At 34.0% G+C, this 53,127-nt stretch overlaps 3 protein-coding genes across 3 annotated transcripts; all 3 read left to right on the top strand.

Annotated features, from left to right (window-relative positions):
* The first annotated feature begins 3,431 nt into the window (after positions 1-3,431).
* On the top strand, positions 3,432-6,332 carry LOC131151384 (disease resistance protein SUMM2-like). The gene is made up of 3 exons (XM_058102628.1): positions 3,432-3,541; positions 4,316-4,397; positions 5,142-6,332. The coding sequence occupies exons 1-3, from the start codon at positions 3,432-3,434 to the stop codon at positions 6,330-6,332; spliced, it is 1,383 nt and encodes a 460-aa protein (XP_057958611.1).
* A 222-nt stretch (positions 6,333-6,554) lies between these two features.
* LOC131151382 (probable disease resistance protein At4g27220) lies at positions 6,555-16,246 on the top strand. Its single transcript, XM_058102627.1, has 2 exons — positions 6,555-8,187; positions 16,095-16,246. The coding sequence occupies exons 1-2, from the start codon at positions 6,555-6,557 to the stop codon at positions 16,244-16,246; spliced, it is 1,785 nt and encodes a 594-aa protein (XP_057958610.1).
* Positions 16,247-26,008: 9,762 nt separating this feature from the next.
* Positions 26,009-48,926, top strand: LOC131151381 (probable disease resistance protein At4g27220). Its single transcript, XM_058102626.1, has 5 exons — positions 26,009-26,095; positions 39,188-42,256; positions 46,761-46,905; positions 47,053-47,339; positions 48,795-48,926. The coding sequence occupies exons 1-5, from the start codon at positions 26,009-26,011 to the stop codon at positions 48,924-48,926; spliced, it is 3,720 nt and encodes a 1,239-aa protein (XP_057958609.1).
* Positions 48,927-53,127: the final 4,201 nt, after the last annotated feature.

Genomic DNA, 53,127 nt, shown 5'->3' with positions numbered 1-53,127 from the left:
AGTGAACCCTTTAGATTCTAAGGCACCCAATGAAATCATATTCTTCTTTAGGTTTGGAACATATCTAACATCAGTCAAGGTCTTAATAGTTCCATCTTGACATTTCAACTGTATTGATCCTATTCCAGTTGTTTTACAAGTATTATCATTTCCTATAAAAACAACCCCACCATCTAATTCTTCAAAATTAGAAAACCATTCCCTATTGGGACACATGTAATAGGAACAACCAGAATCCAAAATCCACTCACCAATATAATGTGACGAAGATGTTCCAATAAGAGAAAAATTTGACTCACTTCCATCTTCATTGGCTATATTGGCATTAGAATGTGCTTTGCCCTTATTCTTGTGCTATAATTTAGGGCAATCTTTCTTCCAATGCCCTCTCTCACGACAAAAGGCGCATTCATCTTTAGCAGGTCTCCCACGAGATTTACTCCTCCCATGAGATTTACTCTTCCTTCCAGGCATATGACTCTGAGAACGTCCCTTTATTGTTAGTGCTTCTGCTGTTTCCCCTCTGATCCTTCTTTCTGTATTCAGTACTAATCAATGCAGTACAAACAACATCATAAGTAACTTTATCTTTCCCATACAATAAAGTGGTGGTCAAATGTTCATACTCATCAGAGAGAGAATTCAATAACAATATGGCTTTATCCTCATCCTTCACCTTTTCATCCAAATTTAACAAATCGGCCAAAATTTTATTGAAAGCATTTATGTGGTCATTAATCGAAATACCTGGTTGATATTGGAAGCGAAACAATTTCTTTTTCAAATAGAGCCGATTTTCCAGACTCTTGGTCATAAATGTATCTTCCAATGTCTTCCACAATTTCTTTGCAGATGTCTCCCTCATAACACAGTATTTCTGATTTTTGGCGAGCCACAGACGAATTGTACCACATGCCTGACCATTGATCTTTTTCCAATCTCTGTCACCCATATCTACTGGTTTATCATCCAAAGCAATATCTAGTTCTTGTTGATACACGATGTCCATCACCTCACATTGCCACATACCAAAATTATTGGTACCATCAAATTTCTCCACCTCAAACCGAGCATTAGCTATCGTCTTCGATGATGATGTTGAAGCCGAAGGGGTTGGAGTTCGTGTGGACAGAGTTTCTTCTACTGCTGCACTAGTTTCTGCCATCTTCTATATATTCAATAGCAACCAACAAAGCAAAAGGCCTAGGATGAATAGTACGTACCAACTATGTCTACTCTGTTTTATCCTATGAAATTCCACTTTGACCAGGCCGACCTCCAGGTTGAAAGGCATATCTATGTAGAACCATTGATAAATCTTAGTATTTCTCCCTAAAGATTCTCTTATCTCTCTCCTTCCACATTTCCCAACAAAATGCTGTCGAGATGGCCAATTTGAGATTTCTGATAAACCCTCCAGTGTTTAGAGAAGTTCGAGGCACAGAATACTGAAGCTAGATCCATTGGCATCACCTATTGTAGATGCAATTTTTGCCATACTAAGGTTTGCCACATCTTCCTGCTAAAAAGATAGTGTATAAAAATATGGTCTACTCCATTGTCTTTCTTAGACAAAGCGCACCTTGAGACTATAGTCCATTCTCTTTTTTGCAAATTGTGAGTTGTCAGAATTTTTTTGTTGAATGCAGCCAGCAGAATATACTAAAGGTATTCCACATTTTTTTAAGGAGCCCTTCAGCTAGGACATGAATCCTTGTGAGTAAGGGATTTATATATGCTAAAACTTGAGCATTAGTAAGACCTATGAGTAGGAGTCAGATTCCTCTCTACTTATGTGTGTGTCATATACTACGTTAAGTAGTTCAATCATTTGATTTACCTCCTTTCCTTTGACCAATATAACAAAATATAGATCCCAAACCATGCTATTATTGGAAATGCTCATAATTTCAGTCACTCTAGCTTCCTTTCTTCTAGCCAGAAGAAAAAGATTGGGGTAGAGTTCTTGGAGTGAAGTGTTAGCAAGCCATTTATCTTTTCAGAATTTTTTTGATCTACTTCCATCTCCGATCTTCACTGTGGTGTAATCCCTCATGGTTGCCTCTAGATTGAAAAAATTCTTCCATAAGCCCCATCCTGCTTCCTGCCAAGGTTATTGGGAAACAGTCAAGGGTATTGTATATGTATTTTATGCAAATCACCAATTTCCAAAGGGTCGTATCCTCCCTACAAAATCGCCGTATCCTTTTTCCTATTAAAGCATTATTCATAAGCTCCAACTTCTTGATGCCCAATCCACCTTGAGATTTAGGGTGCACCACTAAATTCCATTTCACAAGAGGGTATTTTTATTTCTCCTCAAATCCTTTCCAAATGAAATTCCTCTGCAGATTTTCTAATGCATAAATAACCATCTTTGGCATGGGTAGAATAGACATGAAATAGATAGGTTGATTAGCAAGAATAGAATTAATGAGTGTCAATCTACATTCCAAGGATAAACAATTTGTTTTCCACATTGCCAACTTCCGCACCATTTTTTCCCTCTATTGGATCCAAAATATGTCGAAATATTGAATTAGCCCCCAAGGGGAAGCCTAGGTATGACGTGGGAAAGGAACCCAGTTTGCAGTTGAAGATATCAACAATCATCTCCATGCCCTTCATAACTCCAATCGGGAAAATTAATAAGGCTCTTAGAGAGAATAACTTTTAGCCTCGCAACCACTTCAAAGCACAAGAGGATGACTCGTAAATTCCTAAATTTATATGGAGAGTTACTGCAAAAAACCAACATGTCATCCGCAAACAAGAGGTGTGATAAAATAATGGAATCTTTCGAGTTGTGGATACTAACTTTCGTCAACAAGTTTTTAGTCGTGGTTTTGAAAATCATTTTTGAGAAAGCTTCCATTATGATGATAAAAAAGAATGACGAAAGTGGATCACCCAGCCTCAAATCCTTGGAGTTTTTGAAATATCCAGAAGCCTCTCCATTAATCAAAACTGAAAAGGAATCCGTGGAGATACACTATTGGATCCAGCTCCTCCATTTTTCACCGAACCCTATAATTCTCATAATATCAATAAGACAATCCGAATTCGCATGGTCCATGGCCTTCTCTAGATTGAGTTTGCAAGGGAAGCTTGCTATTGACTTTCTTTCTCTTTAAAAAATCTATACTTTCGTTTGTTATAATGCAACATTCAATATCTATCTTCCAGCTACAAAAGCTACCTATTGTTTGGAAACGATCAATGGTAGAACCTCCTTAAGCCTGATTGATAAGAGACCTTCACAAGAATTTTGTAAAAGATGCCGACAAGGCTAATGGGCCCATAGTTTCTTTGTTAATATTCTCGGCCCCTCCTTTTACAATGATGGTGGCATTCAGACTTCTTTCAAACCTCTCGTATACATAAAATTCCTGGAAGCCGGACCGGGCGCTTTGTCTCCATTCAATGCTGCAATGGCACTCCAAATTTCCTCCTCTGAGAAAGTGCTTTCGAGGTGCTTCCTGCAGTATTCTGGCAGTGTATTGAAGCCTTCCCCCTTCAATTTGGGGCCTCCACATATAAGGTTCTTGCAGCAAATTTCTGAAAAAAATTTGAAGCTTTAGACTTAATATCTTCAATCTTCGTTCAAATCTTATTCTTAATGCGCAACCGTGAAATGAATGTTTTTTTCTTGTGCAAAGCTGCCACCCCTGTTAAAATAACTAGTGTTCTTATCTCCATTCTTCAACCATAGTTCCCAGGATCAGAGTCTCCATGAAGCTTCTTCCTGATCCAACCATTGCAAAAACTTTCTAGTCGCCTTCTCTTTCAACACTTTATATTGCTCGCATAAAGGCCTCTTCTCTACCTTACTGTTCCAAGTATCTAGTTCCTTTCGCACTGTGTCTTTCTCCAATAATTCTTTGGATGAATGCTCCCTTCTCTATGTTTTTTTAAACGTCCCCTCAAAGCCTTCAGTTCCTGTCTCCCTTTAAAATCAAGGGACTTCCACCACTCTTCTATTTTCTTCTCAAAATCTTCCAACATGAGTCAGCTGTTGTCAAATCTGAATGGAACTCTGCTCCGCTTATTTCCTCCACAATCTAATAAAACCGGGTTGTGATCTGAAATGCACCGGGTTAGTGTTCGGACTACTAGCTGGGGCTGCTGTTTCCTGGCTTGGGCCTCCATTGCATGCTCTTTAATGTGGGCTTAATCTTTTAGTCTGGCCAGTACTGGACTGCTTTTGATTTCGGCCTCCAACTCCTTTTATTTGAGTTGTTCTTGTTTGCTGCTGGCCCGTGCGAATCCGCTAGGGGCACGGATCCGTGTGGTGTTTTTGTATTTGAAATTGCAGGAGACAGCTTGCCAGTGTGGCTTTCCTTTCCCTATACCCGCCGTTGTCATTTGCTTCTCCTGCCGTTACGTCCTTAAAGCTCGTAAGCTCTGCATTTTATTCGTTTAGATTATACTATTCATACTTATAAAAAGGTATATTTGCTCTTATTTTTAATAATTTCTGTGTCTATGCCTTTAAAATATGCTTTTTATTCCACTAAAAATCATTAATTATAATTTACTAGGAAAATTATTGTTAAGTAATAATAAATTGATTTAAAATTTTATAATCCATGCAACTGATATTATGATTTTCTTGTCCAGATGAACATAGTATAACACTTTTGAAAAATCTTAGTTTGTTGCCTATTTACTTAATGTATTTATTTATTATTTCTATTGTATTGGTTGATAGACCAATTAGAAAGGATTTGTGGAATTTAAAAAAAAAAAAAAGAATTTCTGAGAATTTTAAGCACCGATGCACCATTCAGTTAACTAGATAGGAAAAGCAAGGCAAAATTCGTTAAATGCAATTTCATTCATTCTAGGTGGAATGATAAAGAGAATATTAGTTTTTTTTTAAGGAATTTGCTTTCTGAAAAGCTAGAAGGCCCAAAACTGAAAATTAATGAACACTTTATGAATTATGTATGCCTCACGGGACATTTATCTATAATGGTTTGATTTTCTTTTTGGAAAAATCAATTTCTTCATGGTTTTTATACACATGACTTGTTATTAGTTCACAACCTTCTTTTGAAGTGCTCTCATCTTAATTATAGTATTCGAAATATCATCACATAACTCACTCACCCTTTGATAATTATACATGTAATGTGCAGATGGATATTTGGGGGAACATATTGAAGAGCATTGAGCTAGTGACGAGTATATACAATTCCATTGGAGAGTGTTGGAGCTATAAGCAAATTCTTCAAGAAAATATGAACAAGTTAAAGGAGAACATGGATAAGTTGATTAGCCGAGAAAAGGACATTAAAAAAGAACTCGAGAATGTTGAGTACCAGTTTCAAAAGGAACCCAAGGCAGAGGTTGAAAATTGGTTGAAAAGTGTAGAAAGCAAAAGAGGAGAAGTTGACAAAATAGAACATGTAGCTAAGAAAAGAAGATATTTCTCACAATCCAAGTTCTTAAGAACAATTGAGAATATTACTAAAGAAGTAAATGAAGTTTTTGATAGGGGCATATTTCCTAATGGGGTTGTTAACGACACATATTTAGATAAAGGACTTGCATTACCTAGCGCAGAACTAGTAGGTGAAGCTACAGCCAAGAAAAACCTTGAAAAGATTTGGGAAATGTTGATGAAAGAGGACATTAGAAGTGTGGGAGTTTATGGAATGGGAGGAGTGGGCAAAACAACCATAATAACACACATCCACAACCGACTCTTGGAAAATTCGCGTGTCTTTGGTTCTATATTTTGGGTCACTGTATCTCAAGAATCAAGTGTTCATATCTTGCAAAATAAGATTGCATTAAAATTGAATGTGGATTTTAAAGGGGATGAACCCGAAATCACAAGGGCAGCTACGTTGTTGGAAGCAGTGAATGCTAGAAAGAAATTTGTCCTTATTTTAGATGATATATGGGAAAGTTTTTCGATAGAGAGTGTGGGAATTCCTATTAATGAAGGTAGCAAGGGGAAGTTGATCATAACTTCTCAGTCATCAGAAGTGTGTCAACAAATGTGCCAAAAAATTATCAAAGTTGAGCCACTCTCAACTGAAGAAGCTTGGAGTCTATTCAAGGAAAAATTAGGGCATCACACTGTTCTTATTAATCCTGAAGTGGAAAGAATTGCCAAATCTGTTGCCAAAGAATGTGCTGGTTTGCCCCTTGCAATTATCACAGTAGCTAGAAGCTTGATAGGAGTGTGTGACATTTATGAGTGGAATAATGCTTTAGATGAATTGAAACAACATGCTCCAGATATTGCTCAGAATGTAAAGAATGTATATAAGCGCTTAAAATTTAGTTATGATCGATTAAAGAATGAAAAGATGCAGTAGTGTCTCTTGTATTGTGCCTTGTTTCTTGAAGATCATGACATTCCAATAGTGGAATTGATACGGTATTGGATTTGTGAGGGACTAATAGATGAAATGGATACTAGGCAGCATTAATATAATCAAGGCCACTCTAGATTGAATGAACTCATAAATGTATGTTTACTACAAAGTTCTGTAAGTCACCCTCATAATTGTGTAAAGATGCATGATGTGATAAGAGACATGGCCCTTGATATTGCAAGATCGGATAAACATATGTTTATGGTGAAAGCTGGTGCCCAACTAGAAGAGCTCCCAAATAATAGAAATTGGCAAGGGAGTCTAGAGAGGATTTCATTAATGAGAAATTTCTTAGGTAGAGGGGCGGAAGATTTTACTTCGCCGATGTGCCCTTTGTTGTCTACTTTGCTGCTAAATGATAATGAAAGATTAACAAAGATGTCCAATATCTTTTTTGCAAGTATGCCAAGTTTGACAGTTTTAGACTTGTCTAGTACAAGCATTGAGCATGTTCCTGACTCCCTCTCAAGCTTGACGAACCTAAGAGCACTATTGCTTAAAAGATGCCCAAAATTAAAATATGTTCCTTCTCTGGCACAACTCAAAAAATTAAGGAAACTTGATCTTCAGAATAGTGAAAAATGTGGAGCTCTTATGGGCATCGAAGAATTATGTGACCTCAAATTCCTAGAATTGTGCGGTATGTCCATCAAATGGATGTTTCCTCAAACTGAAAGAGGGGGCAAGGAGGTCCTCCCCAAGCTAAGGCAGTTGCAGTGCATTGGAGTTGGAGGAAAAGATATGGAGGTGGATCAACTCTCTGTCTTGACAAAGTTAGAAAGTATCAAACTCTGGGGCCTTGACCCTCTCAAGTTTAAAAATTATGTAAAATCTGAGGCTTGGAAAAATTTGAAGCGCTACTTCCTTTGCCTATCGACGGATGTTCTTCAGCTACCAAAAATACTATTTGGCAGACAATTATGTATAGATTATCGTGGGGTTCGTAATAGTTCAGAAATGGGGGAATTATCCCTCATGCTCCCTTCAAATGTCCAAGAGTTGATTTTAAGGGGATGCAATGATTTCTGCAGCTTGTTAGATTTTTCGTCTTCTTTGAAGAATGCTGAGGATTTAGAGAGATGTAAAATTGAGTCCTGCCAAGGGATGCACCACTTGTGGGCAAATAATTGTTGCATTGCCACCACCGATTCTAATATTATGCCTTTATTTTTACCACAACTAGAGACCTTGGTGGTGCGTGATTTGCAAAACCTCAAAGCCCTCTTAAAGCTTCAGGAGGGTGCAGTTGGAAGGGGAGGACTAGAACAATCACTGTCGCCAGTATCGAGTGGAAGCTTTTCCAATCTTAAGCTATTGTCCATTTCGGAATGTCATAATGTAAAGTATATATTTCCTTTTGGGTTTGCACAGAAACACCTCCAAAACCTTGAGATTATGATTGTGCACGACTGTAAAAATATTGAGAATATCATTTCAGCGGTAGACGGAGATGAAGAAGAAGAGGGGGTGCATCAGGAAAGGAGCAAGAATTCCATGTTCATGTTCCCAAAATTACAAGAATTGTGGTTAGGATATCTACCCAAGTTGCAGGGGTTAATATGTGGTAATAAGGGGAGCATGGTCAGTGACTATTTGCAAGAAATACACATATATGGATGCCCAAATCTGAAGAGCCTCCCTATTTCCATTTCTATGCATGATAATGATATTGGCATGGTGTCATCTGTTCTTCCTCCTCCTACAACTATAAAAAGAATTATTAAAGCAAAAAGAAACCAGTTTGATGCTATGGAGTGGGCCGACAAATCCCTTTTCAAACTGATACCAGTAACAGGTCCTTCTATAAAATTACAATTGGTATGTGTATTATTATTATTATTATTATTATTATTATTAAAGGTGATTAGAAAAGGAAATTCTAGTACATAGCACTGCATTAAAGATTCATTTTCTTATAAACTAATATAGGGCATAATTTCTAAAGATAACATAAGTAACATATGTCTCGCTTTTTTCAAACAATCTTTTGTTAGTACTTTTGGTAAAAGAAGTTTATAGGCTACAAGCCCCATCAAAATTTTAGTTTCTAGTTGTTCACACTTATTTAAAAAATAGTGAATTTTTAAATAAATTTATTCATTAATTCTTTAATAAATTGTGATAGTCACATATATACATATAAATAATTATCTGAACTAAAATTAAAAGAGAATGTGGTCAAGTCAAAATTATTTTAATTTATTGCTTTAGTCGTCGCAATACATTATCAATTTGATTAAAAATATATTAAAAACACATATATTATGTTCATGTTGTTTTACTACACAATTTATTAATATATATATATATAATTTATATTCATAAATTAAAATACTACTAGACTATTTTATAGTTATTAAAAATAATTTAAAATTTTAAACATATAAATTACATATTATATTTATTAAACTAAATTTCTATATATATATATATATATAATATTTTAAATTAATATATATTAAATTTTATAGATATAATTTTTATTAAACTAATTTTTATATTTGTTGGAACTAAGATGGGGAAGAGTACAAGAATCACCCTCCAAGATCAAATAGAACGCATGAAAACTCCTCCCAATCTGGTTTGCACGGGGAGCTATTAGACCAAGTCAAATAAAACAAATTTGATAGACATCTATAATACACTATTGACAGTGGAATATTTCTCCCTAAAAATTGTCTCATTCCTCTCCTTCCAAATCTTCCGACATATCTGCTTCCAGATATTGGGAATAATTTTGGAGAAACAAAACTAAGATCCATCCACCAATCATCTATCATGCCAAAGGAAAGGTTCATGTTGATATACATGTATGTTTTAAAATTCTAGAGTTATTGATATGAATTATTTTTTAATAGCAAGGATAAATGCATAGAACTATATATATTGACTATAAATGCATACACTAGACATTTGTTAATAGCATACAAGAAAAAAAAAATCCATTTTCTCGATCTTTATAGAGAAAATGTTTTCCTTATTATATTTGAGTCTCTTCTCAATCAAGTTTATAGCTATTCATGTTAATATCTTACATTATTGTTTGTTAAGATTTATTTTTTTAAAAAAAATTGAGGTCAACATCATTTATTGTAATCAACTTATATGTTGTGTTTTAAATGATGGAATACTAAGTGGTTTCTTAGCATAATAAAAGCCACCCTGGCTTTAATGTTATGAAATAGTTGCTTAGCATTAAACATCATCAACGAAATAAAGTGACCAGCAAAATGCATGCACTAGTGTAAATAGCATTCCATATTAATGATCAATGTGATTTTAATATGACCTCAAACATTTCCATCTTTCATGCAGAGACTTGGATTAGGATTGTGGCATTACAACTTGAAACATTATAAAGAAGCGTAAGATATTGTTTCAAAACTTAACTCATTACAATGATTAATATACTAGTAGACAATGTAGTACACTTTGCCATGGCATATATTGAAATATATGTTTTTTTACTTAGCATAAAAAACATAATCGAAGTTTATTTACCAATTTTGTACATATATCACTATTTCATATATTTTGCTTCACCTTATTTTCTACTTGTGACCAATATTTTCCTAAGGAAATAATGCACTCTACTTATGAATGCCACACATCCATGATATCATAAATTTGAATGTCTTTCAAAAAATATTCGACTATTTGTTTCCTTAGGCCTTATTTAACGGTAAAAAAATTCATTTTCTATTTTTGTCTTTCCAAAGAATTAGAAAAAATTTAGCTTGTATTTAGTTATCCAAGATTCATATTAAAAATGATAAAAAATAAAGTATTTGCTTAGTTGTGCAAAATAACTATTTTTCCTTTTTATTTTTAGGTTTCAAAATAATTACAAAGAAGACAACTTGTTTTTTGTTTTTTTTTCAAAAATTATATAAGGTGGTGGTATTTGGGTCATGATTTTGGAGCTATAGTTTGGATTTATGTGGATTTAGTAGAAGTTAAATCCACATAAATCAAAGTTCAACATATTTACAATACTTTTTTATAATTATATAGAAGCGCTACTTTCTATGGCAATTTCTACAAGATAAGTAAGACTTTACCTTAGTATGAAGAAGTTTCAATAAAATAGATAGAAGGGGTGAGTATAAAAAACTATCAATTCTTGTTGATACATTTCTTCTCTACATCTTGAGTAAAACTCGCAATAGTACTGAACATTATCTCCTTGGAAATTGACATGGTCCTTGTAGAGAAGAGCCCCTGAATTTGGTGTTAAAGTAGAATTGCATATAAGTAATGAAGAAGAATGACCTCTTAAAAAAAAGTAATGAAGAAGAATGAGTGCACAAAGAGAGAATAACTAAATAATCCCTAGAAGTTCAAGCGTTGAGTGGCCGATGAAGGTGTGCCAAACAGTGCAAGGGATGACCTTGTGCTTTTGATTAGGATTTAAACTCTTTTAGATGAAGAGTTTATAAATAACATTTGAATGTTTCTAGTGTAAAGGTCAGAAGTTCAAATAATGGGCACCTTTGTCTTACAAGTTTTACTACAAGGTAAAATGATGAGCCTAGGGTTTTAAGTTTGTTTTGAAGGCTTATTTTTTTTAGATTAAACAATTCTTTATAAGTTTTTATAGTAGTTTTTGGGCTTAATAATGTGTTTATTATGTGGTTGTCTTATATCTTACTTCATTTTCCTATGATTGTTAAAGCTCATATTCTCTATGTACAAGAAAATAATTCTAGTATTGCTTTTCATGCAGGTTATTTTGAATGGCAAGCAAGGGAATGCTTAGGAAGAGAATTTGTTAACCCATGCATTAAGCATATGGAAAATCATCCCCAAGAAAAATATTTATATGTACGCTACATTTGAAAGTATGGATATGGGATCTTGAATTTGGATTTGGATGAATTTGAACAAATTTCATTACAATTTTATATTACATCATATCCAAATCTAGTGCAAGCACAAATTCAAGACCTCTCCAAACATTGTGTGAATGAAAATCTCATAGATTGTTTATTTGTAAATAAAAGAATCTCCTCTCAATTAGTTCTATCTGTCACTTTGCTTTATGTATATATAAATTGTTTATTAAGCGTACATAAAATGTTTATTAAGATTAGTGTAACATCCATGTGTATAATAAATACATAAACATTATAGAATATTTTCTAGAATGCTTTCAATATTATACAATTTAATATGCTAACTGGGCCAATATTCTTTTTTTCAATCAGTTAATGGTAAATAGTATTGATCAAAATGGATATGTACAATATACACTAGGCATACCCAAGCAAAGGGAAGCGAAGCTCCCAATCAGAAGATCAAATCAAAACTAGTCAATGGCTAGATACAGATCAACCTGGGAAGGAGTTTACTAATGTTGTTAAAGAATTCTTATTGTTAGTTTTACTGTATTCCCAAGAGGGAGGGTGAATTTGTATTTTCAAATTTTATCCCCTAGTTCAATCCACTAATAGCAGTATTACACAAGTCTAAGGTCAATCTAGTACATATAAAATAAATCAATATAAATATACAGTAAAAATTAAACTGCACAAGTAATTAAACTAAGCATGCATGATAAAACAGTAAATGGAGACGACACCAAAAATGTTATCGAGGTTCGGCAAACTGCCTACAACCCTGCCTTGGATAACAAGTACAAGGATTACATTATAAGCTCACTTAACGGGTGGAGTGGCACCAAATACAATAAGGTTATTTAACACAGGGCTGACCTCAACCTTTACAAACAATCCTTCCCGGGCTGGATTACCGCCCCCTCTGGCCACGCATGGAATACAATAGATTTCTTAATAAAAACTAGGTACAATGATTATGCTTCTCAATCAAGCAGATATGTAGCAAATGTAATCAATCAACCACACATCAATAGTATAGGAAATTGTGAGCTCGGTGATGTGATTTTGTGCAAGCAAACACTCAGCAATGTATAATTACAAATATGCTCAAAAGTGTTCTAACAAGCTATTTATAACAGTCCAAAACTTAATCAAAGAAGTACAATCCAAATTTATCATAAATGACTCTATAAGTATGACTTTGAATCACCTTAAACAGCCCCTCTAGTTCAATTGATTTGCCTTCAAATTTTCTTTTGTTCCTTAAATGCTAGAGGAAGTATACTATAATAGCCAAGCAAATCTTCTTTTAATTCCTGTGCCCTTTACCTCCTTATGCAACCACTTCAGAGCAGCTTTCAGGAATGACATAACTCTAGTTGACCCCATCCAGTGTCGGACAAGATCCCACACAATTTTAGAAAATTTAGATATAAAAAAGATATGGTCAATAGTCTCAGTATCAGTTTTACAAAATACACAGTTCTGGTCAACTCCTTCAACAAGTAGTTTATCACTTGTCAAAAGTTTCCCTTTTATTCCTAGCCACAATGTGAATGCATGTTTAGGCAAGTTACCACATTTCCAAACTTCTTTATGTCACGTGACTTTGTTTCCCTTGTTCCTCCAGTAGTTGTAAATTTTTGAAGAACAAATTTTGGCCATCTTTGACCCACTAATTAAACAAACCGTCTACAGCCACATGAACCCCACATCTCTACAAGATCTTATTTTTAATATCAATCATCCTCTTGAATAAAGGGGAGTCTTCATGTTTTGAAGAAGCATCCCAAAAATTAGCACCCTTCAAGTAAATCTGGTGAACCCATTTTGACTATAAAGAGTCATTTTTTTCTTTTTACTTTTTCTTGGGATGTTCCACAAGGCTCTAGTGAGAAAGGCTTTGTTCCAAGCTTTAATGCAGTGACCCGAAGAATAATAGTATTTAATTAATAATGAGGGAGATAAATGGAAACAGAAACAGAAACAGAAGGAGGCAGTAGGCGAATCGTTCGTTAACGACATTGCATTTTGAAGATAATAATTTCAAGGAATTTCTAGGCTTCATCGACGAATACGTGGATTCATTGATGAAGGTCTTAAGAACCTTGTCAACGAGGTCCCGTCTCGTTGACGAGAAAATACCAAGAGAAGGATTTGGGTTACTCTAAATTTCGTCGACGAAGGTAAGGTTCGTCGACGAATTTACTAAAGGACTCGTCGATAAGGTGACGTGTCTCGTCGATGAATTTGGCCCTATAAATAGTGCAAGCTCGGATTTTTATCACATTTCAGGGCAAAATACTTCCCATTTCTCTCTCCTATGTCCCCTCCCACTTCTCTCCTCGATTTCAGCCCCTTCAGTAGCCAAATCGACGATTTGAGGCCACCACGACGTTCCTGGCGAAGTTCTCTTCAAGTTTGCTGGGGCGGATCGTTGGTGAAACGAAGTTGAAATTCATCCCAAATTCAGGGTAAGACCTTTTAGCCAATTTTTGGTCTTCTGAAAGTTATAGGAAATTATGTAGACAAAGAAATACTGATATTTTGTTCTGACAAATGTTGTGTTCAGAGTGTTGTGAAGGAGGCCCTGCGAGTGTTAGGCCAGTATACCATAGGGGCTTTCCAGTAGTCAGGTAAGGGAAATATGCTATACTAGGCAATTTTACTATATTTTAGTATAAACTATACATTTTTTTTTATCAGATGATTATTCACGATAGAAATTTATACAGTTTATCATTTATGTATAATATGTTTAAAACTTCAGTGTGGCTTGAGCATATAAGTATAGTAAATAAACATGTTTTACAATATTTTCAGGGTATGATTTATAGAGTATACAGTCAGTGGGTATGTTTTATAATAATCACAGAATACCATGATTATACAGTATTCAGTACCAAGATTACACAGTTTTCAGTACCATGATTATACAGTTCAGTTCAGAGATATAGTTGACACAGTTATAGTTTATTTCAGTATCATGGTTATTACAGTTATTTCAGAATCATGGTAAATCAGATAGTTGTATATAGAAACGTATTATATAGTATCAGACCCTCTTGGACCATATAGTTACAGAGCACAGTACCGTAGCTACAGATATTTCAGTTATGAGTGCAACCACCTATTTAGATAATATGTGGTAGTAGGTCGATTGTATAATGCCCTAAACGTGGACAGGCTTCCCATCAGATATGGGTTGAGGAGGGTAGATCAGACCGAAAGAGTATAGTGATTTTCGCTGGTTGGTCAGCTAGTGCAGATCCAGACTACGGGCCGCACAACCCTGTTATGAGGGGTTAAATCATGACACACAGTTATCCACAGGGGAAATTTTTCAGTTACTATTACGTATATACAGATTTACAGAAACAGGGAGTATACTTATGTACATTAGAAGTATTTTGAATAGTAACCTACAATATTGTTATATTAAGCAACATGGAAAGGGTGATGGATTTTATTACTTGTACTGTATTTACATATCCAGTTATACATGATTATATAGAAACATATTTTCATAATATTGTAACTCATTTGCCACACACTAGTAATAGCATATTTTGTCTTACTGAGCGTCGGCTCATCCAAATTACTTTAACATTTTTCATGTGATCTAAGTAGGCAAGCAGATCAGGTTCGCAAGGGTCATAGTACTACCCTGTTAGTAGAGAGTGAGTATATTTTTGGGAGTATTTTTGTACAGCCCTCACCAGTTTGGGATATTTTAGGAACAATCATATATGTAAATTTTGGGAACCTGTTAGCACTCTAGTATTGTATATAATTATATATGGATATGTATATTTGATTTCCGCTTCTTGCTGTTTCGGTTAATGATTGGGTTTACCGCAGTATGGTATAAAGCATGTTAAATGTCATAGTATAAAAATAAAATAAAAACCCTAGAAATAGCAAGTCGTGATAGTTTGGTATCAGAGCCTAGGTTACTAGGTTTTATAGACTTTAGAGTGTAGCAGAAGCAATACCAGAGTATAGGAAAGGATTTGAGGTTTGTTCTGTGTCAGGGTATAGGATTACCATGGTGTTTTCTGTGTTTTTCCTAGGGTGACGATTTCAGGAAAACCATAGTAAACTATTATCGGATCGTGTGTCTAGGTGACAAAACTAGATATTGAGTTAAGGTCAAGGAAGGTAATTAATTTTGAATTGGTACAGGATAGGCCTGTATAGAAGATAAAGTGCTTAAGTGTGTTTCTTGTTTTTAGGATGGACCCAAGAAGCAGTGGCACGAATGCTGGGGAGGTTAGGCCAGGACCTTCCAGCATAGGTAGAGGAGATACAAATGTTGTACTGCGTAACGTCACTCAGCAGGTGATGGCTGAGATGGCCAAGAGCTCTAGGGAGCGTGGTTGTTCGATCGAGTAGTTTACGCGGATGAAGCCCCCATCCTTTATTGGAGGAGATGGCCCGATTGTAGCTGAGAATTAGGTCCAGGACATTGAAGAGACGTTGGCGATGCTTCCTTGTACGGATGAATAGAAGGTACTATTTGCAGCATTTAAGTTGACAGGGGAGGCTAAGCGCTGGTGGAGAGCAGCGTGACTAATTGAGGAGCAGAGGCCGGTTCTAGTGCCAATGACGTGGGACCGAATCAAGGAGCTATTCTTTGAGCGATATTTCCCTGCTATCGTTCAAAGTGCGAGGGCAGCGGAGTTTCTGCATTTGGTACAGGGGCAAATAACTATATCCCAGTACGCGGCTCGGTTTGTCGAGTTGTCATGTTTTGCTCCACATCTAGCACCTGATGAAGAGAAAAATGGAAGAAAGTTTGAAGAGGGATTCAGGCAGAAATTGTTTGAGCAGGTGATTGGTTTTAGGACTCAGACATTCACAGAGGTTGTAGACAGAACTGCAATTATTGAGAATGACATTCAGAGGGGTGTAGCGGCTCAGAATCAGAGAAAGAGGCTTGCGCCTCAAGGTTTTCAAGCTGGCACCAGTAGGGGTCCATGGAGAGGAGGTCGCGATAGGAAAGACCAGAGGTAGATGGCAGGACCTCGTGGGAACTGTCGCGACGTCCCGGGAGGGTGTGTGCCTCGGGTGGCAAAATAAAAATCAATTTTAATTTTCAAAGAAAAATAGGGAATGTCGGAGTCGCCACTAACCTTTTAGTGTGGTTAGAACACATGATTACTACCCCGTTAGGGATAAAATGGGTCTACGTTACCAGAGCTGGGGTCGGGAGTTCGGTTACGCGAGGGGAAGGTACGAGCACCCCCTACGCGCCCGTTCTTACAAACGGTACCTAATTAATTTAGAATTATCCCTAAATTATTCTAAAAAGTCTTTAAAATTACTCCTCTAGTAAATTTATTAATACACGTGCAAAGTGAATAAATAAATAATAAAAAAATATATGTAAAATCTAAATATTTGCATATTACCTCAGAACTAAAGGTACGTGAATCCCGAAGGCTCATACCCCAGCATTAAAATCATAGGGATAAATATACACGAAAATACATAATACTATAAAATAATAAAAATAAATATCATAATACATGATACAAAATATAAATATACCCAAGGAACAAAAATACTAAAAATATTTAACATTAGTACTAATTAAAAGTGATGACAATATTGACAATAATAAAAACATATTACTATAATAATACTCCTACACTGATAATATCATATTAATATTGCAACGAATAAATGATAATAGTAAATAATAGATATGATAATAATAGTAAGTAATAAATGATAAGGATAATAATAAGTAATGATAGGAATAATAACAATATTTATGGTTATAGTAATATACATATTTTATTTACCTTAATATTGATACCCCATTAAAGATACAATACACGCGTATATAAGCAACCAATTAAAAAAAAAATCAAATTAAAGGGAAGCAAATAATGAACTTATAGAAACTTATTCAAGCTATTACTAATATGCAAATAATCAATATAGTAATTTCTAGACTTATAGTAATAAATCAAATCAAATTCGATATATAATCCTAAACAGTTAACATGATAATAATACAATGGTAGACTATTATATTACGTATAATACAAAATAATGAATTATAGTATATACATGATAACAGAAACAATATCATAAATCCTAAGGTACCTAAATCATATATGCATACAACCTTATAACCTAATAAACCATAATAATAAAAATAATATGAAATAATATACCACCATATTACCTAAATATATACATGACAAAAATACCAATAAACAACAATATTACATCATACCCTAAAGATCTATAAATTCAATAATAATATTTAAATATCAAGCAAATATCTAATATGAACAAAAATCCTGCACCCAAGAAAAATAAATCAATTAGTATTTAATATGCATAAATAAAAGCAATAAAGATTTAAATATGACCAAAAATTCTGCACCCAAGAAGAATAAATCAATTAGCATTAAATATTATTAAACAAAAACAATAAAAATTTAAACGTGAACAAAAATCTTGCACCCAAAAAAAGAATAAAACAATTAGTATTAAATATTATTAAACAAAAATAATACAAATTTAAATATGAGTAAATATCCTGCACCCAAAAAGAATAAAATAATTAGAAAATAATATTAACAACACTAATATTAACAATCACAATGTCAATATATGCATACAGATTGGAAAATAAGACATACATGACATGCATATAATAATCATAAAATATATATATATACCTGCTGGTTGAGGAGGAGCTGTGCTATGAGGGTTTTGCCGGAACTAGGCTGTGATGGTGGTCGGAGGTCCTGGGGGGCTAGTGTAACAGCGGTGGAGTCGAGGAAAACTAGCTGGTGGTCGGAGTGTTGCAGCGGTGGCCGGAGATGACTGAGGATGGATCTGGCGTTGCTGCTAGTTCTGCTGCGGAGGGCAGCTTCACGGGAAGCTGGCGGTAGGGAGGCCTACTGGTTTGGGTTTCAGCAGGTTGTGGCCGAAAAGCAGGGGAACTCCGGTGGTGCAGTGCTACGGAGTTGTTGGCGCTGGGTTCAGAGGAGACGTCAGACTGGTCGGTGCTACGGGACGACTGGCATGGAGGGAGTTTGGGAGATGAGCAGAGAGGCAGAGGGAGGCAAGGAAGATGGATTCAGGGTGCGCCGGGAGAAGGAGAGAAGATGGGAAAAAGCAGGAATGGCTGTGACTTACAGGAGACTCCACAGGAAGAAGAAGAAGAAGAAGAAGAAGAAGAAGATGGGCTCTTGGCCTGCGCTATGCGCCCCCGTGCACAGCCCCCGCGTTTGGCCTCTGCCCTGTGCATTCCTATTTATAAAACAAAATCCTAAAAATCCTTCTTTTCTTTTCCTTTTTCTTCTTATTCTTTTTATACTTTTATGGTAATAATAGATACAGTAATAATGATAATAAAAATAATAAAAATAATAATAATTAGTAAATAAAGTAATAATACTAATATTAAAAGCAATAATTAATAATAATAATAATAATAATAATAATATAAAAATAATAAAAATAATAATAAAGTAATAATAATAATATATGAAAATAGTAATAATAATAATAATAATAATAAAATATATCCAAAATAATAATAGTAAAGTAATACTAATAATACTACTAGTAATAATAATAAATAATACAAATAATTATAAGAAAGCAATAATAAAATAAAGATAATAAAAATACTACTAATAAGAATAAAAATAATAGTGATAGTAAAATAATAATAATATTAATACGGTAATAATAATAATAATAATAATAATAATAATAATGAAAATAAGAATATACCCTTTGTTCTATCTGACTAGGGAAAAAATAGGGTGTCTACAGGAACCAGGGTGCGCCGACTTGTGCGGGAGACATCATTTAGGGGAGTGCTGGGTAGGCAAAGGAGTATATTGTCGCTGCGAAAGATTCGATCACGTGGTACGTGAATGCCCGGGTCAACCAGACCAGGTGCCAACTCCCACGCCCTATCAGGGAGGACATCAGGCAGCTCGGGGAGGATACTAGGCGCCTCGTGGTGGCCAGTAGAGGAATGTGGTCCCAATGCAAGTATACGCTCTGATGTCGGGTGATGTAAAGGCTACTACGGATGTGGTGACAGGTACATTTACTATTTTGTCATATCCGATTATTATTCTTTTTGACTCTAGTGCTACTCATTATTTCATTTCTGCATCTTATGTTAAATTATCTGAGAGTGAGACCCAGTCATTAGATATAGCGTTGTCGGTAGCTCCACCAACAGGATCAGTGATCAGATGTCAGAGGGTACTTAGAGCCTATCCGATAGAAATTCAGGGGAGAGTACTACTAGCAGATCTGATTGTTTTTTATATGTGTGGGTTCGATATAATACTGGATATGGACTGGTTGACTGCCAATCATGCTAGCATTGATTGTTGTCATAAAGAAGTAATTTTCAGACCTCCTGGAGAGCAAGAATTTAGATTCGTTGGTTCATGGTACGTGCTCCAACGTAGTTGGTGTCAGTCGTGCTGGCAAGTGGATTACTCCTAGATGGAGGTTAGGGGTTTATAGCATATGTGAAAGAAGTATCAGAAAATGAATAGAAGATTGACAACACTCCAGTAGTACTAGAATTTCCAGATGTTTTTTCAGAGGAGTTACCTAGATTGCCTCCTGTGCGCAAGGTGGATTTTCCTATAGATTTACCTCCAGGGACCGCGTCGATTTCTAAGGTTTCTTACCGTATGGCTCCAAGTGAATTGGGAGAATTGAAGGAGCAGTTGCAGGATTTGTTGAATAAGGGGTTTATATGACCTAGTGTGTCGCCATGGGAAGCTCCAATGTTATTTGTAAATAAGAAATACGGGTCCATAAGGATGTGTATTGATTACAGGGAAATAAACAAAGTTACCATTAAGAATAAATATCCTCTACCCCGTATAGACAATTTGTTTGATCAGCTCCAAGATACACGGGTATATTCCAAGATTGACCTCAGATCTAGGTATCATCAAGTGAGAGTAAAAGTGGAGGACATCGCGAAGACAACCTTCAGGACCAGGTATGGGCACTACAAGTTCCTCATTATGCCATTTGGTCTGACAAATGTCCCAGCTGTGTTTATGAACTTGATGAACAAAGTTTTCCACCAGTATCTAGATCAGTTTGTAGTAGTTTTCATTGATGATATACTAGTGTACTCGAGGAGTTTTGAGAATCATGAGGTGCATTTGAGGCAGGTGTTGCAGACACTCAGAGAGGAGAACCTTTATGCTAAATTTAGCAAGTGTGAGTTCTAACTTGAGAAGGTTGCATTTTTAGGCCATATGATCTCAGGAGACGGTATAGCAGTGGACCCCAGCAAGATTGACATGGTGGTAAATTGGGCTAGGCCGAGAAATGTGCAGGAAGTCAGAAGTTTCTTGGGACTGGCAGGTTATTATCGCCGATTTGTGGAGGGATTTTCAGCTTTGTTAGGACCTCTCATGCAGTTGACTAGAAAAAATGCCAGATTCGTGTGGGATGAAGAATGCGAGCAGAGTTTCCAGGAATTAAAGCAGTGGCTCATCACTACACCACTACTGACGATTCCCTCGGGAGGCGATGGTTATGTTATTTACAGTGACGCATCTTTGAAAGGGCTCGATTGTGTGCTGATGCAGCATGGTAGGGTGGTGGCTTATGCGTCCAGGTAGTTGAAAGAATATAAAAAGAACTACCCTACTCACGATCTGGAATTGGTTGCAGTTGTACATGCACTAAAGATCTGGAGACATTATTTATATGGTGAGAGGTGTGAGAGATTCTCTGATCATAAGAGTCTAAAGTGCTTCTTTACAAAAAAAGAGTTGAACATGCGACAGAGGAGGTGGTTGGAACTCATCAATGATTACGACTGTACCATCAGTTACCACCCAGGTAAAGCAAATGTGGTTGCTGATGTTTTGAGCCATAAATCAGGAGACACAACACAGGTAACAATGGTAGTTCAGCACCCAATTCAGATGGACTTAGAAAGACTCAGTGTGGAGTTAGTGGAAGATGATCCTCGGACGCTTATTTCCAATTTGGTCGTACATCCCACATTATATGAAAAGATTAAACCTGCTCAAAGAGATGATTTAGAGTTAGTCGAGGTGTTTGCCAGAATACAGAATGATCAGGGAGAATAATTCAGTATTTCTGATGATGGGGCTTTGAGATTTCGCACCAGATTGTGTGTGCCTGCAAATGACAGCATCAGAAGGACGATTCTAGAGGAGGTACACAAATCTTTATACATTATTCATCCTGGAAGTACGAAAACGTATAGGGATCTGCGAGAGTGTTTCTGGTGGAGTGGCATGAAGAGGGAGATAGGAGCGTTTGTGCAGCAGTGTTTTACGTGCCAGCAGGTTAAGGCTGAGCACCAGAGACCGGCTAGTCAGTTGCAACCACTTTTCATTCCAGAATGAAAGTGGGACCACGTATCCATGGATTTTGTTACGGGGCTACCACTGGTGTCGCATGGTCAGATTTCCGCTTCTTGCTACTTAGGTTAATGATTGGGTTTACCTTAATATGGTATTAGAGCATGTTAAATGTCATTGTTAAAAAAAAAATTCCCAAAAATAGCAGGTCGTGACATTTAAGGTCAAAAACTCCAAGGCCTCTTTCAGCTTTAAGGAGGCAGACCTCCTTCCAAGCCACAAAAGGCCTCTTCTTTCCAACCCGCACAAACGCTCTACAAAGTTTTACAACATGATCCAGCACAAAATTTGGGATAGGAAAAATAGTCAATAGAAAACACTCCACAAAGCCAATATTTGTTAAGAAGATGCATGTTTTAAAGAAACCTTTAAGAAATTTTAATGATGTGCACTTTTCCCATGTTTCAGCTAGAGCAGATAAAGCCAATGTTGAATTGATGGACTTACAGCAACTTTTGCATGGCAATCCTTCTAATACTGATATTCAAAAGAGGATGGTTGAGAAGAACAATGAGACTTCCAGACTTGGAGAAGCAAACATAATGTTAATGGCTCAATTAGCTAAGGGAAAGTACTTAAAAGAATGTGACAAGAGTATGTCTTTCTTTCATGCTCTTATGAGAAGGCACATCACAAGGAATCATATATTAGTTGTTATGAAGGACAATGGAGAACAAACAAACTCCCAAATGCAGGTGGCTGAGGAATTTCTTTGTTTCTATAAAGAGTTGTTGGGGAAGGAAGTGTATAATACTATGGTTGATGATCAAATCATTACAAAAGGTTGTATCCTTAATTATTCTCAAAGAGACTAGATTATGACTCCTATTACTGATGAAGAGATCAAGCAAGCATTGTTCAGTATTGGTAATGGGAAGTCCCCAAGTCCTAATGGGTTTTTAGCTTGTTTCTTCAAGAGATCGTGGAATACTGTGGGGAAGGAGTTTACTAATGCTGTTAAAGAATTCTTATCAACTGGAAAACTTTTGAAGTAGATTATCCACACTATTATTACTCTGATTCCTAAGTCTAGTCATGCCTCAATTGTTAATGATTTCAGACCTATTGCCTATTGCAATGTGATGTACAAAGTCATTGCGAAGATCATAGCTGCAAGGATCAAGCCTTGTCTTGAGGAGATTGTTAAACCAGCTCAATCAACTTTTGTTAAACATAGGAGTATGGGGGAGAACATATACCTTGTCCAAGAACTTGTGATGAAATATGCTAGAAAAAAAGTGTCTCCCAGATGCATGTTGAAAATAGACCTCAAGAAAGCTTATGATTCAGTGTCTTGGAAGTTCTTGAATGAGATGTTGGAACAACTTAATTTTCCTCAGACCATGGTTAATTTGATCATGGAAGGTGTGTCTACTACATTCTACTCTATCTCTTTGAATGAAGGCTACTTTGGGTTCTTTGAAGAGGGGAAAGGGCTTAGACAAAGGGATCCCCTTTCCCCTTTGCTCTTTGTGATCTGCTTAGAGTACCTTTCTAGGCTTTTGAAATCTCTTAAAAAAATTCAAATTTTAATTTCCATCCTAGATGTGAACATCTTAAAATCACCCACCTTACTTTAATTTGCTGATGATTTGATTTTGTTCTTAAGATGGGATTTTAATTTAGTGAAGCTTCTTTTGGATTGTCTTGGTAACTTAACTCAATGTTCAGGGTTGATTACTAACTGCCTTAAATCCAACTTGTTTTCAATTGGTATGAAAAGTGAAGAGTTGGATGGGATTAAAAGAACTACAGAGTTCAATGAAGGAGAATTTCCTTTTCATTACTTGGGGATACCTCTGGACGCTTCAATATTGAATTCCATGCACTATTCACATTTGATAAACATGATCACTAACCTGCTTAGTGGACAGCTTTATCTAGCTTGCACCAAACCTTACCATTAGACCACGTAAGGTGACAGCTAGTAGACCTCAAATCTTAGAGCCCCAGATAAAAAAAACATTCCTCGATGTATTTAATTTCATAAGAAGAAATAAGTTGCCCATTCCTCTTCTCATCAGAAGAAAAAACACAATTAAAATCCCCTAAGGGCAGCAATGGCCTTGCATTTCGATTACTAGTTTGAACTAGATCCTACCATAGTGATCTCCTAACCACAATGGAGTTAAAACTATAAACAAAGCTCACAGTAAATCTCTTTGCAAAAACTAAACATTTCAGAGCACAATGAATTACCTGAGCATTCATATCAATAACCTGTGGCTGGACTTTCTGGGTGTTCTGGAGCACCAAAATCCTTCCAGCGCTATGATGGTTAAAGTTATTCACCTATTCCCCCATTCTGAATTTTTTATTCAGCAAACCCTCCAAACTGTTTGTTGAAAGTTTTGTTTCCAGCAAACAAAGCACATCTATTTTATTCCTTTTGATGAGGTCTTGGACCCCAATCTATTTTAGGGACTTCTTAAAGCCCCTTATATTCCATGTAGAGATCTTTATGGGGTAGGTTGGAGGCATGAGCCTCCCTTCCTGACTGCTTGCTTAGAAACCATACCCATCTTTGTTTTCTTTTTGCTCTTTACTTGCACAAAGCCCTCTTCTATAACCCTTCCCTTCTCTTTTAAAGCCTTTGAGTCTTTACTCATAATCTTACCCTTGTCTATTGTAGGACTATTTGCAATTCCATTTCTGGATGACCCTGGTGGGACAACTACAACCGAAACCTCCACCAAGTTATCCTCCTTGAATGACTTCCCAGCTACAACAAAAACCTCCTTACTTTTATTTGTTGCAGAAGCCTTTATTCCTTGATTCTGAACACCACCTAGTCCCTCATTTTTTTTAGTGTTAACCACAGGGAGAAGAGAATCAGATATTCATGTTTCTTTCAGCAACATCAGCTTTTGACACTTCTTCAGTCTAAACATTAACATTATGAGGGAGACCCTCCTGCTGATTACACGCCGCATCATCAACTTCAGTGTTGTGGAACAATTCCTGCTGATTACCCTTCCCTTTGTTGTTAACTCCTGAAGCTCCCTCATTTTCTTTCCTGGGTTTGCAGAAACCCTCTGAGTGACCAATAGATTTATAGCTTTTGCAGTATCTGGGCAGACTCTCATACACCACCTCTTGAGTTATTGAAATATCATCGGGGAACCACACCTTTACACTGTGTTTAACTTCCTTAGCAATGTCAACTTCAACAAGAATTCAAGCGTATGAAAGCCTATCCTTATTTTTTGTTAATTTATCTGCAAAGAGTGGCCTTCCAATCTCTAAACAAATTCTCCCTAAGGTCATTGGAATTCACAACTCTAATGGCAAATTCTTCAACTGAATCCACATAGGTAATGTAGTCCTCTCTTCAGAATCATACTGAAAATACTTGGGCATCTTCTTCAAGAGCAATGACCTTCCATAAATCATGTATAGGCCATTTTCCAGCACATTACGAAGGTCCACTTCATTCTAAAACTTAAAGATAATCCACCTTTTCTCATGTTGGATAGCTTCTACCTAAACTTTCCAGGAACTAACCAACAAATTCAAAGCAGACATACCTTGGTGTTTATCAATGAAGTAGCCCACCGAGTGTTTTTTTAGAAATCCTAGCTAAGTCAATTAGGTCAGATGCTTGAATGCGAGCACCATCCCCATCTGAAGCAAAAGCTAGAATTGTTCCACAACACTGAGGTTCTTGTTGTTAGCAAACAGCTCAACCCAAGCAATGCTCTTATTATTCCTCATGATTGTCTTACCTTCCAGTTCCTTTTATTGGCTCTTATTCCTATTTTCTCGCACCTACATCTTGGTGGTTACCTTCAAATTCTCCTTCCAAACAAATTCAACACCATCAGTTATCTCCATACCCTCTGTAGTGTCCCTCGCACCCAACGTTTCTTTTGTAGGCACAGAGTCACTGATTTCCTCCTCATCAATCAAACCCATCTCTTCAAGAATCTTCTCATTCCACACCTTGTCCATATCCTTCTTTCCTTCAGCATTACTAGCCCCCTTCACACTACTAGATGCCTGGCCAACATGTATACCCATCTAACCATGGAGAGCCTCAAGCAGGTCCAAAATAGAACATGAACCACCTTGAATATTTTGAATAGCCTCCTCAGAAAGTCTCGCAAACTCTGCTATAATCTCACAGTGCTTCCTTTTGACCCAATCATCTTTGATGCCTCCTTTGATTTCTATGAATTTCAAAGCATCTTTGATCTCCTTCTTCAAATCCAGTTCCATATTAGGGTTCCTTACAACCCTAAGCGCATCATGCACAGATGAAGATGAACCAGCCCCAATATTATGCATCCCTAAAAAGGGATGAGATTTTCTCTCTCTAACACGAAGAAGGGGGGCAGATGGAGAGTTGTTTCACTCTATGAACAAGGTGAAGAAAGCTGGGAGAGTGATTCAACAGGGACGCGACTCTGCTAAGGCTTCGACGGGGTCACAAACATTTGAAAATGTAAGAACCCAGAAGTCTTGAGATGTCCAGTGAACAGGGCGAAGAAGGCTAGGAAAGGGAGACAATGGGGTCGTGACTCTGGGTTAGGCTAAAACGGGGTCTTCTCAGGCAAACAGGGTGGTGGAAAACGCACGACACATGATAGCATCTGGTGTGCCTTGTAGTTGCATTAACACCTTAAAGGTATCCAGGTAATCAACCGGGTCAGTCAAGCCTTCATACCTTTCTTATGATGACCCAAAAAAAAAAATATATATATATATATATATGATTAAAGTACAATAATAATAAAATAATAAAAATAGTCATTAAGTTAATATCAATACAGAAGTGTTTTTCTATAGGATCCTTGATTCCATGTTTGATGCCTAAGAAAAACCTTGTCTTAGCGAGTGCTCAGAGACCATTGCGGCTCAGTCGCTCCCTGGAGGTTGGTCTGGTCAAAATGGAATTTCATAGGATAAACAGGATAGACACTGTTTGTACACGTAAATAAGTATATATACATAAAATAGTGTTTTGACAGACATAATTTGTAGAAATACATAATAAGATGATAATAATATAGGTATCATATGTGGGGCCCACAAGACTATGTGAGGTCCACATGAGTCCTGGAGCCACAAGACACTGTTTATATACGTAAATAAGTATATAAAATAATGTTTTAACTGATATAATTTGAAGAAATATATGATAAAATAATAATAATATAGGTATCTTATGCGGGGCCCACAAGACTGTGTGGGGCCCACATGAGTCCCGAAGCCGTATGGAGGTTTACACAAGTCTCAAAGTTATGTAGGATACATAAAATCGTATAAGAGTTATTCAAGTTACGTATGATCCATTTGGGTCTCGAAGTTGTGTGGGGCCCACAAGACCATGTGGGGCCCACATGAGTTTTCAAATTTTAAATTTAATTCTTGTTCAAAAATAAATAATAAAATAAATAAATACTAAAAGTAGTTTAAAATTAATAACAATGATAATAATGATTAGGAAAAAAAATAAAATAATTAATTAAGTAATTGATTAATTAATTAGGTAAGTAATTAATTAAAAAATTATTTAGTGGGATTGGTGGCAAGCACTCCCACATGGCCTCCATCCCTATCCCATACACAACCCATACCTTGCCCATTCTTTAATTTTTAATAATTATAATTTCACCCATCTCCCCATAGTTTTACAAATTTCATTTCTTCCCCAAAATTTTTCTATAAATAGGGAGCTCTCAACCTTCATTTTTCACAACAATTTTCCAAGGAAGAGAAGGATTAGTGAGTGAAAGAATTTGTGGTGGAGAGAGAATTTTTGAATAAATTCTCAATCACCCACTTTTTCCGATCTCATTTCTTAAAGATAATTATTGTGTTCGTAGCACACGGTAAAAGAAGAAGGTAAGTAAATTTTGATTATGTTAGTTTCTTTTTATTTTAAATTCATACCCGAGTTTATTTTGTACGTAAATTTTAATTATGTCAATAAGTTCCACAAAATTTCCATGAGTTTATTTTCACACATATTTAATTATACCAGTTCTATCTTTAATATACTTGCATCTATTTCTGGGTTAAGAAATGTTCCAATCCGCTTGGGTAAATTTTCAGCATTTCTTTATATTCAAAAATAAAATTATATATATTTTTAACACAAAAATTGTGTGGCATGAGTTTATTTCTACGTTACATTTTTTATGTAAATATGAGTAAAGATGAGATTTTCACGATATTATTTTAAATTACATAAATTATAATAAGATGATTTTCAAACCCCTTATGGCAACGAAAGTTCAAAGTTACAGATGCTCGGTACCGCAGCTTAAAGTTTATACGGATCAGAGTGCACCCACACTGTTTACAGAGTGGTTATTTATGTTAGTGGATTTCTCCTGAGTGCACACCTGGTTCCGGACCAGGACTTAATAAGGAAAATCTCACTTAAAGTTTACGTACGTTGATTTAGTTTGGTCGGCCAGCCAGCTAAGTCCAGTCTTCAGACCGCACAACCTAGTCATGGGGGTAAACATGACTTACGGCAAACAGGCCTAAGGGTGGTTTTTATAATATATGTTTATACATATTTAATTACGTGTACAAAGTTACTGATGATTTGAAGGAAAAGTGTAAGTTTACGTGAAAAGGATCATTTTGGTGCTTAAATGACGATCTAAGGAAAACGTATAAGGAAAAGTATATGTATGTTTATCATTAAATATTTTTACAGTTTTAAAGTTAAAAGTTTAATTTAGCAGTTATAGTATATGATTGTAAAAATCTACTGTTGAAATTGATGACAAAAGTTTTATGCAGAAATTTTTAAATTTATGTTTATTCTAAAAGCAGTATTGAAGTTATAGTATTAAATATTGTTTTACGAAATTCTTTAAAAGCTCATTTTGGCCACACACTAATAGTAATCTTATTTACTTACTGAGCGTCGTCTCACCCCAATCATATTTTATTTCAGATAACTCTGAAGGACATGTCAGAAATAAATGATTATAATATGGATGATTAGCGCTCTGGTTTAATAAAAGTTGAGTTTATTTGCTTCCGCTGTAAATTAGTAGTAAAAAGTTAATATCCCAGGCCCCTCAGGGTCGGGGTGTTACATTTCTAAGGTAGGCATTTTGAACTTACTTGACAATATGACCTTCATCACTTCTTTGATGAAGGGTGGATCTGAAGACTTCAACGAGGTCTCCCTGCAAAACAAGATGGAACGAGCCTCCTTCATCATCTTTTCGATTTGTTCATTCTTATTGATCCTCTCCTCCAGTTTGTTCAATCTTTTTTCATTGACTCCCACGCTATTCGCGTCCTCCGCCTTCTTTTTGGGGTTGGTTTTTCCATTACTCTCCTTCGGGTCTTCCACTTTCTCCTGTGAGTCAGGATCAACCAGCTACTGGTGAGGGGCAAGTTCTCTATAACTCATTTTCTGTGAGAGCATGTTAAACATGTCCTCCATATTCTTTTGGGAGGCTTCCATTCTCCTTTGGAATATAAGGAATTCCTCCTTTGTCACTCCCAAACGGTCTTTGGGTGCAGAATGAACAAACTAGGGTGATTAATCACCCATAGCAGGGTTGGGCCTGGATCTAGTGGTTGTTGTCATGATGCAGGGATCAAGGATTGAAAATTTTAAACCCCTCAGAAGCGTTTCCTCAGGCGGCACCAACTGTTGCTGCCAAAAATGTCGATCTGACCTTCAGCGAGCTTTCCGATCAAGATACCTTAGCCTCTCCGTAGTACCCCTTTTATACTGGTCAAGTTTGAACTTGGTAGATCTATCATTTATAGTGTTTGGCATGGATCACTCTGATTATTATAGTGCGGGCGTGGATCACTCCAATCAATATATAACTGAAGTAAGGGAGTGCTTTAGAGAGGTTGTAAGCAATAGTGAAATTGGGTTAGAATGAGATACATTAGCCTCTCCGTAGTACCCCTTTTATACTGGCCAGGTTTGACCCTAGTAGATCTGTCATTTATAGCGCTTGACATGGATCACTCTGATCATTATAGTGCAGACGTGGATCACTCCGGTCAATATATGGCCGACGTCAATGGCTCTGGTCGAGCGATTGACTTTGTAGGTGATTTCTCCCATTAATGCTAGGCACATGCCTTCTCTTTAAGGTAGGTGATATATTTGAGGTATATTAAATAGATATAGTCAAATCAAATCACTAGCATAAACAAAATGATTTCTTCCTTATTGGCTTATAATTTGAAACCATTATATAAAGGGTTGAGTTCTAATAGATCTTGCTAATTTCACCGATCGACGTTTTTGGACAAACCCTCAAATAAAGGTTGGTGGATAGAACAAAGTCGAACCCATTTTCAATCCTATATAAAGTATAAAAGGTTGCATTTGAGACTAAATTTCATATTTTGAATTAGGATTATATAAATTTGAAGAAATTAGTATAGTTTTATATTACATTTTATTTAAATTCATATTAATTTAAACCAAAAGTCAAACTTTCAAGCCCTAAAAATAGGAGGTAAAATAATTTAAAAATTGCTTATCAATACTAAAGCACTCATTCACTATATATATGCTCTAACTATTATACCAATCATTAACTAAAGTCATCATGGTCTCGTATGATACTATATCAAAATTATATTTAATTTGCAAAATGTACATGTACTCATAGGAATAAAACAATTATAGTGAGGGTTTGATAGTCAGGAAAAAAATAAAAGAAGTATTGTTACTAGAAACAAATGACAATGAAATAATTTTTATGAATCCATACAATGAAATAAGCTTGTAATAACTATTCAAAATTTTTTCATGTGAAAAAAAAAAAAAAATAGTACCACTGATAACTTAATATTTCTGGTTTGGATCAATGATTTTTTAATGAAGGAAAAGGAAAGAAAAAAAGAAAATTAAAATCCATTTTTATTATTTTTTTCTCTATATAAAATACTTCATAATATGTCAATTCAATTCCTCTAAAGACAAATAAACTTAATGGCCATACATTTTTTGTTTGATCTTTCAAATGAGATGAGAAAGAAAGAAGAAAGAGATTCCTTATGTTACATTTGGTCTACAAATGAAATATAGTGAAAATTTAGAAATAGAGGGAATAATCATTCCTTATATATTCTTTACTATTTCATTCAACATGAAATAAGAAAAGAATAGATATTCACATAGTAAAATTTGATAATAATTTCTTATATAACCAATTGTAACTAATCTATTACAATTAACCTGTTCTTATGAATAGCCATTTTAAGAGAAATTATAGAATGTACGCATCCCTCCCTCTTGTTCGTGTGTTTGTTGCATTGTTGTCAAATATATAGTGATTGGGTCCCACCCATGATAAGCATGATGTCACGTGTCTGACATCAACGCAACAAGCACATGAACAGCAATGAGGGCCAAACACCCTCTATAATTTCTCGTATTTCACGAACCGAATGTAACCTTAATCTAAAAAATTATGCTTAATTCATTTCTTGAATCACTACTTTCTTTATTCACCAATCTTTTAGTCAGTACTTTCTTCTCTTCGCAAGCAAAGAATTTCTTAAATCAATGATAATTCCTTGCTTCAATTCCATGTGCATGAGAATTCCTTACCTCCTCGAGTCTCTCATATTCTTCTTCACCTCTATTTATATATTTCCAATAGATTGAAAATTAAAATCTACCTTCCAAGTTTCTCTTGCTAATTAACTGAAATCGTTATACTCTCTCTTTCAAGCCTCGCTCAGGCAATTACTCACAAACCAGGTTAGTTTTTTTTTTTTTTAATTTAATTTATTTACTTCCCTTCATGTATGTTTCTTAATGCCCTGTTTGGGAGCTTGAAAAACATGAGAAAAAAGGAATAAAAATATAAAGGAATGTGTGTACTTTTCATGTTATGATTATTAAAAAAAATGACAAAAAAGGTAGTGAATTAATAACCAAAAAATTTTTATTTTAGTTATACTAAAAAAAAAATATTCATTTTTAATAGAGTTCTATAAAGAAAATATATGACAAAAATTTATTTCCTTTTTATTGTTTTCCTTTTTCTCAAGTACCACCACAACAATGCCTTGTGACGTTTTCGGTTTTTAGTTCTCTTTCTCAAGTTTCTGGCTTGAACTTGTAAGTTGTGTTTCGACTTCTCTTGAAAAAAAAAAGAAAAAAGAAGAAGACCATGCATAAAGACTCCATTCTTTTTATATATATACATACATACAAACACAAATGCATACACTCATACATAATGAAGTTTTGCTTTCAAGTCCTATTTGAAATTTAAAAAATACTAAAGACTATTCTTTTTCATATCTAGTTGTCAATAAATGTAAGGTAAAAAATATAATCTATAACAAATTAATAAGAAATAATTTGATTCCGTAGTTCGTTAATATTAACTTTTTCTGTTTTAAAGTTTTCCAGAGGCTTTTTTGGTTTTCTAAGATTCATATAAAAAAAGGTAAAATATAAAATAACTTTTTCACTTATGTAAGACATTTTATAATTTTTATTTTCAAAAAGAAATACAAAAAAAAACTTTTTTTTTAGTTTTTTTTAATAATTATATGACAATTTCTTACTACAATTATATGTGCAAGACAATTTCTACTTACTCTCTTGCATACTTAAAACCTTTTTTTCTTTTCTAAGTTTCTCTTACTAACTAATTGAAAATAACATGCTTTCTTTCACGCCTCCCTTGTTAGCTCAAGCAATCATTTCATTGTTATATAAACTTTGTTTTTATTTTATTCTATTAGTATTGCACTAAAATAATTACACTCGTAATATTTACAAATTTGCATAAAATATTACAAAATTCCTTTCTTTTTCTCTCAAAATGAGAATCATAAAATTTTCATTTGATCAAAACATGAAACTTTGCAAAAAAAATTGTATTGGAACTATTCTCTTCTAAAAATGGTTTTATTTCTTATTTCTAGTTTTTCAAATAATATCATATTAATTTCTAAATTTTTTTATATAGGAAAGTTGGAAATTATTTTTTGTTATTTTCTAAATTTTTAATTAATCCTTAATGTGCATTTGGGAGCACAAAAATTGGATATCGGATTTAGATTTCTCAAAACTAAAATTAAGTTGTCTTTTTGTAATTATTTGATATCTAAAATGGAAAAAAAACACACACACACACACACAGCTAAACAAACTCTTTATTTTTTGCCTTTCAAAGATAAGTTGAATTTTTTATTAATTTTTATAAAAATAAAATAAAATAAAATAAAATTTTCTACAAGTAAATGAACTCTTGAGAAATTTTTAAAAACATAGTGATAGAAAATATCAAAGTAATGGGAAAATGGAAGGAATAAAAAGGATTTGATAAACATCAAAGCAAAGGTTACATGACATTAAATTGTGGCCAATTGAAAATATATATATATATATATATATATATATATATTTTTGAAGAGAGATCAATATATAATTCATTGATCAAAGCATATCAAGCAAGATTTTTTTTTTCTCTCTTTTTTTTTAATACAAAATACACAAAACCCATTGGGGTTGCTTAGGTGGTAAGGATCGGGTTTGGTTTGGCGCATGGTCAAGGGTTCAATTTCCACTACCCTTGCGATCAAATTTAAGTAATTAAGTGGAAAAAAGTAAAGGGACGGACCCATTATCTTGTGAGTTTGGTACCGCATCGGAGGGTCCGAAGGGCTCATCAATGACTAGAATTCCATGTCATTAAAAACAAAAACAAAACATGTGAACAAAGGGAGGCAACCCCGTTACATACCAAAAGTGAAAAAGAAAAAAAAGCAAAATCACGCTAGTTAATTTGATCAATGCCCAAAAGCAGGCTGCTCCATTGGAAAATAATTTAATAAAATACAACTCGATTAAATACAACTATATGCACATACACACATATATACTAGTAAATATATCATGTGCTTGCACTAGATTGCATGACATTTATGCTAATAATCTTGTGTAACATATCTTCACAGTTGAGTTTGTTTGTTTTTTTATTTTTTTATGAGTATGAATATTTAAAGTTATTCTAAAAAAATTATACATTGTCTAAAGTTATAAGAATTATAAAGTTATAAAAACTATACATTGTCTAATCTTGTCTCTTCATAAAGAATTTACCTTTTCTCAAAAAAAAAAAAAAAAAAAAGAGAGAGATATTAGGTAGATACAAAGACATAAAAAATATTTAAAACATAATATATGATATAAAAGGAATGTTCTAACTAAAAGTTATCGTGTATTAAATTTTAATATTTTTGTAACATATTGGATAAAAAATTTAATAAATGCATAAATATTTTCCATTCTTTTTTTTTCTCTCTTCTAATAAAAATTATCAATAAGTTTAGTACAATTTCTATATTCTGACTTGACACCTAAAATCTCTATAATTGCTTTTACTTAATTACCAATTAATGAGATCTTATAACTGTTATTTTTTAATGATTTTCTTTAAATTCAAATATATTTACATTTTATTATTAAAATGGTGCTTTTAGGTCTACAATTTTATTTCTAAAATTTATTCTTTGGAATATATATTAGTATCTATCTAAACTATATGTTACACATTTTACATAATTTACCAAGGTGTCAGAGGAATTCAACTATTTTATTTTGGATATGTGTTTTATTTAACATTTATAATACCATTAAATTTAGTTTATTTTTTAAATCAAATATTTGTTTATATGAAAGTCATAATAATTAAAAATAAAATTTCCAATTTTTTTTTCTAAATTTAATTGAATTTAAATTTAAAAAAAAATTCTTTTCCCTACTTTTAAAAATAGTAATAGTTTAGTCTACAAAACCATTTTATGTACTTTTCATACTTTTATCTATATTACTGAAGATGTCACATGCGTTTCACGTAAATAATATTGTCTAAAATATTTATATAATTTTAAATAAAATTTAGATATATCTTATAAATAAATAATTTAATTTTATAATTTATTTTAAAAATATTAAAATAAAAGCAGTCAATATTATTCATAAAAAAACATATACATTTTTTTAAAAAATATAAAAGACAAATATTGACGTGAAATATGATTATAACACCATGTAAATACAAGGATAAGAAATTTCTTTAAAATATAATTTATGATATATGAAATGAATCCCCTAATTAAAATTATGCAAAACATTAACTTTTAATATTTATATATCATTATGGGTAAAAAATTAATAAATATATATTTTTACTATTCTTATTGTATAAAAAATCTGTATATTTGACTTCTTTATTTGAAAAATATTGAGAAATTTATTAAAATTTCTAAATAGAGATTTTCCACATAAATTTTTTATACTTACTATTTTTTATTTACTTTATGATCAATTAATCACTTTTAGAATTTCAAATAAAATTAAAATTTGTTTTCTGCAAGTATTTCTTGATCTATAATTTTATTTTTAAAAATTATATTATTATTTATTCAAATGATGTTAGATACTTCAAAATAATTTTAAAAAAAATATATCATATGAATTTATCTGTTTTATTCGAAATATATTTGTACACTATCTATACTATTACAGATAGTATACAAATTTTGGGGAATGTTTAATCTCACTTTTAAAAGATTAGGAAGCTTTTGTCCATAAGTTGATTTACACTATCTAAACTACCATAAATAGTTTTCTTTGAGGAAATTTTATTTTTATTTTCAAAAGATAAAGATACTTTTGTCCACAAGATGTTTTACATTACTCATACTTTTATATATGATGTGGATAGACAATACTAGTTTTTTTCAGTTTTTTTATTCAAATGTTCATTCATTATTTAGGTTCCAACATTTAAAATATCTAACAAAGATATATTTTCTAAATATAATTTTATCTATTTTTGTTTTGTTTAGTAATATTCCCACTTTTAAAATATAAGGACATCTTTTTGAGAAAATGTAATATCATTAATAGTGATAAAGGAGGGAGAAACAAACTAGAAGCTTGAAACTTCTTGTGGATTAACAAAGACAAAGATAAAGATAAAGATCAATAGACGCCCTCCCAAATCTATAAATAGGACAATAGTCATCCCCCCAAATCCGCAAGACATACAAGAACTCCTCCAAGTTTGACGTACATATATTTTTATTTGTCCAACTCAACTAGAACAGATTTGAAAGGCATATCTATGTATCACCATTGATAAATCTTAGTATTTCTTCCTAAAGATTCTCTCATCTCTCTCCTTCCAAATTTCCCAACAAAATGCTGCCGGGATTGCCAGTTTGAGATTTCGGATAAACTCTCCAGTGTCTAGAGAAGTTCAAGGCACAGAATACTGGAGCTAGATCCATTGGCATCACCTATTGTAGATGCAATCTTTGCCAAACTAAGGTCCGCCACATCTTCCTGCTAAAAGGATAGTGTAGAAAAATATGGTCAACTCCTTCATTGTCTTTCTTAGACAAAGCGCACCTTGAGACTATAGTCCATTCTCTATTTTGCAAATTGTCTTCTGTGAGAATTTTTTTGTTGAATGCAACCAACAGAATATACTAATCTCTAAGGGGATAAAGGTATTCCACATCTTTTTTATAGGAACCCTTGAACTAAAACGTGAATCCTTGTGAGTAAGGGATTTATATATGCTAAAACTTGAGCATTAGTAAGGCCCATGAGTAGGAGTTAGATTCCTCTCTACTTATGTGTGTGTCATATACTACGTTAAGAAGCTCAATCATTTGATTTACCTCCTTTCCTCTCACCAATATAACAAAACATAGATCCCAAACCATGTTATTATTGGAAATGCTCATAATTTCAATCACTTTAGCTTCCTTTCGTCTAGCCAACAGAAAAAGATTGGGGTAGAATTCTTGGAGTGAAGTGTTAGCATCCCATTTATCTTTTCAAAATTTTGTTGATCTACTTCCATCTCTGATCTTCACTGTGGTGTAATCCCTCATGGTTGCCTCCAGATTGACAAAATTCTTCCATAAGCCCCATCCTATGCTTCTTGCCAAGATTATTGGGAACCAGTCAAGGGAATTGTATCTATATTTTATGCAACTCACTAATTTCCAAAGGGTCATATCCTCCCTACAAAGTTGCCATATCCTTTTTCCTATTAAAGCTTTGTTCATAAGCTCCATCTTCTCGGTGCCCAATCCACCCTGAGCTTTAGGGTGTACCACTAAATTCCATTTCACAAGTGGGTATTTTTATTTCTTCTCAAATCCTTTCCAAATGAAATTCCTCTATAGATTTTCTAATGCATAAATAGCCATCTTTGGCATGGGTAGAATAGACATGAAATAGATAGGTTGATTAGCAAGAATAGAATTAATAAGTGTCAATCTACATTCCAAGGATAAAAAAATTGTTTTCCACATTGCCAACTTCGGCACCATTTTTTTCCTCTATTGGATCCAAAATATGTCGAAATATTGAATTAGCCCCCAAGGGGAAGCCTAGGTATGACGTGGGAAAGGAACCCAATTTGCAGTTGAAGATATAAACAATCATCTCCATGCCCTTCGTAACTCCAATCGAGAAAATTAATAAGGCTCTTAGAGAGAATAACTTTTAGCTTCGCAACCACTTCAAAGCACAAGAGGATGACTCGTACATTCCCAAATTTATATGGAGAGTTACTGCAAAAAATCAACATGTCATCCGCAAACAAGAGGTGTGATAAAATAATGGAATCTTTCGAGTCGTGGATACTAACTTCCGTCAACAAGTCTTTAGTCATGGTTTTGAAAATTATTTTTAAGAGAGCTTCCATTATGATGATAAAAAAGAATGACGAAAGTGGATCACCCTGCCTCAAATCCTTGGAGTTTTTGAAATATCCAGAAGCCTCTCCATTAATCAAAACTGAAAAGGAATCCGTGGAGATACACTATTGGATCCAGCACCTCCATTTTTCACCAAACCCTATAATTCTCATAATATCAATAAGACAATCCTAATTCGCATGGTCCAAGGCCTTCTCTAGATTGAGTTTGCAAGGGAAGCTAGCTATTGACTTTCTTTCTCTTTAAAAAATCTATACTTTCGTTTCTTATTAATGCAACATCCAATATCTATCTTCCAGCAACAAAAGCTACCTATTGTTTGGAAATGATCAATGGTACAACCTCCTTCAGCCTGATTGATGCCGATAAGGCTAATGGGCCTATAGTTTTTTTTTTTTTTTTAATATTCTCGGCCCCTCTTTTTACAATGATGGTGGCATTCAGACTTCTTTCAAACCTCTCTCCATTCAATGCAGCAATGGCACTCCAAATTTCCTCCTCTGAGAAAGTGCTTTCGAGGTGCTTCCTGCAGTAGTTTGGCAGTGTATTGAAGCCTTCCCCCTTCAATTTGGGCCTCCACATATAAGGTTCTTGCAGCAAATTTCTGAAAAAAATTGAAGCTTTAGACTTAATATCTTCAATCTTATTCTTAATGCTCAACCGTGAAATGAAGTTTTTTTTTACTTGTGCAAAGCTGCCACCCTGTGAAAATAACTAGTGTTCTTATTCCATCCTTCAACCATAGTTCCCAGGATCAGAGTCTCCATGAAGCTTCTTCCTGATCCAACCATTGCAAAAACTTTCTCGTTGCCTTCTCTTTCAACACTTTTATCTTGCTGGCATAAAGGTCCCTTCTCTACCTTACTGTTCCTTTAACGATGTATTTTTCTCCTATAATTCTTTGGATGAATGCTCCCTTCTCTATGCTTTTTTAAACGTCCCCTCAAAGATAAAATAAAGAGTGAAGGGAGAGAAAACTTAACAACGGAGATTTAACGTGGTTTGGCACCAAGCCTTCTCTTTCAACACTTTTATCTTGCTCGCATAAAGGTCTCTTGTCTACCTTACTGTTCCAAGTAACTAGTTCCTTTAGCAATATATCTTTCTCCTATAATTCTTTGGATGAATGCTCCCTTCTCTATAATTCTTTGGATGATGTAATTGTGAGTATTTTAAGTATATTGTAGGGCATCTTTTGTCTTTATTGCAAAAGCATGAGATTTCTCTTATTGTTAGATAGACATGGCCTCAAAGTTGCAATTTTCCAAATTCAAATTTTATAATTCATGCAACTGATATTGTGATTTTCTTGTCCCGATGAACGTAGTATAACACTTTTGAAATATCTTAGTTTGTTGCCTATATATTTCATGTATTTATTTATTATTTCTATTGTATTGGTTGATAGACCAATTAGAAAGGATTTGTGGAATTTTAAAAAAAAAAAAAAAGAATTTTTGAGAATTTTAAGCACCAATGCACTATTTAGTTAGCTAGATAGGAAAAGCAAGACGAAATTCATTAAATGCAATTTCATTCATTATAAGTGAAATGATAAAGAGAATATTAGTCTTTTTTCTTATGACTCGAAAGTCCAACCTAGACAAGACCTTTCAACCGGCCCAAGAAAAATCAAAACAAATGTAAAATAAAATTTAAGTACATTAATATTAGTTGAGCTACACTTTCTTCATGGTTTTTATACACATGACTTGTTATTAGTTCACAACCTTCTTTTGAAGTGTTTTCATCTTAATTTTAGCATTCAAAATATCATCACAAAACTCACTCACCCTGTGATAATTATACATGCAATGTGCAGATGGATATTTGGGGGAACATATTGAAGAGCATTGAGCTAGTGCAGAGTATATGCATCTCCATTGGAGAGTGTTGGAGCTATAAGCAAATTCTTCAAGAAAATATGAAAAAGTTAAAGGAGAACATGGATAAGTTGATTAGCCGAGAAAAGGACACTAAAAAAGAACTAGAGAATGTTGAGTACCAGTTTCAAAAGGAACCCAAGGCAGAGGTTGAAAATTGGTTGAAAAGTGTAGAAAGCAAAAGAGGAGAAGTTGACGAAATAGAACATGTAGCTAAGAAAAGAAGATATTTCTCACGACCTAAGTTCTTAAGAAAAATTGAGAATATTACTAAAGAAGTAAATGAAGTTTTTGATAGGGGCATATTTCCTAATGGGGTTGTTAACGACACATATTTAGATAAAGGACTTGCATTACCTCGCGCAAAACTAGTAGGTGAAGCTACAGCCAAGAGAAATCTTGAAAAGATTTGGGAAATATTGATGAAAGAGGACATTAGAAGTGTGGGAGTTTATGGAATGGGAGGAGTGGGCAAAACAACCATTGTAACACACATCCACAACCGACTCTTGGAAAATTCGCATGTCTTTGGTTCTATATTTTGGGTCACTGTATCTCAAGAATCAAGTGTTCATATCTTGCAAAATAAGATTGCATTAAAATTGAATGTGGATTTTAAAGGAGATGAAGTCGAAATCACAAGGGCAGCTATGTTGTTGGAAGCATTGAATGCTAGAAAGAAATTTGTCTTTATTTTAGATGATATGTGGGAAAGTTATTCTATAGAGGGTGTGGGAATTCCTATTAATGAAGGTAGCAAGGGGAAGTTGATCATAACTTCTCGGTCGTCAGAAGTGTGTCAACAAATGTGCCAAAAAATTATCAAAGTTGAGCCACTTTCAACTGAAGAAGCTTGGAGCCTATTCAAGGAAAAATTAGGGCCTCACACTGTTCTTATTGATCCTGAAGTTGAAAGAATTGCGAAATCTGTTGCCAAAGAATGTGCTGGTTTGCCCCTTGCAATCATCACAATAGCAGGAAGCTTGATTGGAGTGTGTGACATTTATGAGTGGAATAATGCTTTAGACGAATTGAAACAACATGCTCCAGATATCACTCAAAATGTAAAGGATGTATATAAGCGCTTAAAGTTTAGTTATGATCGATTGAAGAATGAAAAGATGCAGCAGTGTCTTTTGTATTGTGCCTTGTTTCCGGAAGATCATGACATTCCAAGAGTGGAATTGATACGGTATTGGATTTGTGAGGGACTAATAGATGAAATGGATACTAGGCAACAGGAGTATAATCGAGGCCACTCTAGATTGAATGAACTCATAAATGTATGTTTACTACAAAGTTCTGTAAGTCATCCTCATAATTGTGTAAAGATGCATGATGTGATAAGAGACATGGCCCTTGATATTGCAAGATCGGATAAGCAAATGTTTATGGTGAAAGCTGGTGCCCAACTAGAAGAGCTCCCAAATAATAGAAATTGGCAAGGGAGTCTAGAGAGGATTTCATTAATGAGAAATTTTTTAGGTAGAGGGGCGGAAGATTTTACCTCACCGATGTGCCCTTTGTTGTCTACTTTGTTGCTAAATGATAATGAAAGATTAACAAAGATGTCCAATATCTTTTTTGCAAGTATGCCAAGTTTGATTGTTTTAGACTTGTCTAGTACAGGCATTGAGCGTGTTCCTGACTCCCTCTCAAGCTTGACGAACCTAAGAGCACTATTGCTTAAAACATGCCCAAAATTAAAGTATGTTCCTTCTTTGGCACAACTCAAAAAATTAAGGGAACTTGATCTTCAGAAAAGTGAAAAATGTGGAGCTCTTATGGGCATCGAAGAATTATGTGACCTCAAATTCCTGGACTTGTGCGGTATGTCCATCAAATGGATGTTTCCTCAAACTGAAAGAGGGGGCAAGGAGGTCCTCCCCAAGCTAAGGCAGTTGCAGTGCATTGGAGTTGGAGGAAAAGATATGCAGGTGGATCAACTCTCTGTCTTGACAAAGTTAGAAAGTATCAAACTCTGGGGCCTTGACCCTCTCAAGTTTAACAATTATGTAAAATCTGAGGCTTGGAAAAAGTTGAAGCGCTACTTCCTTAGCTTATCGGTGGATGTTCTTCAGCTACCAGAAATACTGTTTGGCAGACAATTATGTATAGATTATCGTGGGGTTCGTAATAGTTCAGAAATAGGGGAATTATCCCTCATGCTCCCTTCAAATGTCCAAGAGTTGATTTTAAGGGGATGCAATGATTTCTGCAGCTTGTTAGATTTTTCGTCTTCTTTGAAGAATGCTGAGGATTTAGAGAGATGTAAATTTGAGTCCTGCCAAGGGATGCACTACTTGTGGGCAAATAATTGTTGCATTGCCACCACCGATTCTAATATTATGCCTTTATTTTTACCACGACTAGAGACCTTGGTGTTGCGTGATTTGCAAAACCTCAAAGCCCTCTTAAAGCTTCAGGAGGGTGCAGTTGGAAGGGGAGGACTAGAACAATCACTGTCGCCAGTATCGAGTGGAAGCTTTTCCAATCTTAAGCTGCTAGCCATTTTGGAATGTCATAATGTAAAGTATATATTTCCTTTTGGGTTTGCACAGAAACACCTCCAAAACCTTGAGATTATGTTTGTGCACGACTGTAAAAATATTGAGAATATCATTTCAGCGGTAGACGGAGATGAAGAAGAAGAGGGGGTGCATCAGGAAAGGAGCAAGAATTCCATGTTCATGTTCCCAAAATTACAAGAATTGTGGTTAGGATATCTACCCAAGTTGCAGGGGTTAATATGTGGTAATAAGGGGAGCATGGTCAGTGACTATTTGCAAGAAATACACATATATGGATGCCCAAATCTGAAGAGCCTCCCTATTTCCATTTCTATGCATGATAATGATATTGGCACGGTGTCATCTGTTCTTCCTCCTCCTACAACTATTAAAAGAATTATTAGAGCAAAAAGAAACCAGTTTGATGCTATGGAGTGGGCCGACAAATCCCTTTTCAAACTGATACCAGTAACAGGTCCTTCTATAAAATTACAATTGGTATGTGTACTATGATTATTATTATTATTATTATTATTATTATTATTATTATTATTATTATTATTATTATTATTATTATTATTAAAGGTAATTAGAAAAGGAAATTCTAGTACATAGCACTGCATTAAAGATTCATTTTCTTATAAACTAATATAGGGCATAATTTCTAAAGATAACATAAGTGACATATGTCTTGCTTTTTTCAAACAATCTTTTGTTAGTACTTTTGGTAAAAGAAGTTTATAGGCTACAAGCCCCATCAAAATTTTAGTTTCTAGTTGTTCACACTTATTTAAAAAATAGTGAATTTTTAAATAAATTTATTCATTAATTCTTTAATAAATTGTGATAGTCACATATATACATATAAATAATTAACTGAACTAAAATTTAAAGAGAATGTGGTCAAGTCAAAATTATTTTAATTTATTAATTTAGTTGTCGCAAAAAATTACCAATTTGATTAAAAATATATTAATTATATTACAATTATTAAGATGTAATCTACACACATATATTACGTTCATGTTGTTTTCCTGCACAATTTATAAATATATACATATACATATATATATATATAATTTATATTAATAAATTAAAATACTACTAGACTATTTTATAGTTATTAAAAATAATTTTAAATTTTAAACATATAAATTTCATATTAAAGTTTATTAAAATAAATTTCTATATTTATATAGTATTTTAAATTAATATATATTAAATTTATTGATATAACATTTATAAAACTAATTTTTATATTTGGTGGAACTAAGATGGGGAAGAGTACAAGAATCACCCTCCAAGATCGAATAGAACGCATGAAAACTCCTCGCAATCTAGTTTGCACAGGAAGCTATTAGACCTAATCCAATAAAAAAAATTTGATAGACATCTATAATACACTACTGAAATAGTGGAATATCTGCTTCTAGATATTGGGAATAATTTTGGAGAGACAAAACTAAGATCATCTATCATGACCTAATCTAAGATTTCTTTTTCTTTTTTTTTTTTTAAATTGAGGCCAACATTACTTATTGTAATCAACTTGTATGTTGTGTTTTAAATGATGGAATATTAATGTATGGTTCTAGTTCACTCTTCCATATCTAAAAGTCTACCTTTAATGTTAAGAAGTGGTTTCTTAGCATAATAAAAGCCACCCTAGCTTTAATGTTATGAAGTAGTTGCTTAGCATTAAACACTATTATAGTGATGCTAGCCTACATCATCTATGAAATAAAGTGACCAACAAAATGCATGCACTAGTGTAAATAGCATTCCATATTAATGATCAATATGATTTAAATATGACCTCAAACATTTCCATCTTTGATGCAGAAGAGACGTGGATTAGGATTCTGGCATCACAACCTGGAACATTACAAAGAAGCGTAAGATATTGTTTCAAAACTTAACTCATTACAATGATTAATATACTAGTAGACAATATAGTACACTTTGCCTTGACATATATTGAAACATATGTTTTTTTACTTAGCATAAAAAACATAATCGAAGTTTATTTATCAATTTTGTACATATATCACTATTTCATATATTTTGCTTCACCTTATTTTCTACTTTTGACCAATATTTTCCTAAGGAAATAATGCACTCTACTTATGAATGCCACATCCATGAATTTGAATGTCTTTTAGAAAATATTCAACTATTTGTTTCCATAGGCCTTATTTAACGATAAAAAAAAATTCATTTTCTATTTGTCTTTCCAAAGAATTAGAAAAATTTTAGCTTGCATTTAGTTCTCCAAGATTCATATTAAAAACGATAAAAAAATAAAGTCTCTGCTTACTTGTGCAAAATAACTATTTTTTCTTTTTATTTTTAGGTTTCAAAATAATTACAAAAAAGACAACTTGTTTTTTTTTTTTTTAAATAATTATATAAGGTGGTGATATTCAGGTCATGATTTTGGAGCTAGGATTTGGATTTATATGGTTTGTTAGAAGTTAAATACAATTTCATACTATATTTGTTTTTACAATCCCCATAAATCAAAGTCCAAGTTCCGAATTCTATGCTCCCAAAAGCAAAGTAGGAAATAAGAATTTAGAAAATAATAAAAATTAATAAGTTTTTCAAAATTTTACATAAATTTAGAAAATTTAAAAATAAGGTGCCTAAAAAATAAAACTATATCCACAAGCATATAGTGCTAAATTTTTGTTTTTGTCATTCATTTTATATATATATACATGTTGTAAAACAGAAAATTTAAATAATTATTTTGGAATGCTATGGAGAACTAAAATGGAAAATAATATTCAACAACTAAATGAGTTGGAAGCCTTCACAAATGCGCCTCCAACCTTTTTCAACATATTTACAATACTTTTTTATAATTATATAGAAGCACTACTTTCTATGGCTGTTTCGACAAGATAAGTAAGGCTTTACCTTAGTATGAAGAATATTCAAAAAAATAGATAGAAATGGTGAGTATAAAAAACTATCAATTCTTGTTGATACATTTCTTCTCTATATCTTGGGTAAAACTCACAATAGTACAGGACATTATCTCCTTGGAAATTGACATGGTCCTTGTAGAGAAGAGCCCCTGAATTTGGTGTTAAAGTAGAATTGCATATAAGTAATGAAGAAGAATGACCTCTTAAAAAGAAGTAATGAAGAAGAATGAGTGCACCAAGAGAGAATAACTAATCCCTAGAAGTTCAAGCGTTGAGAGGCCGATGAAGGTGTGCCAAACAGTGCAAGGGATGACCCTGTGCTTTTGATTAGGGTTTAAACTCTCTTAGATGAAGAGTTTATAAATAACATTTGAATGTTTCTAGTGTAAAGGTCCAAACTTCAAATAATGGGCACCTTTGTCTTACATGTTTTGCTACAAGGTAAAATGATGAGTTTATTATGTGGTTGTCTTAATGTTTGGTTTTAAGTTTGGTTTAAAGGCTTAATGTTTTAGATTAAACAATTCTTTGTGAGTTTTTATGTAGTTTTTGGGCTTAATAATGTGTTTATTATGTGGTTGTCTTATATCTTAGTTCATTTTCCTAAGATTGTTAAAGCTCATATTCTCTATCTACAAGAAAATAATTCTAGTATTGCTTGTCATGCAGGTTATTTTGAATGGCAAGCAAGGGAATGCTCAAGAAGAAAATTTGTTAACCCATGCATTAAGCATGTAGAAAATCATCCCCAAGAAAAATATTTATATGTACGCTACATTTGAAAGTATGGATATCCGATCTTGAATTTGGATTTGGATGAATTTGAACAAATTTCATTACAATTTTATATTACATCTTATCCAAATCTAGTGCAAACACAAATTCAAGACCTCTCCAAGAATTGTGTCAATGAAAATCTCATAGTTTGTTTATTTGTAAATAAGAGAATGTCCTCTCAATTAGTTTTATCTGTCACTTTGCTTTAGTATATATAAATTGTTTATTAAGTGTACATAAAATGTTTATTAAGATTAGTGTAACATCCATGTTTATAATAAAAACATAAACTTTATAGAATATTTTCTAGAATGCTTTCAATATTATGTAGTTTAATACGCTAACTGGGCCAATATTCTTTTTTTTTTTATTATCAGTTAATGGTAAATAGTATTGATCAAAATGGATATGTACAATATACATTAGGTATGCCCAAGCAAGGGGAAGCCAAGCTCCCAATCAAAAGATCAAATCAAAACTAGTCAATGGTTAGATACAAATCAACCTGGGCATACCTAGGGGCCAAGAGACCAAATGAAATAGAACAACGGATAGCAAAAACAAGTAATCCAAAACTTAATTAAAGTACTACAATCCAAATTTATCATAAACGACTCTATAAGTGTGACTCTGAATCACCTTAAACCGCCCCTCTGGTTCAATTGATTTGCCTTCAAACTTTCTTTTGTTCTCAAAATGCTAGAGGAAGTACACAGTAACAATCAAGCAAATCTTCTTTTAATTCCTGTGCCCTTTGCCTCCTTATGCAACCACTTCAGAGCAGCTTTCAAGGATGACATAACTCTAGTGGACCCCATCTAGTGTCAAATAAGATCCCACACAATTTTAGAAAATTCAGATATAAAAAAGATACGGTCAATAGTCTTAGTATCAATTTTGCAAAATACACGGTTCTTGTCAACTCCTTCAACAAGCAGTTTATCACTTGTAAAAAGTTTCCCTTTATTCCCAGCCACAATGTAAAAGCATGTTTAGGTAAGCTACCAAATTTCCAAACCTCTTTTCGTCACATGACTTTGTTTCCCTTGTTCATCCAGTAGTTGTAAATTTTTAAAGAACAAATTTTGGCCATTTACGACCCACTAATTAAACAAACCGTCTGTAGCCACATGACCCCCACATCTCTACATGATCTTATTTTTAATATCAATCATCCTCTTGAATAAAGGGGAGTTTTCATGTTTTAAATAAGCATCCCAAAAATTAGCACCCTTCAAGTAAATATGGTGAACCATTTTGACTATAAAGAGTCCCTTTTTTTTTTATCCCAGATGTTCCACAAGGCTCTAGTGAGAAGGGCTTTGTTCCAAGCTTTAATGTCAAAAACTCTCAGGCCTCCTTCATCTTTAAGGAGGCAGACCTCCTTCCAAGCCACAAAGGGCCTCTTCTTTCCACCCCACATAAATGCTTTACAAAGTTTTACAACATGATCCAGCACAGAATTTGGGATAGAAAAAATAGTCAACCAAAAACACTCCACAAAGCCAATATTTGTTAAGAAGATGCATGTTTTAAAGAAACCTTTGAGAAATCTTAATGATGTGCACTTTTCCCATGTTTTAGATAGAGCAGATAAAGCCAATGATGAATTGATAGACCTACAGCAACTTTTGCATGACAATCATTCTAATACTGATATTCAGAAGAGAATGGTTGAGAAGCAGAAGGAGGCTTACAGACTTGGAGAAGCAAACATAATTTTTCTTGCTCAATTAGCTAAGGGAAAGTACTTAAAAGAAAGTGACAAGAGTATGTCTTTCTTTCATGCTTTTATGAGAAGGCACACCAGTAGGAATCATATATTAGTTGTTATGAAGAACAATGGAGAACAAACAAACTCCCAAATGCAGGTGGTTGAGGAATTTCTTTGTTTCTATAAAGAGTTGTTGGGGAAGGAAGTGTATAAAACTATTGTCGCAACGTCCCAAACCCTGCCCAGAGAACCACTCTCTAGCAAACATGGGTGTGGCTGCAAACTAGGAAGAATGGATGTGTGATTTTGGAAATGTGATTTTTTGTGGAAAAACAATGTGTGATGGAGTCGCCACTAACCTTTTGGAGTGCAGTTAGAACACTTGATTGCTACCCTGTTATGGGTAGAATTGGTCTGCGTCACCAGAGTCGAGCTCGGGAGTACGGTTACGTGAGAGGAAGGTATTAGCACCCCCTACGCGCCCGTTCTTACGAACAGTATCAGATTAATCAAAAATTATCTCCAAAATAAATGTAATAAGCCTTTCAAAATTACTCCCTTTCAAAAATTGAAAGAATGTAAATACTATATAGGTATTCTCTCAAAACCGGGGCAATCCGATACTCGAAAGAGTCCATGCCCTTGATTGCAATCATCAAGAGGAAAAATAAGATACAAAAATACACTCCTGGAGTTTTGAAATCAAAAGGATTTTCTAAATATGAAAATAGAATTCCGGGAGGTTTTCGGACTCCTTCGGGACAAAAACAAACCTCAAATATATTTTTTGAGATTTATTTAAGACTATTCTGGATTTTTGTGATTTTTTCAAGTGCAAAGACATTTTTGAAATTTCTTATTTTTTTAGTGATTTTTCAATATTTTTCCAGAAGTAATTAAATAACAAAAAGGGAATTAAGGCAAAATTTGTGAAAATTGGAAAAAAAAAAAAAGATAAAAAATAAAATGGAAAGCTAAACCGGTTTCATACTGGTTAAGAAGACCCAACCGGTTCAGGAAAGAACCAATTCAAGAAGGGTCGACCCGTTTTAGGCCCAGTGGAGGCCAAGTCAATATGCAATGAGTTTTGTGAGGGTGTGTGGAAGTAATCGAAATAGTCTTCACGTCCCAAAACATTTTTTCTAATTTTTATCTTTTCTATTCTTGGTATTTTTCCATGTCTCCCTAGTCTCAAATATCGAAAAGATAATTGATGAAAATCAAAACCAAGCATATTTTCTAAATTTTCTCCCAAAATTTTCCTTTTTTATGATATTTTTATGTCCCTACAAATGTACAATAACCATATGTATATATACAAAAATAATGCAAATAGGATGAAATGAGATAAAATATCATAGTGCATGTGTGTGACGTGCATGCATGGGATGTTTGGGTGGCATGCGTGCACATGTGAGTGGGTGTATGTGTGTGTGTGTTTGTTGTGTATGCTACTGGGTATGTGTAAGAATGTGTGTAACAGTGTGTGTAAGTGGTGCATGAAAGAGCGTGTGTGCAGGTGTGTGTACAGTGTGAGTTACTAGTGCATGTTGTAGTGTTGTGCGTGCATGTGTGTGTTAACGTGTGAGTGTATCAGTGGGTTTGCTTGCAGGGAACTTACAGAGTAGTTACCATAGGAGTTGGGTTGCTGTGTTCAGATAGCCGGAGCAAGGGCGTCGGAGCTGAGATGCTTGATGATGAATCTGCAGCACGCCGGAGAGAGCAGAGATGTCGGAGAAGATAATCGCTTCTACTGCCAGAGACATACCAGCCAAGGACTGATATGCTGGAAGGATGAACTGAATCTGAGAGATGCGAAAACTCCAAGATACTGAAATACAGAGACGAAGAACTAAGACGAGCTGAGGAGTGATCGGGATGGTTCGGCCGTGGTGGCACTCGCGGCTACAAGGCAAGGAGCAGCCGTAGCGGCTGTTGTGAAACGGTGAGGTGAGAAGAGGTATTGAATGAACAGTGGATAGTCCCTGACTTCCCCAAAATCACGTTTACAACAATGGTTCATGGGTACTCCTCACAGTCTTCACCAACTCAGAATGGCATATTTTCAGGTACTCCTCATGGGTTCAGAACACCATTAAAGAGTGAAGCCTTCAAACAACAGATTTTCAGAACTCCTCCCTTTCTCACTTTCAAATGCTTCTGGAAGAACCGGCCTTAATGGCAAAATCCCTCAGGGGGTAGGTGGTTTGCCAGAGCTTGAACAGATTACGCTCGTGAGGAATCGACTGGCTAGAGAACTTCCTTGGATCTTAGGGGACTTGAAGAAGTTTAGAGTTCTTGATCTTAGCCACAGTGGGTTTCAAGGGAATGTTCCAGATTCGATAGGACGGGTCTTGCAGCTTCTAAGGCTTGATTTGAACTCAAATCACATTACAAAAAATAAGATTATTAGTGATGGTTTTCAATTAGTCACTATACCTGCCGTTACTAAAACTTATTAGTGACGAATTTTTCAAACCGTCACTAATAATAGAGTATTAGTGACGGATTAAAATCATCATTAAAAACCTAAGTCCGTCACTATAGATTATACACCGAATCGATCAAAAATCATCACTAAAGCCATAATAAATCGTCACTAATGCTCTATTATTAGTGACAGTTGTAAAACCGTCACTAATGCTCTATTATTAGTGATGGTTTTAAAACCGTCACTATTACTCTATTATTAGTGATGATTTTAGAATCGTCACCATTACTCTACAGAACCGTCACTAAAGCTATAGTTTAGTGACGATTTAAGAACCTTCACTAAAATTTTTTAAAAAGACTATAGTGACGATTTTGAAACCGTCACTAATACTTAAATTAGACAATTAGTAGTGAAATTAATTTTTTTTCCTATTATTAATTTCCGTAAAAATCTGTAATTAAATTACATTTTCTTATACATAACATTAAACCATAATTGCAATAAAATTCATAAATTATTCAAAATTCTAATTCAAATTTAAATACAAATATAATATACAAATTTAAATTCAAATACAAATATATTATACAAATTCAAATTTAAATACAAATACATTATACAAATTCAAATTTAAATACATTTCATCTGTTCAGATAATAAAAAAAGTGAAAACCTGCATCCGTAGTGCATGACATCGTCCTGACGTTGTCATAGTTGCAAACCCTTCAAATTAAGAAAGTTAAAAAAATTAGTATACGCCCTTTGAAAAATTTTGGCAACATTTCTCCTATAAATATGACATTTTCCATAGAGATATGCTCCAAACCTAGGTGTTTACAATAAACAGTTAACAATAATCCAACTAGTAATGAATTTTGCAAGTAGACATGAGCTTCATATAATAAGCATTAAATAATGTAACGTGTTCATGCATCCTATAAAACACATATATCAGAATATAGTGGATTATCCCCATAAACAACATATTTCACAGAGTAGACATAGTTGGTATAAGATTCACTATAAAATGAAAATCCTAAGAAAGAGAGCTCATCTCCAAAGAAAAGAAAGAGATGATACGTGTATTGTGAAGAGTGGAAATCTTAAGAAGATGAAGAGTGGAAATCTAATGGACCCTATATTACTTTTAATCTCCTTTTTGGCAATTAACAATTAATTTTTGGTTGCACATAAATTAAACTTAAACTTTCAAACATAAATAACAGACTCCAACCAAAATTGTCATAACCACCAAGCAAGCAAAAAATCAAAGAAAAATTATATCTTATAGTCCAAAATTGGTCTCTTTTGAATTTTTCTTTCCTTTCCCTAAAACTTTCAACAAATTTTAGGCAACATGCCGTCTATAAATAGAACATTTCCCAAACCTGCAAGTCACAAAAGCATGCAATTCACAATATTTTTGCGTCATACAAATGTCATTTAGATTAAGACATGCAACAACCTAAAAGTATCTACCAGTAGGCAATACACATCACTGCATCAACCATGCAGGTGGCGTTCCAATCAAGCATGCAGTCCTAATGTCCTCTACCAGCATGCAGTTCACAAGATATATCAATCCAAACATGCAGTCCAGAAGTTAAATCATCTATTAAGCTGAAATTAGATATATACTCATCTCTAGCTGCAATGAGGTCATGGATGACAGAGAAGGACGACAAGGCCGTGGATGGTGGTGGCTGCATCAACGATTCTTTATCTAGTTTACCCGGAGTTTCTTTTCACAATTGATTTGAAATGCGATAAGCCTGCCCATGTAAACAAAATGAATTTTAGCCTTTCATCTAATAGGTTGTCTCTTATAGTTAAGGTATGATTTAAATATTAATTTTATTTCTCTTGAATCTTGATGCCCTTCTTATGGATGCAATGACCGCAAGAAGGGCATCAAGATTCAAGAGAAATAAAATTAATATTTAAATCATACCTTAACTATAAGAGACTTATCAGATGAAAGGCTAAAATTCATTTTGTCTACATGGGCAAGCTTATCGCATTTCAAATTAATTTTGAAAAGAAACTCCGGGTAAACTAAATAAAGCCCTTCCATTCATTGTATATACACTGCAAATGATATGTCCACTATCAAAAATAGAAGTTATCAAAAGTAGACCTAAAATTATATAACAAACCCTTCTTAATGACAGCAAAATCTAAGGAAAAAACTACATAATTATAAATGTAATGTAAAAAATAAATATACTTTTTAAACTATTTTTTATTCATTCAAAATACTAACTTAAATTCATTAAGTAAATCAAGCCAAGAGAAAGTTATAAAATTGCAAAGTTCATATTACTTTCAAGATTTATGATACAACTCCTAATTATTCCTATATTGTTTCCAAATCTCATCCAACAATAAACCTCCACCTCAGTCAAAACTCAAATCATCGCTTTCTTATCCAACATATCTCCCCATTTCTTAACCTCCTTTTCTTTCCTTTCCACATTGATGCACCCAACCTCCTTCTTAATAGGAGAATCTCATCCAACAGCAACCTCCCACCATAGTCAAATCTACCAAAAATTAAACAAAAGTGGCTTTTTCAATTTTTGATCCAAGTGTTATAAGAACTAGAAAACACTACAATTTTACTTGCTCGGACATGGCAAATGTTTTTATTCATTCTTTCAAAAATATTTTAACATTAAACGACTAAACCTATCTTTTCTTTTTGTTTGGGAAAATTTTAACGCAATTTCGGCAGCATGTCATCTGTAAATTGGACGTTTTCCCATAAAACGTGCGCCTGATAGGTTCAAATAGAGCATTTATAAGAAGTTGAAGGCACACGAGAACCTATATCCACTACCAGCATGCAATACACAACAACTACATCCGCCATGTAGGAGGCATTCTAGATTAGCATGCAATCATGTAACATATTCACGACAATAATACATGTAATCATATTTTAAATTCATAATATAAATAGCAAAGATCAGTGGATAGTATTTGGTTCAGTGTAGTATTGTTATTCATCCAAGCATTTGGAAACGTTATGAGATGATGAGAACATTTAATTTAAATAATTATTAAACTGATACTCCCAGTGAGTTATGTATATATTCAACGTACCACTTTTTCAAATTTTCAAATCCTCAGCCAAGTGCATATAATATTTTCAATGATTTCAGCATGGCAATGAATGCTTTAAGCTTACCGGACCAAAAACATATAAATGAATGTACGTTCTAAATTAACTAAATCTACATTGCCTCATTTATTATGATTCCTAAGTTTCACTCATTCTTTCAAAAATATTTTAACATTAAACGACTAATCCTATCTTTCCTTTTTGTTTGGGAAAATTTTAACGCAATTTCGGCAGCATGTCGTCTGTAAATTGGACGTTTTCCCATAAAAATTGCACCTGATAGGTTCAAATAAAGCATTTATAAGAAGTTGAAGGCAAACGAGAACCTATATCCACCACCAGCATGCAATACACATCAACTGCATCCGCCATGCAGGAGGCATTCTA

The sequence above is a fragment of the Malania oleifera genome, chromosome 3 (genome assembly GCF_029873635.1).
Source record: "Malania oleifera isolate guangnan ecotype guangnan chromosome 3, ASM2987363v1, whole genome shotgun sequence".
NCBI lineage: Eukaryota > Viridiplantae > Streptophyta > Magnoliopsida > Santalales > Ximeniaceae > Malania > Malania oleifera.
The sequence above is the reverse complement of the archived record's forward strand: the minus strand, read 5'-3'. Positions and strand labels throughout refer to the sequence as shown.

What these genes read in the sequence shown, in the direction of transcription:
- LOC131151384 (XM_058102628.1), top strand. Translation starts at nt 3,432, where the DNA reads ATGGCACTCCAAATTTCCTCCTCTGAGAAAGTGCTTTCGAGGTGCTTC. An exon ending in TTGGGGCCTCCACATATAAG is followed by an intron (nt 3,542 to 4,315) that starts GTTCTTGCAGCA and finishes TTGAAATTGCAG; the next exon opens with GAGACAGCTTGCCAGTGTGG. An exon ending in CCGTTACGTCCTTAAAGCTC is followed by an intron (nt 4,398 to 5,141) that starts GTAAGCTCTGCA and finishes TGTAATGTGCAG; the next exon opens with ATGGATATTTGGGGGAACAT.
- LOC131151382 (XM_058102627.1), top strand. Translation starts at nt 6,555, where the DNA reads ATGGCCCTTGATATTGCAAGATCGGATAAACATATGTTTATGGTGAAA. An exon ending in CAAACTGATACCAGTAACAG is followed by an intron (nt 8,188 to 16,094) that starts GTCCTTCTATAA and finishes AGACATTCACAG; the next exon opens with AGGTTGTAGACAGAACTGCA.
- LOC131151381 (XM_058102626.1), top strand. Translation starts at nt 26,009, where the DNA reads ATGAACAAGGTGAAGAAAGCTGGGAGAGTGATTCAACAGGGACGCGAC. An exon ending in GGTCACAAACATTTGAAAAT is followed by an intron (nt 26,096 to 39,187) that starts GTAAGAACCCAG and finishes TGCAATGTGCAG; the next exon opens with ATGGATATTTGGGGGAACAT. An exon ending in AAACAAACTCCCAAATGCAG is followed by an intron (nt 47,340 to 48,794) that starts GTGGTTGAGGAA and finishes GTTTGCTTGCAG; the next exon opens with GGAACTTACAGAGTAGTTAC.